The sequence below is a fragment of the Nematostella vectensis genome, chromosome 11, assembly GCF_932526225.1.
Source record: "Nematostella vectensis chromosome 11, jaNemVect1.1, whole genome shotgun sequence".
Lineage (NCBI taxonomy): Eukaryota > Metazoa > Cnidaria > Anthozoa > Actiniaria > Edwardsiidae > Nematostella > Nematostella vectensis.
In genome coordinates, this window is record NC_064044.1 from 4598569 (window position 1) to 4669587 (window position 71019).

The 71019-nt window shown below is 47.0% G+C and overlaps 4 protein-coding genes, 4 long non-coding RNA genes and 1 pseudogene across 9 annotated transcripts in view; 2 read left to right on the plus strand and 7 right to left on the minus strand.

Moving 5' to 3' along the window:
* Positions 1–272, minus strand: part of LOC116612651 (retinoschisin-like) — a 925-nt gene extending 653 nt beyond the window's left edge. The window contains exon 1 of the mRNA XM_032373372.2: positions 1–272. This exon is cut by the window's left edge and continues 10 nt beyond it. Within this exon, the coding sequence (XP_032229263.1) occupies positions 1–272 (272 nt within the window).
* Positions 273–10151: 9879 nt separating this feature from the next.
* LOC5500895 (lactadherin) lies at positions 10152–13015 on the minus strand. Its single transcript, XM_032369277.2, has 3 exons — positions 12581–13015; positions 10792–11126; positions 10152–10643 (listed from the first exon to the last, which is right to left on the minus strand). The coding sequence occupies exons 1-3, from the start codon at positions 12870–12872 to the stop codon at positions 10500–10502; spliced, it is 771 nt and encodes a 256-aa protein (XP_032225168.2). The 5' UTR covers positions 12873–13015; the 3' UTR covers positions 10152–10499.
* A 10636-nt stretch (positions 13016–23651) lies between these two features.
* Positions 23652–27722, minus strand: LOC5500896 (coagulation factor V). Its single transcript, XM_048734533.1, has 3 exons — positions 27395–27722; positions 25210–25877; positions 23652–23795 (listed from the first exon to the last, which is right to left on the minus strand). Exons 1-3 carry the CDS (start codon positions 27684–27686, stop codon positions 23652–23654), a joined length of 1104 nt encoding a protein of 367 aa, XP_048590490.1. The 5' UTR covers positions 27687–27722.
* A 5113-nt stretch (positions 27723–32835) lies between these two features.
* On the minus strand, positions 32836–35600 carry LOC5505015. The gene is made up of 3 exons (XR_007314200.1): positions 35261–35600; positions 33474–33808; positions 32836–33326 (listed from the first exon to the last, which is right to left on the minus strand). It is a non-coding gene; the product is annotated as an uncharacterized LOC5505015 (long non-coding RNA).
* Positions 35601–37604: 2004 nt separating this feature from the next.
* Positions 37605–54735, minus strand: LOC125556704 (lactadherin-like). The gene is made up of 3 exons (XM_048734485.1): positions 54251–54735; positions 41317–41660; positions 37605–39992 (listed from the first exon to the last, which is right to left on the minus strand). The coding sequence occupies exons 1-3, from the start codon at positions 54528–54530 to the stop codon at positions 39849–39851; spliced, it is 768 nt and encodes a 255-aa protein (XP_048590442.1). The 5' UTR covers positions 54531–54735; the 3' UTR covers positions 37605–39848.
* On the plus strand, positions 44037–45285 carry LOC5505016 (annotated as a pseudogene).
* On the minus strand, positions 45178–46110 carry LOC116612659. The gene is made up of 2 exons (XR_004293971.2): positions 45946–46110; positions 45178–45755 (listed from the first exon to the last, which is right to left on the minus strand). It is a non-coding gene; the product is annotated as an uncharacterized LOC116612659 (long non-coding RNA).
* Positions 54736–54840: 105 nt separating the features above from the next.
* LOC125573747 lies at positions 54841–56248 on the plus strand. The gene is made up of 2 exons (XR_007314201.1): positions 54841–55288; positions 55635–56248. It is a non-coding gene; the product is annotated as an uncharacterized LOC125573747 (long non-coding RNA).
* Positions 56249–69791: 13543 nt separating this feature from the next.
* LOC116612661 overlaps positions 69792–71019 on the minus strand; it is a 7817-nt gene continuing 6589 nt past the window's right edge. For both annotated transcript variants that reach the window (XR_007314207.1, XR_007314206.1), the window contains exon 6: positions 69792–69987. This is a non-coding gene — a long non-coding RNA (uncharacterized LOC116612661). The remainder of the gene's footprint in view (positions 69988–71019) is intronic.

Consider the following 71019-nt stretch of genomic DNA (forward strand, 5'->3'; position numbering starts at 1 on the left):
CCATTCTCGTCTTCGTAACTCTGCCACTGATCTCCCGTCAGACTGTAATTCACGTTGTACTTAGTCACCCATTGGGGAAAGTCGTCGCGTCCCTGCGTTGCAACATGAGTAACCAATGTTACTCGGCCCAGTGGGCAGTGGCTAGGCCTAGCTTGGAGCAGGTCTAGAATGGAGAAGTAGGACGCCTCCTTCCCTCCACTAGTCTGTGGGAGATCCTTGGGCAAGATCGAGTACCCACTTAGCCCCCCGTGCCAGGGTTTCGGTGAAGTCATGGAGACTGCATGGCATAAGCTCCCTGTTGCCTTGCAGGTAGGTCTTGGTTGGCCAAAGGCTAAGGGAGTAAACCCCGACAGAAAATCTGGAGTGGAGCCCCACTGTCGGTTTGAAGGCGTACTTCGTCCCTCTCCGGCAGCTCCTGCACCCTCGGTGAGTCTCCAACCGTCTTGACCTTGTCTTGCCGTTGGGTCAGGCTCATCAGGGCGAGAGAGTGAGGCTGGTGCTGCGCAAGCCTCCTTCACTTTAATCCAAATTCAGCGCATGTCATAGCTTTACCACCATCGACAACCCTCAACCTTCAAAGCCCTGTGGCGATGGGGGAGCGGCGAAGCAGCAGGTGCGGAAACACTGGAAGCTGTAGCTGCAATCTTGCACACAGGCGGCTTAGGCTATAGGGTCGTTCTTCTCTGATTGGGACAGCAGAGAAGTCCGGCAGCCCCCTAAGCGACCAGGCAGCCCTATTCAGGATAGCTCTGCCTGCCTCCATAGCCTGAGGACGGAGCTAGAAAAGATGCTCTAAACATAGCCTGTTCCACAACACACCTGGCCAGCATACCGCAGTTGGCGGGTTCCCATTTTGCGGTCGAAATAACAAGAAAATACTCAAGAAAACTCTCAAACTCACCCTTGCGTCATGGAACGTTAGATCTCTTCTCGACTCGTCCACCTCTAAGTCAAGGAGACCAGAAAGACGAACGGCCCTCGTAGCGAGAGAACTTGCCCGCTATAACGTCGATATTGCAGCCCTCAGCGAAACACGCTTCCCAGACAAAGGCCAGCTCAGTGAGATCGGAGGCGGCTACACTTTCTTCTGGAGTGGCCGCAGCAGTGAAGAGCGACGTGAGTCTGGTGTCGGCTTTGCAATCAAAGACCATCTCATACGGAAACTTGACAGTATACCAGAAGGCATAAATGATCGTCTCATGAAATTCAAGCTCCCCCTTGGCAGAGGGAGATCCGCTACCCTTATTAGCGCCTACGCACCCACCATGACAAACCCGGAAGATGCTAAGGAGAAGTTCTATGAAGAACTGGATGCGCTTATTTCCACTATTCCACAGTCAGAAAAGCTCCTACTTCTTGGCGACTTTAATGCTCGTGTAGGTCAAGACCACCAGGCTTGGGAAGGTGTCATCGGACACCATGGAGTAGGAAAATGCAACAGTAACGGTCTCCTCCTGCTTAGAATGTGCGCCACTCACGGCTTAGCTATCACTAACACCATGTTCCGCCTTCCAACTCGAAAGAAAACATCTTGGATGCACCCTCGATCTAAGCATTGGCATCTCATTGACTACGTCATTGTCAGAGCAAAGGATATACGGGATGTTTGTGTGACTAAGGCAATGTGTGGTGCTGACTGTTGGACGGACCATCGCCTCATCATTTCTAAGACCAATTTGCATATTCAGCCCAAAAGAAGACCACAGGGCCAGACAGTTGTGAAAAAGCTCAATGTCAACAAGCTTAAGCTCCCTTCCATTCAAGAGAAACTAGTAGAAAGCTTAGAAAATCAACTGACTGAGGATATTGGAAACGACTGGAACTCCTTAAAGACAACAATTCATTCTGCTGCCCTTGAGGTGCTCGGATCAGTTACCAGGAACCATCAGGACTGGTTTGATGAAAATGATGCCAAAATCACAGCTCTTTTGGAAGAAAAACGGCAACTCTTCAGAGCTCATCAAAATGATCCCAACTCAGTCTCGAAGAAAGACGCCTACGTCAGCAAACGCAGACAGGTCCAATTAAAACTCCGTGACATTCAAGACACATGGCTGAGTGACAAAGCTGATGAAATTCAAGGCTTTGCAGACAGACACGACACGAAACGATTCTACGATTCGCTCAGATGTATATTTGGACCACCAACACCGGGCAGTTTCCCACTACTGAGCGCTGACGGAGCAACACTCATCACTGACAAAAACATGGTAGTAGAGAGATGGGCAGAACACTTCAATGGCGTTCTAAATCGTCCATCATCCATCAATGACGAAGCCATACAACGCCTTCCACAGGTGGACATAAACCCAGACCTGGACATAACACCATCAGAGGATGAGGTTGTCAAGGCAATCAAGCAGATGTCGACTGGAAAAGCCCCCGGCTCTGATGCCATCCCTGCCGAAGTGTTCAAGTCAGGCGGCCCTTCTCTCCTACACAAATTAACAGTGCTATTCCAATCGCTCTGGGAAAGTGAGACCCTCCCGCAAGATTTTAAAGATGCCACAATCGTCCACATCTACAAGAGAAAGGGCAACAAGCGATCTTGTGACAACCATAGAGGGATTTCACTTCTCTCCATCGCTGCAAAGATCTTTGCCCGACTGCTTCTCAATCGTCTCCTCAAACACCTTGAACAAGGCCATCTCCCTGAGAGCCAATGCGGTTTCCGTGCAGGTCGAGGAACTGTTGATATGATCTTTGCTGCACGTCAGATTCAGGAGAAAAGTGTGGAACAAAATCAAGATCTCTATACCACTTTTGTAGATTTAACAAAAGCGTTCGACACTGTGAGCAGAGAGGGACTGTGGAAAATCATGGCGAAGTTCGGCTGCCCCGAGAGGTTCATAAAGATTGTTAGACAATTTCACGATGGGATGATGGCCCGTGTTCTTGATGATGGAAATACCTCTGCCCCTTTTCAAGTGTCAAATGGAGTCAAGCAAGGTTGTGTCCTTGCCCCTACACTGTTTAGTTTGATGTTCTCTGCAATGCTGACTGATGCCTTCAGGGAGACACCCCTAGGCATCCCCATCAGGTATAGGTGTGATGGAAAGCTGTTCAACCTACGACGTCTGAAGGCCGTCACTAGAGTCAAAGAGACTGTGATTCGTGACCTGCTTTTTGCTGATGACTGTGCCCTCAACGCCGTCAATGAGCATGACATGCAACAGGAAATGGACGCTTTCTCATCCGCCTGTGACAACTTTGGCCTCACCATCAGTATCAAGAAGACTGAAGTGATGTATCAGCCCGCCCCAGGAAAACCATATCAGGAACCAAACATCACAGTTAAGGGGCAGCGACTTCAAGATGTAGAAAACTTCACCTACCTCGGCAGCACTCTCTCCCGCAACGCCAACATCGATGCAGAAATCAACAACCGCATCGCGAAGGCAAGCAGTGCCTTTGGGAGATTGAGGAAGTCAGTCTGGGAACGCAGAGGCATCTCACAATGCACCAAGATCAAAGTGTACAGAGCAGTCGTCTTAACAACACTTCTCTATGGCTGCGAAACTTGGACCATCTACAGAAGACATGAGAAACTTCTCCAGCAGTTCCATCTCCGCTGTCTCAGAAACATCCTAAATATCCGCTGGCAGGATAGAATCACAAACACTGAGGTTCTGGAGAGAGCAAACCTCCCCAGCGTCATTACCACCATGCGCAAAGCTCAGACACGATGGGCAGGACACGTCTGCCGTATGTCAGACTCCAGAATACCCAAACAGCTGTTGTACGGTGAACTAAGCCGTGGAAGCAGGAAAGTTGGAGGCCAGCGCAAACGCTATAAAGACTGCATCAAATCACATCTGAAAGACTTCAATATCGACGTTTCAACGTGGGAAACTGCAGCATCTGACAGACCGATTTGGCGTAATCTGATTCACAAAGGTGCCATCCACTCAGAAAATAAACGCTCCAACGCAGCCAAAAACAAACGCCAAAAACGCAAGGCTAGAGCTGACCAACCTACCAATATGACCCCCTCTTACTGGTGTCCGACTTGTGGAAGGGGTTTTCTTGCACGAATTGGCCTTATAAGCCACCTGCGGATTCATCCCTCCGCCCCTTAGACATTGTTATACTGTCAGTATTGCTATGGTCATACTCGACTACGAGTTGACGAACAACACTCGGCCCAGGTCCACCTGCAGGTACTCGTCTTTTTAATTAATCTTGGCTGCCCATGCCCCAACGTGTTTCCCGCCAACAGTCTGGTTATTCAGGCGTCCGTAATAAGGGCTTGATGAAGGTTCAAAACGTGACGAAGCCGTGATACTCGAGTCAGGAATGCTGCCATCTTCCATTCCCAAAGGGTAAGACTTCTTAGCGCAACCTGACAAGATTCAAGGAGTGGCAAACCGCTGTTATTCTTCTGACTATACTTTATTCACATCAGTATATACAGTAAGTACGTCAACTTTGAACGTGTCGGGTGATATATACTGTAATGTTCTAGGTCGGATGCTAAAACAACTCTCTTCTCGTAGATCATCTGCTTAATATTATCGTACTCTTCTCGCATATATACATAGCTCTCCGGCTCCTCTTCTTCTACCCATAATCCCTTACATCCGTTATGTAAGCCCTTACACTTCACTGATCACGGTTCCTGACCACAATCCTACATACTGTAAACTTTTCCGCAAACGTGTTTTCTGTCATTTTTATTGGGCAGGATGCAGTATGAACTTGCCTTTAAATTCGTGTGAGATAAACATTTTGAGGTTAGTTTATAAATGGTTAGTATAGCATAACAGCTTAGGATTAGACATGAAGAAAGAAAATATTATTTTCTTAAAATAGATTTGTTTGCAAATTTATCCTCGGCTACCTCAAAAATCTATAAGATGTGGAACTGCCTTAAGCGGGTTAATCAACCCTCGTCTTTGCGCCCCCCTGACTGATGTGTGCATTTCCAACACGCTCTCGATTTGCATACCGCTGTGTGGCGTGAAATTGACAACTACTGCCACCACGAAAAAACAACCCGAGATAGTCCCGCACTTCAAAAAATTCCCCTGCCCCATAAAAGCGCTTCTATGTAGTCTAGTCGATCATAGAAGTTGTCTAAAGGACCGAATTTTATCAGTGACAAATATCTCTAAAATTCTACGGTTGATCTGAAATATTGCGGAAAATGTGTTTTTATCAGTTTTGCGGAAAGATATTCTAAATTGGTAGTGTTATTCAAATTGTTGCAACATGAGTTATTGCACAAAATTGGCGGTTGTATTTAAAAAAAAAAACTCGGGTAATAAAGGCTAACATAAACGCTTTTCGAACGGACTGAACTTCGCCGTCAATTTTTCGGGTCGAAATTCTAAATATATATCTAACTTTTTTTTCTCTTCCACAGATTTTTCACAGAGGCTGTATCACCACATTGAACTGATTCTGGTAGTGTCGTCAAAAAACTAACGCTCAATTTTGCGTCAGTCTCAAATAAGTGAAAAATATGTTGTTTACTTTCTATGTGCTACTACATTATTGTTAATACAAATACAATTTTTTAAAGTGTGCACCCTCCATACATTGGGTCATTTTTGGTAAAAAATCTGGAGCAATCGAATAAACATTGACTGTTCTGTGCGCTGAATTCAGCTCCGTGCGCTGAATTCAGCTCCGTTCACTTTTGTAATCAACTAGTCCTCTATGTTGCCACATAACGGCTTGCAGTTAAATGTGCTACTGACTTAGAGACCATTCGGGACATATCTTAACTAGCATTTGGCAGCTTTTTTAACTGTAGAATAACAGTAACAGTTTTCAGTTAACATACATCTTATAACCGCTCTTATATCTGCGTAAACATAGTCTTTCATTTTCACGAGTTCGCGAGGCAGGTTTACGTGTGTGACCGTCATGCGTTTGCATCTCCCTTTTTTCATGTCGTAGTTGATGCTGGCGCAGTTTTCTTTGTCGTCATAGCAGAGTTTGTAGCATTCCCAAAGTTCCCCAACATCTGTCTCGTCGTAGGGAGATGCAAGGAGTGAATGGCCAAACATGGAGTTCCTTGTTTTCTGATTTGCCGATGTGAGAGGGAATACGAAAAGGCAAAAGAAGAGAAGCATGTCTTAACTATGTGTCGTCTTCGTGTTTTTTTGAATGAGTGACTCACATAATGGAATACATCTTCTTTAGAAAGGAGGGTACCATGCTGAGATGGTAGAATTATCCTTTGGGGAAACAAAATGGGGATAATACAGCATGATAATTGTGATCGCAAATTGCATTTTCTGTTGTGCCAAACATTTTAGGGATTTTTAAAAATAAAATATATTGAAACTTAACGCACAACTACAACGAGGTTGCTGAACAAACATACATTTTTCTTCCATCAGTCCATACCTAAATATTGACTCCTACCTTTTACTGATTAAAAGCTAACACCATCTGTCGAAGCCTGAGCATGCGCATGGACTATCGTAATTTCTATTATTACTTCTACGTCGATCATTCTTAAATATTTTACCTTCAACGTCTTATTCTTAACCCTTCCTTTATACTCCAGTCGACAGAATCTTAGACTCCAATTTCATAATTGTTGAGTCAATATTCAGAACTTTTTTTTGTTAACATAATCCATGTATATTAAAGCCGCATTGTCACCAGTTTACTTCCGGTCGATTACGTAACAATCTACGATGATTTTTAACGGAAAAATGCGAAAAATATTTCAAAATATTGAAAGCAGTGTGTTTGTTGAAAGTTTCTTTGAGGATGTGATTGATAATTTAGAGCGGATGGCCTGTTTAATATCTCGGATTTTAATAGATTCTTTTGTCTTTAAACGTTTGAGGTTTCCGTCGGACCTCCAGAAGTAAACTGGTGACAATGCGGCTTTAATGTCCCTGAATAAATAGAGACAAGTACTGTATAAGGAAACACTTGTAATCATTATTTCACCCATTCTACGCTAAATGTACACATTGAGAGGTGGAAAATTGGGGAAAAGTCATAACCAGCTTTTTAAATGTTTATGTGATTCACATGATGGAAGAATGACACATGATGGAATGCATCTTCTTTTGAGAGGAGTAGAATCAAAAAGCCCAAACTGTCGCGATCTCTTACCAGAACAATAAATACAATACACCAAAAACTGGAAATCGACTCTGCCAAATTTTCGTCTTAAATAAGACTTCTTCAGGGCAGACTGAAAAAGGTGAATCGTAACAAGCTTGTTACGATTCACCTTCTTTAGTCTTAGACTCCAATTTCCAGTTTATATATATATATAAACTTGAGTGAAAATTCCCGTCAGCCAACAGCCAGTCTATCTAAAAGGATGCAAGATACCAGGGCTCAGTAGCGAAAATATAAATATAGTAGTGTGAAGAAAGATGCTACGGTTCCCAACTTTTAGACATTATTAAAAATTTACTAAACGTTTCGGCCCTTCGGCCTTCTTCAGTATAAAATAAGTTAAAAAGCTAAAAAATACAATGGGCTAAAAACTACATCTTTATATACTTACAACTTGTAAATTCTTTAAATATAGTGTACTTAAATTACATAATTTACGCGGCGATTACAAATTGTTGATAAAGCTATGTGCTATGTGTTTCAATAACCTGAAGAAGTCTTATTAAAGAAGAAAATTTGGCAGAGTCGATTTCCAGTTTTTGGTGTATTGATTTCTTTTGAGAGGAGGGTACCGTGCTGAGATGGTACAATTATCGTTTTGAGAAATGGGAATAATACAGCCGAAGCTGCGCCCGGCGGGTGGGTAAAATATATATATATATATATATATATATATATATATATATATATATATATATATATATAAAATGATGGTTGAAGACTTTCATAGAAAGTGCTCAATACTCGAAAGTAGAGCGGTGTATAGTGTTGGTTTGAGAAAAAAATACAAACTACATAGGTTTCCCTACAGGTCTGTTTCGTGGTTGCCCACTCATCAGGGGATTTTGTATATATATTTTGTTTATTTTGTATATTGTTGTATTTTGTATATTGTATATTTTGTATATTTATATATATCATATATTATATATTATATATTATATATTATATATTATATATTATATATTATATTTATATATATATATGTATTATATTTATATTTATATATTATATATTATTATATATTATATACGAGACAAGTGATACTACGACGGCGAAGTCTAAATAAAACTGATTCTAAATCACGTGCGTCCAGGCTCTTGAGTCTAGCTCAAACAATTATTAACTAATCTAAATTATACCTCTATTGGACGAAGTCCAATACCACACATAATTTAACTTGTAATCAGAAACTGTAGAAAATATGACGCAACAACTATGTACAATATATATATATATATATATCAATCCTTTATTGTTTTGCCGGATATAGCAAAGCCACATCGCACAAGGAGTGGCATTAAGGACCCTTCGTAATTTCGAACTAAGTGATTCATGAGTAATTGGTGCACTAGCGCCCTTGGAAGACTAGGAATGCAGGCGAGGGTGGTGGGGCCGGATAGCAACGTAAGTGGCGCTCATAGGCCTGGACTGGGCACAGTGGATGGCCCGCTGTGAGACGAACAACAGGAATCAGTAAACGGCGCTGTTTAAACTGGATGGTTTTGGACCAACGCACACAAATAACCATTCTCCACGCGCGAATAGAAATATCTGACCGTAACAAATTGCTCGAGGGATCATACGATTTTGTAGACTTTGTAACGAGGTTTGATTTACGGAAAAAGGTGTGAAATCCGACCCGGATAGCAGCCAAGAAACCAGAATCCGCATCGTCAGACAGTAGGGGGTGAATGCGATGGAGTATATCCGGTGTAATCGGCAATTTCTGCTCACGTGCGTCGCCCAAAATGCGACGCAGGCCACGAGTAATAAGTTTAATGGCGAAGAGTTCTTAAAAGGTTACGGGGTAACCAAAATGTCGATGAAGGATATTGATTGCATACAAATAGTTAGTAATAGTAGAATATTTGCAGTGAGTAGACAGATGAATAAGAAACCTGGCAATCTTTCAATGTTGAGCGGGAATGGGTACCAATCCGTACGCTGAACAAAATCGTAGGTAGACACGCCACTGAGATCGTCGTGTGCCTAACGTAGAGGCCGGTAAGGTATTTTCGAGTTTTACTGAAGCCGCGAAGGCATGGGATCCTAAATATTTACTACGTTACCACGAACTATTTATAGTTACTACGAAATATTTCGTAGTAACATTTAGTAATATTCAAGCACTAGAAACTCTTTACCAGAGTATCTTTTTTTACTTGCGATTCCTTACTATAATATTGGCATATTCTTCTCTTATTATATTATGCTAACTGTCCGCTTTAGTTTCCTAATTATGACTGCAAAATGCATGTAAAAATAATTTATCATACTTTTTAAAAATTTCCTGATATAATTTTTATACGAAGGACCCCCTTCAAGTATCTATCGACCCTTCTATGTAGTAGCTACGCCTTCTGGAAATCGCACAATGTAAAACCCCCTGGGACTTGTTTTTTTTTTCCGTTTAGCTAAGAGTTTTAAGAAAAAAAGGATACACCACAACACCGAGAAACCATCCACCTGCGATACACAAACACAGGGAGACCATGCAGATGGGATACACCCACACAGGAAGACCATGCAGATGGGATACGCCCAGACAGGGGGACCATGCATATGGGATACACCAAGACAGGGAAACCGTGTAGATGGAATACAACCAGACAGGCAGACCATGCAGATGAAATAAACCCAGTCAAAGAGACCATGCAGATGGGATACACTCAGACAGGTAGTCCATGCAGATGGGATACACCCAGACAGGAAGACCATGCAGATGGGATACACCCAGACAGGGAGACCATGCAGATAGGATACACCCACACAGGAAGACCATGCAAATGAGATACCCCCACACAGGAAGACCATGCAGATGAGATGAACCCAGACAGGGGGTGTAATTTTCATAAGGACGATAAGATTTGGGCCATAGCGTACAATTAAAGGTGTGTGTATTTAACTAGTCCGATAAGTGAAAAACTCTCATACTAGCGTGGCAAAATGTGGCCAAGCCCCCTTCTTGATACTACTTTCTCGTTTGTTGATGGGAATGAAAATTTCTAGAGGATATTTTATCATAAATACTTATCAAATGTCCACTCTGTTTGTAGTGATTGTCTTATTCTCCTTTTATTGAAAACTCAATCTATCATGTTTACAGGTGTAAAGATTAACATAGGCCGCAAGGGCCGCAATAAATATTGTGCAAAGTGCAAATTGTGGCTTGCATTTTATTTTGGTCTAATGCGATGCACGTGTGTTAATTTTAAAACGCCTTATTGGACTTCTTTATTTTCATTAGAATATCACATTCCATATTTCGTCCTCAAAAGCACCCACTTCAAATAGAAAAGCCATCGATAGGAGAGGCGTCAATCATTGTTTTTCTAACCCCCTCAACCAAGAAGGGAATTTGCTTAAAATGAAATTGCCAAATGCAAAGGTATCTAACTAAGTCAAGCTGCACATCCGTAAAACTCCGCTCTCATAGTGATATGATCGTACCAACCCTGAACTAAAATCCTGACGTAACGCGCCTTGATGAAAGGGAAGAACTCGTTCTTCACCACAGTGGTCTGATCTGAGTTGCCAGGGAAAACCTGAATAAAAAGCTCAAAATTTTATAGCAACAACAACAATATAAGAGCTTTATTCAGTTGAAATAAATGTACCTATCATATTGATAAAGATTCCCCTAATCTACCGTTAGACTGTACTCAACATAACACTGTTTTTACGTTGTCCTACCTTAATCACACCATTCTCGTCTTCGTAACTCTGCCACTGTTCTCCCGTCAGACTGTAATTCACGGTGTACTTAGTCACCCATTGGGGAAAGTCGTCGCGTCCCTGCGTTGCAACATGAGTAACCAATGTTACTCGGCCCAGGTCCACCTGCAGGTACTCGCCTTTTTGATTAATCTTGGCTGCCCATGCCCCAAACTGTTTCTCGCTAACGGCTTGGTTATTAAGGCGTCCGTAATAAGGGCTGTATGAAGGTCCAAAACGTGACGAAGCCGTGATACTCGAGTCAGGAATGCTGCCATCTTCTATTCCCAAAGGGTAAGATTTCTTAGTGCAACCTGACAAGATTCAAGGAGTGGCAAACCGCTGTTATTCTTCTAACTATACTTTATTCACACCAACAGTGAGTACGTCAACTCTGAACGTGTCGGGTGATATATACTGTAATGTTCTAGGTCGGATGCTAAATTAACGGCAATATTCTCGTAGATCATCTGCTTAATATTATCGTACTCTTCTCGCATATATACATAGCTCTCCGGCTCCTCTTCTTCTACCCATAATCCCTTACATCCGTTATGTAAGCCCTTACATTTCACTGATCACGGTTCCTGACCACAATCCTACATACTGTATACTTTTCCGCAAACGTGTTTTCTGTCATTTTTATTGGGCAGGATGCAGTATGAACTTGCCTTTAAATTCGTGTGAGATAAACATTTTGAGGTTAGTTTATAAATGGTTAGTATAGCATAACAGCTTAGGATTAGACATGAAGAAAGAAAATATTATTTTCTTAAAATAGATTTGTTTGCAAATTTATCCTCGGCTACCTCAAAAATCTATAAGATGTGGGACTGCCTTAAGCGCGTTATTCACCCCTCGTCTTTGCGCCCCCCTGACTGATGTGTGCATTTCCAACACGCTCTCGATTTGCATACCGCTGTGTGGCGTGAAATTGACAACTACCGCCAGCACGAAAAAACAACCCGAGATAGTCCCTCACTTCAAAAAATTCCCCTGCCCCATAAAAGCGCTTCTATGTAGTCTAGTCGATCATAGAAGTTGTCTAAAGGACCGAATTTTATCAGTGACAAATATCTCTAAAATTCTACGGTTGATCTGAAATATTGCGGAAAATGTGTTTTTATCAGTTTTGCGGAAAGATCTTCTAAATTGGTAGTGTTATTTAAATTGTTGCAACTTTCTTTCTTAACATAGCCAGAACCAAATTTGACATGAGTTATTGCACACAATTGGCGGGTCGAAATTCTAAATATATATCTAACTTTTTTTTCTCTTCCACAGATTTTTTTCTAACTTTCACAGAGGCTGTATCACCACATTGAACTAATTCTGGTAGTGTCGTCAAAAAGCTAACGCTCAATTTTGCGTCAGTCTCAAATAAGTGAAAAACATATTGTTTACTTTTTATGTGCTACTACATTATTGTTAATACAAATACAATTTTTAAAAGTGTGCACCCTCCATACATTGGGTCATCTTTGGTAAAAAGTCTGGAGCAATCGCATAAACATTGACTGTTCTGTGCGAAGTTGTAAATTGATAACGCCCTGTTAATGATCTGTGATTAACGCGCGAGCGACCTTAACCCAAATCCGCTAAATTCAGCTCCGTTCACTTTTGTAACCAACTAGTCCTCTATGTTGCCACATAACGGCTTGCAGGAAAATGTGTTACTTACTTAGAGACCATTCGGGATATATCTTAACTTGCATTTGGCAGTATTTTAAACTGTAGAATAACGGTAACCAATTTTCGGTTAACAAACCTCTTATATTCGCTCTTATATCCGCGTAAACATGGTCCTTCATTTTCACGAGTTCGCAAGGCAGGTTTACATGTGTAACCTTCATGCGCTTGCATCTCCCTTTTTTCATGTCGTAATTGATGCTGGCGCAGTTTTCTTTGTCGTCATAGCAGAGTTTGTAGCACTCCCAAAGCTCCCCAACATCTGTCTCGTTGTAGGGAGATGCAAGGAGTGAATGGCCAAACATGGAGTTCCTTGTTTTCTGATTTGCCGATGTGAGAGGGAATACGAAAAGGCAAAGAAAGAGAAGCATGTCTTAACTATGTGTCGTCTTCGTGTTTTTTGAATGAGTGACTCACATGATGGAATACATCTTCTTTAGAAAGGAGGGTACCATGCTGAGATGGTAGAATTATCCTTTGGGGAAACAAAACGGGGATAATACAGCATGATAATTGTGATCGCAAATTGCATTTTCTGTTCAAAGTGTTGTGCCAAACATTTTAGGGATTTTTAAAAATAATATATATTGAAACTTAACGCACAACTACAACGAGGTTGCTGAACAAACATACATTTTTCTTCCATCAGTCCATACCTAAATATTGACTCCTACCTTTTACTGATTAAAAGCTAACACCATCTGTCGAAGCCTGAGCATGCGCATGGACTATCGTAATTTCTATTATTACTTCTACGTCGATCATTCTTAAATATTTTACCTTCAACGTCTTATTCTTAACCCTTCCTTTATACTCCAGTCGACAGAATCTTAGACTCCTATTTCATAATTGTTGAGTCAATATTCGGAACTCTTTTTTGGTAACATAATCCATGTATATTAATGTCCCTGAATAAATAGAGACAAGTACTGTATAAGGAAACACTTGTAATCATTATTTCACCCATTCTACGCTAAATGTACACATTGAGAGGTGGAAAATTGGGGAAAAGTCATAACCAGCTTTTTAAATGTTTATGTGATTCACATGATGGAAAAATGACACATGATGGAATGCATCTTCTTTTAAAAGGAGTAGAATCAAAAAGCCCAAACTGTCGCGATCTCTTACCAGAACAATAAATACAATACACCAAAAACTGGAAATCGACTCTGCCAAATTTTCGTCTTTAATAAGACTTCTTCAGGGCAGACTGAAGAAGGTGAATCGTAACAAGCTTGTTACGATTCACCTTCTTCAGTCTTAGACTCCAATTTCCAGTTATATATATATATATATATATATTATATATATATAAACTTGAGTGAAAATTCCCGTCAGCCAACAGCCATTCTATCTAAAAGGATGCAAGATACCAGGGCTCAGTAGCGAAAATATAAATATAGTAGTGTAAAGAAAGATGCTACGATTCCCAACTTTTAGACATTATTAAAAATTTACTAAACGTTTCTTCTTCACTTCTTCTTCAACTTCATTATTAAAAATTTACTAAACGTTTCTTCTTCACTTCTTCTTCAACTTCTTCAACACTCTTCAACTTCTTCAGTATAAAATAAGTTAAAAAGCTAAAAAATACAATGGGCTAAAAACTACATCCTTATATACTTACAACTTGTAAATTCTTTAAATATAGTGTACTTAAATTACATCATTTTAACGGCGATTACAAATTGTTGATAAAGCTATGTGCTATGTGTTTCAATAACCTGAAGAAGTCTTATTAAAGAATAAAAATTGGCAGAGTCGATTTCCAGTTTTTGGTGTATTGATTTCTTTTGAGAGGAGGGTACCGTGCTGAGATGGTACAATTATCGTTTTGAGAAATGGGAATAATACAGCCGAAGCCGCGCCCGGCGGGTGGGTAAAAAATATATGTATATATATAAAAACGAGACAAGTGATATTACGACGGCGAAGTCTAAATAAAACTGATTCTAAATCACGTGCGTCCAGGCTCTTGAGTCTAGCTCAAACAATTATTAACTAATCTAAATTATACCTCTATTGGACGAAGTCCAATACCACACATAATTTAGTATATATCGGGCAGATCGTTCGGAAAAATCTTAGTTTTTTGCATTCCTCTACTTTTATGAAAGAGGTCTTTCCGGAAGGTAGTATAATTTCGGCATTTAGAAGGCCTAAAAATCTCAAAGACATCCTTGCGCATAGCTTTATCAACAATTTGTAATCGCCGTTAAAATGATGTAATTTAAGTACACTATATTTAAAGAATTTACAAGTTGTAAGTATATAAGGATGTAGTTTTTAGCCCATTGTATTTTTTAGCTTTTTAACTTATTTTATACTGAAGAAGGCCGAAGGGCCGAAACGTCTAGTAAATTTTTAATAATGTCTAAAAGTTGGGAATCGTAGCATCTTTCTTCACACTACTATATATATATATAATCGAAAAGCCCAAACTGTCGCGATCTCGTACCAGAACAATGAATACAATACACCAAAAACTGGAAATCGACTCTGCCAAATTTTCGTCTTTAATAAGACTTCTTCAGGGCCCTGAAGAAGTTTAATGGTCTTGCTCGAGGGCCTGCCCTGAAGAAGTCTTATTAAAGAAGAACATTTGGCAGAGTCGATTTCCAGTTTTTGGTGTATTATATATATATATACATATATATAAGAAAATAATATAATCCTTTATTGTTTTGCCGGATATAGCAAAGCCACATCGCGCAGGGGGTGACCGAAGCCGCGCCCGGCGCGATCGTCCAAACCGCCAGACAACAAAGAGTGGCATTAAGGACCCTTCGTAATTTCGAACTAAGTGATTCATGAGTAATTGGTGCACTAGCGCCCTTGGAAGACTAGGAATGCAGGCGAGGATGATGGGGCCGGATAGCAACGTAAGTGCCGCTCATAGGCCTGGACTGGACACAGTGGACGGCCCGCTGTGAGACAAACAACAGGAATTAGTAAACGGCGCTGTTTAAACTGGATGGCTTTGGACCAACGCACACAAATAACCATTCCCCACGCGCGAATAGAAATATCTGGCCGTAACAAATTGCTCGAGGGATCATACGATTTTGTAGACTTTGTAACGAAGTTTGATTTACGGGAAAAGGTGTGAAATCCGACAAGGATAGCAGCCAAGAAACCAGAATCCGCATCGTCAGACAGTAGGGGGTGAATGCGATGGAGTATATCCGGTGTAATCGGCAATTTCTGCTCACGTGCGTCGCCCAAAATGCGACGCAGGCCACGAGTAATAAGTTTAATGGCGAAGAGTTCTTAAAAGGTTACGGGGTAACCAAAATGTCGATGAAGGATATTGATTGCAGACAAATAGTTAGTAATAGTAGAATATTTGCAGTAAGTAGACAGATAAATAAGAAACCTGGCAATCTTTCAATGTTGAGCGGGAATGGGTACCAATCCGTACGCTGAACAAAATCGTAGGTAGACACGCCACTGAGATCGTCGTGTGCCTAACGTAGAGGCCGGTAAGGTATTTTCGAGTTTTACTGAAGCCGCGAAGGCATGGGATCCTAAATATTTACTACGTTACCACGAACTATTTATAGTTACTACGAAATATTTCGTAGTAACATTTAGTAATATTCAAGCACTAGAAACTCTTTACCACGAGTATCTTTTTTTACTTGCGATTCCTTACTATAATATTGGCATATTCTTCTCTTATTATATTATGCTAACTGTCCGCTTTAGTTTCCTAATTATGACTGCAAAATGCATGTAAAAATAATTTATTATACTTTTTAAAAATTTCCTGATATAATTTTTATACGAAGGACCCCCTTCAAGTATCTATCGACCCTTCTATGTAGTAGCTACGCCTTCTGGAAATCGCACAATGTAAAACCCCCTGGGGCTTGTTTTTTTTTTTGTTTAGCTAAGAGTTTTAAGAAAAAAAGGATACACCACAACACCGAGAAACCATCCACCTGCGATACACAAACACAGGGAGACCATGCAGATGGGATACACCCACACAGGAAGACCATGCAGATGGGATACGCCCAGACAGGGGGACCATGCATATGGGATACACCAAGACAGGGAAACCGTTTAGATGGAATACAACCAGACAGGCAGACCATGCAGATGAAATAAACCCAGTCAAAGAGACCATGCAGATGGGATACACTCAGACAGGTAGTCCATGCAGATGGGATACACCCAGACAGGAAGACCATGCAGATGGGATACACCCAGACAGGGAGACCATGCAGATAGGATACACCCACACAGGAAGACCATGCAAATGAGATACCCCCACACAGGAAGACCATGCAGATGAGATGAACCCAGACAGGGGGTGTAATTTTCATAAGGACGATAAGATTTGGGCCATAGCGTACAATTAAAGGTGTGTGTATTTAACTAGTCCGATAAGTGAAAAACTCTCATACTAGCGTGGCAAAATGTGGCCGCGCCCCCTTCTTAATACTACTTTCTCGTTTGTTGATGGGAATGAAAATTTCTAGAGGATATTTTATCATAAATACTTATCAAATGTCCACTCTGTTTGTAGTGATTGTCTTATTCTCCTTTTATTGAAAACTCAATCTATCATGTTTACAGGTGTAAAGATTAACATAGGCCGCAAGGGCCGCAATAAATATTGTGCAAAGTGCAAATTGTGGCTTGCATTTTATTTTGGTCTAATGCGATGCACGTGTGTTAATTTTAAAACGCCTTATTGGACTTCTTTATTTTCATTAGAATATCACATTCCATATTTCGTCCTCAAAAGCACCCACTTCAAATAGAAAAGCCATCGATAGGAGAGGCGTCAATCATTGTTTTTCTAACCCCCTCAACCAAGAATGGAATTCGCTTCAAATGAAATCGCCCAATGCAAAGGTATCTAACTAAGTCAAGCTGCACATCCGTAAAACTCAGCTCTCATAGTGATATGATAGTACCAAGCCTGAACTAAAATCCTGACGTAACGCGCCTTGATGAAAGGGAAGAACTCGTTCTTCACCAGAGTGGTCTGATCTGAGTTCGCAGGGAACACCTGAAGAAAAGCTCAAAATGTTATAATAACAACAACAATATAAAAGCTTTATTCAGTTGAAATAAATGTACCTATCATATTGATAAAGATTCCCCTAATCTATCGTTAGACTGTACTCAACATAACACTGTTTTTACGTTGTCTTACCTTAATCACACCATTCTCGTCTTCGTAACTCTGCCACTGATCTCCCGTCAGACTGTAATTCACGTTGTACTTAGTCACCCATTGGAGAAAGTCGTCGCGTCCCTGCGTTGCAACATGAGTAACCAATGTTACTCGGCCCAGGTCCACCTGCAGGTACTCGTCTTTTGAATTAATCTTGGCTGCCCATGCCCCAACGTGTTTCCCGCCAACAGTCTGGTTATTCAGGCGTCCGTAATAAGGGCTGCTTGAAGGTTCAAAACGTGACGAAGCCGTGATACTCGAGTCAGGAATGCTGCCATCTTCCATTCCCAAAGGGTAAGACTTCTTAGCGCAACCTGACAAGATTCAAGGAGTGGCAAACCGCTGTTATTCTTCTGACTATACTTTATTCACATCTATATATACAGTAAGTACGTCAACTTTGAACGTGTCGGGTGATATATACTGTAATGTTCTAGGTCGGATGCTAAAACAACTCTCTTCTCGTAGATCATCTGCTTAATATTATCCTACTCTTCTCGCATATATACATAGCTCTCCGGCTCCTCTTCTTCTACCCATAATCCCTTACATCCGTTATGTAAGCCCTTACACTTCACTGATCACGGTTCCTGACCACAATCCTACATACTGTAAACTTTTCCGCAAACGTGTTTTCTGTCATTTTTATTGGGCAGGATGCAGTATGAACTTGCCTTTAAATTCGTGTGAGATAAACATTTTGAGGTTAGTTTATAAATGGTTAGTATAGCATAACAGCTTAGGATTAGACATGAAGAAAGAAAATATTATTTTCTTAAAATAGATTTGTTTGCAAATTTATCCTCGGCTACCTCAAAAATCTATAAGATGTGGGACTACCTTAAGCGCGTTAATCAACCCTCGTCTTTGCGCCCCCCTGACTGATGTGTGCATTTCCAACACGCTCTCGATTTGCATACCGCTGTGTGGCGTGAAATTGACAACCCCCGCCACCACGAAAAAACAACCCGAGATAGTCCCTCACTTCAAAAAATTCCCCTGCCCCATAAAAGCGCTTCTATGTAGTCTAGTCGATCATAGAAGTTGTCTAAAGGACCGAATTTGATCAGTGACAAATATCTCTAAAATTCTACGGTTGATCTGAAATATTGCGGAAAATGTGTTTTTATCAGTTTTGCGGAAAGATCTTCTAAATTGGTAGTGTTATTCAAATTGTTGCAACTTTCTTTCTTAACATAGCCAGAACCAAATTTGACATGAGTTATTGCACACAATTGGCGGGTCGAAATTCTAAATATATATCTAACTTTTTTTTCTCTTCCACAGATTTTTTTCTAACTTTCACAGAGGCTGTATCACCACATTAAACTGATTCTGGTAGTGTCGTCAAAAAGCTAACGCTCAATTTTGCGTCAGTCTCAAATAAGTGAAAAACATATTGTTTACTTTTTATGTGCTACTACATTATTGTTAATACAAATACAATTTTTAAAAGTGTGCACCCTCCATACATTGGGTCATCTTTGGTAAAAAATCTGGAGCAATTGCATAAACATTGACTGTTCTGTGCGAAGTTTAAAATTGATAACGCCCTGTTTATGATCTGTGATTAACGCGCGAGCGACCTTAACCCAAATCCGCTGAATTCAGCTGCGTTCACTTTTGTAATTAACTAGTCCTCTATGTTGCCACATAACGGCTCGCAGTCGCTAATTGCAGCTTTACTTCAAAGAATGGAAACTTGCTGGGAGATAATACAGTTATTCTTTTACGAGATGACTTTAGTTAATTAAAGAGATAGATGATGGAAATAATATAGTTTGCTTATTATGAGTTCAAAATGCACGTCTTTCTTTTGCGAAAATAATTCATCATATTATTTGAAAATTCCCCGTGATAAACCCATTATATGCAGTACACCCTTCAAGTATCTATCGGCCCTTTTATGTGGTAGCTACGCCATATGGAAATCGCACAATGCAACACCCCCTGGGACTTGTTTTTAGATGTATCTAAGAATTTCAAATGTTTCAAATATTATTTTCCGTTTTATTTCATCATTAATTATTTTTGTCCATTTTTTTATTACTTTCTACTCACCTACGAGTCGTATCAAAAGAAGTCTTTATCTTATTTCAAGGTTTTCAAGGTTGATTTTGACATACTAGATGGTGCAAAATGATTTCAACCCGATATCTGATAATTTAGGCAATATTTGAAAGAATATCTAGACATCGTTAAATACGTCACAGACAGCTCAAAATAGCCCAGTCTGAATAGGGTTAACAACAGCTTTGAGAGAGCAAAATTTACCCACCCTCCCCCCAAATAACCGAGGTAAAAAAAATTCAAGCGCTTTTGTGAAAGTCAAAAGAGACCAAAACATGAAAAATTCACTACTTTTTAGATTTTAGGAAACCTGTGTGTAGGAAAAGATTGCCATGGTAACATGGAGAGTCTCCTCGACATGTCAATGGCATTAAAATTCCGCAGATAGATTTTAGGGAACGTCACCAAGTTTTAATCTCTTAGCTGCTATGGTTCAGAAGTTATAGCAATTTTACAGAAGGGGGGGCTTAAAGAGCCCCCCCCTCTGTCTGAAAAGGGTTAAAATGGAATAGTCCAGTGCAAGAAGTTGTCCAATACTGTCCGGTCGTCGACCATCGGATTCCGGTCGTCGACCATCGGATTCCGGTCGTCGACCATCGGATTCCGGTCGTCGACCATCGGATTCTGGTCGTCGACCATCGGATTCCGGTGGTGAACTGACTTAGACTTATTAATTAAGTCTTCTTAAACAAACCTCACTTATAGCGGGGCTTCCTGTGGTATTTTCTAAGTACGTACATGTATTTGCACAACCTGCAGTGTTTCATTGGTGACTGGGCAACTAAGCCTTGTTTCTACCCTAGTTTTCTGTGGGTCTTCGTTACTCTGTGTTATTAGTTGCGGCTCTCTGTGGTATTTTCTAACTACGCACATGTATTTGCACAACCTGCAGTGTTTCATTGGTGACTGGGCAACTTAGCCTTGTTTCTACCGTAGTTTTCTGTGGGTCTTCGTTACTCTGTGTTATTAGTTGCGGCTCCCTGTGGTACTATCTTCATTTGGGGGAGGGGGAGGGGGGCCCTACCATAACTGTTAAAACACGAGGCAACATACCAGTATTGTGTTCTTTTGTGTTTCCAGTACCCGCGAAAGAGCACGGTTTAAAAAGGCATTCTTAAAAAACGATGTAAAACACCAATACTATTGTCTTTCGTCGGTTAGCATACTAATATTGTGTTATCTTTGTCGTTCAAATACTAGCGAATGAGAACAGGGTGACTTTTTGTCTCCGCATGCGCATCACATCCCATGTCCAGGGCCGAGTAGTGAGATTCCACGCACGATGTTTACAAATATGTTGAACTTTTGGACCTCAATTATTTGCTTTACGCAAGCAGGAAGGCCTTTTTTCAGAGGATGTCTATGTCAGTATGCTATTGCAAGGTATCTATAGAGTTCATTTAGCAGTTCGGCTTTTTTATGTTGCATTTCTCAACTTTTGAATCTCTGGGATATGCAAATAAATCAGGTGAAAGAGCAATGAACGGAATATTACATATGTGAATTATACAATCTTGAAGGTAGAAACCAAAGAATTTATAAAACATACGCTATTTCGTGATGTAAAAGGTTTGTTATTATCTTAAACTGTTGAAATCTAGCTTAAATTCGCGGAGCTAGTGTAACAACGACAGTAGACTGTAATGGGGGCGGTACAGGTACCGGGTTTTACTTCGCTGTTACAGACTGAAGGTTTACAAGATCTGACTGCGGCTTCTACCGCACCCCTTTTTATATGGTCCTACAACGGCGCCCTTGGGTAATCCGACGCTGACAACCATGGAAAGCTTTTATCTCTGTTTAGATAAAGACCTCAGCCAATTAGCGTCCGAGGAACGAACTCCCCCCCCCCATGAGTATGTCGGTTTGTTACCCTTGGGCTACCGTGACTTACGTAATGTTCACATGTTGCTACTAACTACGGTTGTCACACACTAAATGCTAGCTGTGCTAGTGCGCATGGCAAGATACACACATGAATATGATGATTGACAAGATTTCAATCATTTTTGCGCACGAAATCTGAAACCGTACTAAATCCTAATTTTGCCGAGGGCCAGGTCTGAATCCTACACAGGGCAAACCCTGTGTGAACTCAGACCTAACTTTTCTTCCTTCGTTAAGAGAAATTGACGACCAAATTCCGATTGTCAAATACCCCTGGAAAAGGGACGCGCCACTCCTTCTTTTCCACTGGGTCAAGGGTCACCTTTTTTTTCGCTATCCTATTTCATAGGAACGGCTAAAGTTGCTTTGTTTGTATAACTTGCTTAACAAACAGAACGCCTTTTAGTTGAATAAACAAAACATACTTGTAACGGTCCTTAACTTCAGGAAGGTCGGTGTTTAATTAAAGTAAGATATTTAGTTGTCAAAGATGACGTTAATCTATATTTCGTTATTTTCCGCCGTGACACTAGACTTCGGTGAAATAGTGGGCCATGTAGAAGCTATCGGAAGATTTCACCACATTGGATTGGTTAGGATTGATGCAACACAGACGAAGGGAATACAATAGAACAATGAGGGTAATCTAGCCAATCATGTTAGGCCTTACGAGCGGACTTCTACACTTCTGGAAATAGTCACAAATTTGTGAAATTGCCAAAAATTATAATTATTAAAACCGAATTACCAAAACATACAGGCTTTGTACCACACTATTCCAACACTACGTGTGTTCCATGAACATTAGCTTGGATGGGTAGCACGATTGATTTATTTTGAAAATTGGGGAATACGACGAAATAAAAACCACTTAGAGCTTCAGGGCTCAGTACTACGCATACTGTGTTGTACATTATGACATTTGGTTAATAAAATTTGTGACTGAAAAACAAATCTTGTTCAAGTTTTAGTATTTGGCTAGTGAATGAACAAGAGATCGGAATTTGTAGGAATTGATTTCGATAGTATTCAAATAAATGTTGATTCACTGTGTTTGCAATAAATTAAATCACAGGAATCTATCGCGTTTATTTGGTCTGCGCAATACACAGAGCGTGTACCACAGGTTCTTCCCTTGTAACATAAATACTGATATGTATACTGTATACATCCTAGCATGTATAACAAAATTGGATATCCAGCAGATTTTAGAAGAAATATCCAATGTTCTTTGAAATGGCCATATTACAAATTTAAGCAATTTGAGCGTCTAAAACTGTCATATATATGTTAAAAACATTCTAACGTAGTTTATTTGCAGCTCTTGACATTTCCCGGTAAATTTGGCTGCAATCGGTGTAAAATTCTTTGAATATTTGAAATTCTTTGAGAAATAATGCTATTTAAAAAACAAAGTTATTTAGAGAGCAAGATTTGGAATGTATACAAAAATGCTTCAGTGATTCCCGGACAATAGTAAATTACGAACAACAATGGCGCGTTATTTTGAGCCCGTGTTACAAGTGGCCATTCCAAGCGCATGCTCCTGCAAAAAGTCACCCGGAGTCCGATGGATTCCGGTCGGCGGATGGATGCATCGGACGACCAGAATACCACATGTCTTAGGCCAGAAGAGGCGAATATTATATGCAAAATAATGTCAATAATCATATGCAAAACCAATAAGCGCCTCCATCGCCGGGCTACGTAGACCCCTTCCCCAACGAAAAAAGCACACAGGGAACCCGGTGTGCATATGGAGCCGCAATAAAATATCACAGGAAGCCCCATTGGGATTATCAATCCCGTTATCAGGATAAAACCGAGTCAGGATAAAATACCACAGGAAGCCCCGTTATAAGTGAGGTTTGAGTAAGAGAACTAAAAACCTTAAGCCTAAGTCAGTTCACCACCGGAATCCGATGGTTGACGACCGGAGTCCATCGGAATGCAGTTGACAGTATTGGAAATGTGTGCAATCCAAAGAGGTCTAATTAAGTTAAGCTGCACATCCGTAAAACTCCGCTCTCATAGTGATATAGCTATACCAAGCCTGTACTACAATCCTGACGTAACGCGCTTTGATGACAGGGGAGAACTCGTTCTTCACCACAGTGGTCTGACCTGAGTTGCCAGGGAAAATCTTAAAAAAAAGAAGCTCAAAATGTAATAGTAACAACAACAATATAAAAGCTTTCTTCTGTTAACATCAGTTTACCTCACATATTGATAAAGATTCTTTCACTAATCTCCCCCCAGACTGTACTAAACATAACAGTATTTTTAGCGGAGCCAGCGCGGCGCTCCATAGGTATAGAAATTGGTCATAAATTAGGCGACTCAAAAATTGTGGTCAATGACGTCATGTCACACGCTGTCAGCTATCTGTACCACTCACGTGACCAGCTCCTGCGATCAGGCCAGCTAATTGATTGATCGCTCTAAACCAATAAGAGACTAGTTCCAGCAAGAACCGGGGGGTACTTGAAAAAGACGGGGGGGGAATTAAGCCTTTTCTCTGATTTTCCACGAACAAATGACGGAATACATGATTTTAGAAACGAATTGACAAGAAAAAGTATTTAATTGAGAGAATGCAACTGATTAGCCAGTCAAATGGCCGTATGAAAATGAGAATTTGAAGGATATTTCTGTCTAAGGAACAGCTTTGTACTTTTACAAGCTGGGAAAATCTTTAACTGTCGCGGTATATAAAATCGTGCAAGGGGAATTCGTGCATCATCAGTCAAAAACCCTGTGAATTCCCACGAACTTTTACCTTTTAACACTAAAAAATATTATTCTTAGGAATAAAAACGTGTCCCAGGTAAATAGAAAATCGCAAAATAAGTCCAAATAGATGAACCACCGAACGATGAAGTAAATATCGAGCCAATTTTTCAAACAGTTTTCTGCGCGCGCGCTGACGTGCACTGGAATGACGCCATGAGCGCGCGCTGTTGTGAAGTTTTTTTTGTCCTTAGCGTTTTGCGTTTTTTGCGTAGAATTATAAATAATTTTATAAAAGAAATAAAATATTTTTTGTGTGCTTTCGTCGAGTTTTGAAAACCTCGGTGTTTGTTTGGGGGATTCTCGAGCAGATGTTGTTATTATGGATCTTTTTTTTTATCCTCAAATGAAGTTATAGTCTAGACACTCTTTTCTTCAGGTAGGCTGGTAGGCTGGCTCCGCTTTTAGGCAGTGCCTAAATCTATATATTTTGTTTACTTACCTTAATCACACCATTCCCGTCTTGGTTACTCTGCCACTGTTCTCCCGTCAGACTATACTTCACACTGTACACGTGTTCTTACCTTAATCACACCATTCCCGTCTTGGTAACTCTGCCACTGTTCTCCCGTCAGACTGTACTTCACACTGTACATGTGTCTTACCTTAATCACACCATTCACGTCTTGGTAACTCTGCCACTGATCTCCCCTCAGACTGTACTCCACACTGTACATGTGTCTTACCTTAATCACACCATTCCCCTCTTGGTAACTCTGCCACTGATCTCCCGTCAGACTATACTTCACACTGTACATGTGTCTTACCTTAATCACACCATTTCCGTCTGGGTAACTCTGCCACTGATTTCCCGTCAGACAGTACTCAACACTGTGAATGTGTCTTACCTTAATTACACCATTCCCCTCTTGGTAACTCTGCCACTGATCTCCCGTCAGACTATACTTCACACTGTACATGTGTCTTACCTTAATCACACCATTTCCGTCTGGGTAACTCTGCCACTGATTTCCCGTCAGACAGTACTCAACACTGTGAATGTGTCTTACCTTAATTACACCATTTACGTCTTGGTAACTCTGCCACTGATCTTCCTTCAGACTGTATTCCACGGTGTACATGTGCCTTACCTTTATCACACCATTCCCGTATTGGTAACTCTGCCACTGTTCTCCCGTCAGACTGTATTCCACGGTGTACACAGTCACCCACTGCATATAACCTGTTTCTTTCGGGCGCCCTTGCGTTGCAACATGGGTAACCCATGTGAATCGGCCCAGGTCCACCTGTAGGTACTCGTCTTTTTTATTAATCTTGGCTGCCCATGCCCCCCCGTGTATATTGCTAATGGCTTGGTTATTCAGGCGTCCATAATAAGGGCTGTGTGATGCACTATAATGTGACGAAGCCGTGATACTCGAGTCAGGAATGCTGCCATCTTCCATTCCCAAAGGGTAAGACTTCTTAGCGCAACCTGACAAGATTCAAGGAGTGGCAAACCGCTGTTATTCTTCTAACTATACTTTATTCACACCAACAGTAAGTACGTCAACTCTGAGCGTTTCGGGTGATATATACTGTAATGTTCTAGGTCGGATGCTAAAACAACGGCAATATTCTCGTAGATCATCTGCTTAATATTATCCTACTCTTCTCGCATATATACATAGCTCTCCGGCTCCTCTTCTTCTACCCATAATCCCTTACATCCGTTATGTAAGCCCTTACACTTCACTGATCACGGTTCCTGACCACAATCCTACATACTGTATACTTTTTCGCAAGCGTGTTTTCTGTCATTTTATGGGGCAGGATGCAGTATGAACTTGCCTTTAAATTCGTGTGAGATAAACATTTTGAGGTTAGTTTATAAATGGTTAGTATAGCATAACAGCTTAGGATTAGACATGAAGAAAGAAAATATTATTTTCTTAAAATAGATTTGTTTGCAAATTTATCCTCGGCTACCTCAAAAATCTATAAGATGTGGGACTGCCTTAAGCGGGTTAATCAACCCTCGTCTTTGCGCCCCCCTGACTGATGTGTGCAATTCCAACACGCTCTCGATTTGCATACCGCTGTGTGGTGTGAAATTGACAACTACCGCCACCACGACAAAACAACCCGAGATAGTCCCTCACTTCAAAAAATTCCCCTGCCCCATAAAAGCGCTTCTATGTAGTCTAGTCGATCATAGAAGTTGTCTAAAGGACCGAATTTTATCAGTGACAAATATCTCTAAAATTCTACGGTTGATCTGAAATATTGCAGAAAATGTGTTTTTATCAGTTTTGCGGAAAGATCTTCTAAATTGGTAGTGTTATTCAAATTGTTGCAACTTTCTTTCTTAACATAGCCAGAACCAAATTTGACATGAGTTATTGCACACAATTGGCGGTTGTATCTGAAAAAAAGGCTAACATAGACGCTTTTCGAACGGACTGAACTTCGCCGTCAATTTTTCGGGTCGAAATTCTAAATATATATCTAACTTTTTTTCTCTTCCACAGATTTTTTTCTAACTTTCACAGAGGCTGTATCACCACATTGAACTGATTCTGGTAGTGTCGTCAAAAAGCTAACGCTCAATTTTGCGTCAGTCTCAAATAAGTAATGTCGTTTACTTTTTATGTGCTACTACATTATTGCGTGTTAATACAAATACAATTTTTAAAAGTGTGCACCCTCCATACATTGGGTCATCTTTGGTAAAAAATCTGGAGCAATCGCATAAACATTGACTGTTCTGTGCGAAGTTTAAAATTGATAACGCCCTGTTTATGATCTGTGATTAACGCGCGAGCGACCTCAACCCAAATCCGCTGAATTCAGCTCCGTTCACTTTTGTAACCAACTAGTCCTCTATGTTGCCACATAACGGCTTGCAGTAAAATGTGCTACTGACTCAGAGACCATTCGGGACATATCTTAACTAGCATTTGGCAGCTTTTTTAACTGTAGAATAACAGTAACAGTTTTCGGTTAACATACCTCTTATATCCGCTCTTATATCTGCGTAAACATAGTCTTTCATTTTCACGAGTTCGCGAGGCAGGTTAACGTGTGTAACCTTCATACGCTTGCATCTCCCTTTTTTCATGTCGTAGTTGATGCTGGCGCAGTTTTCTTTGTCGTCATAGCAGAGTTTGTAGCATTCCCAAAGTTCCCCAACATCTGTCTCGTTGTAGGGAGATGCAAGGAGTGAATGGCCAAACATGGAGTTCCTTGTTTTCTGATTTGCCGATGTGAGAGGGAATACGAAAAGGCAAAGAAAGAGAAGCATGTCTTAACTATGTGTCGTCTTCGTGTTTTTTTGAATGAGTGACTCACATGATGGAATACATCTTCTTTAGAAAGGAGGGTACCATGCTGAGATGGTAGAATTATCCTTTGGGGAAACAAAATGGGGAAAATACAGCATGATAATTGTGATCGCAAATTTCATTTTCTGTTCAAGGTGTTGTGCGAAACATTTTAGGGATTTTTAAAAATAATATATATTGAAACTTAACGCACAACTACAACGAGGTTGCTGAACAAACATACATTTTTCTTCCATCAGTCCATACCTAAATATTGACTCCTACCTTTTACTGATTAAAAGCTAACACCATCTGTCGAAGCCTGAGCATGCGCATGGACTATCGTAATTTCTATTATTACTTCTACGTCGATCATTCTTAAATATTTTACCTTCAACGTCTTATTCTTAACCCTTCCTTTATACTCCAGTCGGCAGAATCTTAGACTCCTATTTCATAATTGTTGAGTCAAATTCGGAACTCTTTTTTGGTAACATAACCCATGTATATTAATGTCCCTGAATAAATAGAGACAAGTACTGTATAAGGAAACACTTGTAATCATTATTTCACCCATTCTACGCTAAATGTACACATTGGGAGGTGGAAAATTGGGGAAAAGTCATAACCAGCTTTTTAAATGTTTATGTGATTCACATGATGGAAGAATGACACATGATGGAATGCATCTTCTTTTGAGAGGAGTAGAATCAAAAAGCCCAAACTGTCGCGATCTCTTACCAGAACAATAAATACAATACACCAAAAACTGGAAATCGACTCTGCCAAATTTTCGTTTTTAATAAGACTTCTTCAGGGCAGACTGAAGAAGGTGAATCGTAACAAGCTTGTTACGATTCACCTTCTTCAGTCTTAGACTCCAATTTCCAGTTATATATATACTTCGCCTCCAACTATGACGAAATCACCCCTGATGAAAAAGAGATCATAACCCACTCCAAGAGCTCCTTCCTGGTCCACAACCAAACACCCTGGCAGAAGAAAGGCAACACGATATTTGATGCTACGATGGGGAGCTTCGATGGCGCAGAAACCTGTGAACTTGTAGGCAACTTTCTTCTCTCCCAACTTCAGGACCTCAATATGAACGTAGGACTCTACCGCGACGACGGACTAGCCATCACCAACGCCACACCCAGAGCCACCGAAAACCTAAAAAAGGAACTATGCCGCATCTTCAACAACAACGGACTCCGAATCACCATTGAGGCAAACAAACAAGTTGTCAATTTCCTAGACGTCACCCTCGACCTAAAACGTAATGCACACCAGCCTTATACAAAGCCGAACTCCTCGCTACAATATGTCCACCGTGAGAGCAACCACCCGCCCTCCATCACCAAGAACATCCCTGCTGGTATCAACAGACGCCTATCTGCCCTATCTTCAGACCAAGCCTCCTTTGACCAGACCGCGCCACCTTACCAGAAAGCACTCGACGATAGCGGATACAACTACACGCTACGCTACGAACCCAACACCGTAACCAACCGTAAAACCCGCAAACGCAAAAACATCCTATGGTACAACCCGCCCTTCAGCAAGAACACCAGCACCAACATCGGCCACAGATTCCTCACCCTGATAGACAAGCACTTCCCGAAAGACAACCACCTCCGTAAAATCTTCAACAGAAACACCATCAAAATCAGTTACAGCTGCATGAACAACACCAAACAGATCATCGACAACCACAACAAGCGCATCATCACCGCATCGTCGGCTACCGAGATTGCCAGCTCCGCCCCTACCACTACCAACAACAAGACATGCAACTGCCGACAGAAAGACACCTGCCCTCTAGACGGAAACTGCCTACAGACATCTGTTATCTACCAAGCTACCGTAACTCGAAAAGACAACAACACCTCGGAAACATACGTCGGGCTCACTGAAAACAGCTTCAAGACCAGGTACAGAAACCACACCGCATCATTCCGACACGCCAAACACAGAAACTCCACCGAACTCAGCAAACACGTCTGGGCTCTCAAGGACAGCATGATTGAGTACTTTATTTCATGGCGCATTCTTTCTTCCCACTCCGCCTACAACAGTACCACTAAGCGTTGCAACCTCTGCCTCAAGGAAAAGCTGACGATCATCTGCCAACCCAAACTATCAACTCTAAATAAACGCAATGAACTCGTGTCCTCGTGCCGCCACAGAAACAAAGCCCTGCTACGAAACAATTAGAACTGTTAATCCCGTCACCGTTAAATTTTCGCGCTATCAATTTTTCACACGTTCCGCACTGTTAGCTTTCGCCCCGCATATTTAATGTAACTCGCTATTGTTCCTCTTACCGCCTTAGCTAAACTATCAGTCTATTATTATGTAAATTTCAATGTTAATAGTATATATACGATGGTAGGAATATTCTCATTAAATCCCCTGATGAGTGGGCAACCACGAAACAGACCTGTAGGGAAACCTATGTAGTTTGTATTTTTCTCAAACCAACACTATATATTATATATATATAAACTTGAGTGAAAATTCCCGTCAGCCAACAGCCAGTCTATCTAAAAGGATGCAAGATACCAGGGCTCAGTAGCGAAAATATAAATATAGTAGTGTGAAGAAAGATGCTACGATTCCCAACTTTTAGACATTATTAAAAATTTACTAAACGTTTCGGCCCTTCGGCCTTCTTCAGTATGAAATAAGTTAAAAAGCTAAAAAATACAATGGGCTAAAAACTACATCCTTATATACTTACAACTTGTAAATTCTTTAAATATAGTGTACTTAAATTACATCATTTTAGCGGCGATTACAAATTGTTGATTAAGCTATGTGCTATGTGTTTCAATAACCTGAAGAAGTCTTATTAAGGAAGAAAATTTGGCAGAGTCGATTTCCAGTTTTTGGTGTATTGATTTCTTTTGAGAGGAGGGTACCGTGCTGAGATGGTACAATTATCGTTTTGTGAAATGGGAATAATACAGCAGAAGCCGCGCCCGGCGGGTGGGTAAAATATATATATATATAAAATCCCCTGATGAGTGGGCAACCACGAAACAGACCTGTAGGGAAACCTATGTAGTTTGTATTTTTCTCAAACCAACACAATATATATATATATATCAATCCTTTATTGTTTTGCCGGATATAGCAAAGCCACATCGCGCAGGGGGTGACCGAAGCCTCGCCCGGCGCGATCGTCCAAACCGCCAGACAACAAGGAGTGGCATTAAGGACCCTTCGTAATTTCGAACTAAGTGATTCATGAGTAATTGGTGCACTAGCGCCCTTGGAAGACTGTAGGAATGCAGGCGAGGATGGTGGGGCCGGATAGCAACGTAAGTGGCGCTCATAGGCCTGGACTGGGCACAGTGGACGACCCGCTGTGAGACGAACAACAGGAATTAGTAAACGGCGCTGTTTAAACTGGATGGTTTTGGACCAACGCACACAAATAACCATTCTCCACGCGCGAATAGAAATATCTGACCGTAACAAATTGCTCGAGGGATCATACGATTTTGTAGACTTTGGAACGAGGTTTGATTTACGGAAAAAGGTGTGAAATCCGACAAGGATAGCAGTCAAGAAACCGGAATCCGCATCGTCAGACAGTAGGGGGTGAATGCGATGGAGTAAATCCGGTGTAATCGGCAATTTCTGCTCACGTGCGTCGCCCAAAATGCGACGCAGGCCACGAGTAATAAGTTTAATGGCGATGAGTTCTTGAAAGGTTACGGGGTAACCAAAATGTCGATAAAGGATATTGATTGCAGACAAATAGTTAGTAATAGTAGAATATTTGCAGTAAGTAGACAGATGAATAAGAAACCTGGCAATCTTTCAATGTTGAGCGGGAATAGGTACCAATCCGTATGCTGAACAAAATCGTAGGTAGACACGCCACTGAGATCGTCGTGTGCCTAACGTAGAGGCCGGTAAGGTATTTTCGAGTTTTACTGAAGCCGCGAAGGCATGGGATCCTAAATATTTACTACGTTACCACAAACTATTTATAGTTACTACGAAATATTTCGTAGTAACATTTAGTAATATTCAAGCACTAGAAACTCTTTACCACGAGTATCTTCTTTTACTTGTGATTCCTTACTATAATATTGGCATATTCTTCTCTTATTATATTATGCTAACTGTCCGCTTTAGTTTCCTAATTATGACTGCAAAATGCATGTAAAAATAATTTATCATACTTTTTAAAAATTTCCTGATATAATTTTTATACGAAGGACCCCCTTCAAGTATCTATCGACCCTTCTATGTAGTAGCTACGCCTTCTGGAAAATCGCATAATGTAAAACCCCCTGGGACTTGTTTTTTTTTCGTTTAGCTAAGAGTTTTAAGAAAGAAAGGATACACCACAACACCGAAAAACCATGCACCCGGGATACACAAACACAGGGAGACCATGCAGATGGGATACACCCACACAGGAAGACCATGCAGATGGGATACGCCCAGACAGGGGGACCATGCATATGGGATACACCAAGACAGGGAAACCGTGTAGATGGAATACAACCAGACAGGCAGACCATGCAGATAAAATAAACCCAGTCAGGGAGACCATGCAGATGGGATACACTCAGACAGGTAGTCCATGCAGATGGGATACACCCAGACAGGAAGACCATGCAGATGGGATACACCCAGACAGGGAGACCATGCAGATGGGATACACCCACACAGGGAGACCATGCAGATGAGATACGCCCAGACAGGGGGATCATGCATATGGGATACACTCAGACAGGTAGTCCATGCAGATGGGATACACCCAGACAGGAAGACCATGCAGATGGGATACACCCAGACAGGGAGACCATGCAGATGGGATACACCCACACAGGGAGACCATGCAGATGAGATACCCCAGACAGGAAGACCATGCAGATGAGATAAACCCAGGCAGGGGGTGTAATTTTCATAAGGATGATAAGATTTGGGCCATAGCGTACAATTAAAGGTGTGTGTATGAAACTAGTCCGATAAGTGAAAAACTCTCGTACTAGCGTGGCAAAATGAGGCCAAGCCCCCTTCTTGATACTACTTTCTCGTTTGGTGATGGGAATGAAAATTTCTAGAGGATATTTTATCATAAATACTTATCAAATGTCCACTCTGTTTGTAGTGATTGTCTTTATTCTCTTTTTATTGAAAACTCAATCTATCATGTTTGCAGGTGTAAAGATTAACATAGGCCGCAAGGGCCGCAATAAATATTGTGCAAAATGCAAATTGTGGCTTGCATTTTGTTTTGGTCTAATGCGTTGCACGTGTGTTAATTTTAAAACGCCTTATTGGACTTCTTTATTTTCATTAGAATATCACATTCTATATTTCGCCCTCAAAAGTACCAAATAGAAAAGCCATCAATATTAAAGGCGTCAATCATTGTTTTTCTAACCCCCTCCACCAAAAAGTGAATTTGCTTAAAATGAAATAGCCCAATGCAAAGGTATCTAACTAAGTCAAGCTGCACATCCGTAAAACTCCGCTCTCATAGTGATATAGCTATGCCAAGCCTGTACTACAATCCTGACGTAACGCGCCTTGATGACAGGGGAGAACTCGTTCTTCACCACAGTGGTCTGATCTGAGTTGCCAGGGAACACCTGAAAAAAAGCTCAAAATATAATAGTAACAACAACAATATAAAAGCTTTCTTCTGTTACCATCAATTTACCTCTCATATTGATAAAGATTCCCCTAATCTACCGTTAGACTGTACTCAACATAACACTGTTTTTACGTTGTCCTACCTTAATCACACCATTCTCGTCTTCGTAACTCTGCCACTGATCTCCCGTCAGACTGTAATTCACGGTGTACATATTCACCCATTCTGGAAAGTCGTCGCGTCCCTGCGTTGCAACATGAGTAACCAATGTTACTCGGCCCAGGTCCACCTGCAGGTACTCGTCTTTTGATTTAATCTTGGCTGCCCGTGCCCCAACGTGTTTCCCGCCAACAGTCTGGTTATTCAGGCGTCCGTAATAAGGGCTGAATGATGCACTATAATGTGACGAAGCCGTGATACTCGAGTCTGGAATGCTGCCATCTTACATTCCCAAAGGGTAAGACTTCTTAGCGCAACCTGACAAGATTCAAGGAGTGGCAAACCGCTGTTATTCTTCTGACTATACTTTATTCACATTAACAGTAAGTACGTCAACTTTGAACGTGTCGGGTGATATATACTGTAATGTTCTAGGTCGGATGCTAAAACAACGGCAATATTCTCGTAGATCATCTGCTTAATATTATCGTACTCTTCTCGCATATATACATAGCTCTCCGGCTCCTCTTCTTCTACCCATAATCCCTTACATCCGTTATGTAAGCCCTTACACTTCACTGATCACGGTTCCTGACCACAATCCTACATACTGTAAACTTTTCCGCAAACGTGTTTTCTGTCATTTTTATTGGGCAGGATGCAGTATGAACTTGCCTTTAAATTCGTGTGAGATAAACATTTTGAGGTTAGTTTATAAATGGTTAGTATTGCATAACAGCTTAGGATTAGACATGAAGAAAGAAAATATTATTTTCTTAAAATAGATTTGTTTGCAAATTTATCCTCGGCTACCTCAAAAATCTATAAGATGTGGGACTGCCTTAAGCGGGTTAATCAACCCTCGTCTTTGCGCCCCCCTGACTGATGTGTGCATTTCCAACACGCTCTCGATTTGCATACCGCTGTGTGGCGTGAAATTGACAACTACCGCCACCACGACAAAACAACCCGAGATAGTCCCTCACTTCAAAAAATTCCCCTGCCCCATAAAAGCGCTTCTATGTAGTCTAGTCGATCATAGAAGTTGTCTAAAGGACCGAATTTTATCAGTGACAAATATCTCTAAAATTCTACGGTTGATCTGAAATATTGCGTAGAATGTGTTTTTATCAGTTTTGTTGAAAGATCTTCTAAATTGGTAGTGTTATTCGAATTGTTGCAACTTTCTTTCTTAACATAGCCAGAACCAAATTTGACATAAGTTATTGCACACAATTGGCGGGTCGAAATTCTAAATATATATATCTAACTTTTTTTTCTCTTCCACAGATTTTTTTCTAAATTTCACAGAGGCTGTATCACCACATTGAACTGATTCTGGTAGTGTCGTCAAAAAGCTAACGCTCAATTTTGCGTCAGTCTCAAATAAGTGAAAAATATGTTGTTTACTTTTTATGTGCTACTACATTATTGTTAATACAAATACAATTTTTGAAAGTGTGCACCCTCCGTACATTGGGTCATCTTTGGTAAAAAACCTGGAGCAATCGCATAAACATGGACTGTTCTGTGCGAAGTTTAAAATTGATAACGCCCTGTTTATGTTTATTAACGCGCGAGCGACATTAACCCAAATCCGCTGAATTCAGCTCCGTTCACTTTTGTAACCAACTAGTCCTCTATGTTGCCACATAATGGCTTGCAGAAAAATGTGCTACTGATTTAGAGACCATTCGGGACATATCTTAACTTGCATTTGGCAGTATTTTAAACTGTAGAATAACGGTAACCAGTTTTCGGTTAACATACCTTTTATATCCGCTCTTATATCCGCTCTTATATCCGCGTAAACATAGTCCTTCATTTTTACGAGTTCGCGAGGCAGGTTTACGTGTGTGACCGTCATGCGTTTGCATCTCCCTTTTTTCATGTCGTAGTTGATGCTGGCGCAGTTTTCTTTGTCGTCATAGCAGAGTTTGTAGCATTCCCAAAGTTCCCCAACATCTGTCTCGTCGTAGGGAGATGCAAGGAGTGAATGGCCAAACATGGAGTTCCTTGTTGTCTGATTTGCCGATGTGAGAGGGAATACGAAAAGGCAAAGAAAGAGAAACATGTCTTAACTATGTGTCGTCTTCGTGTTTTTTTGAATGAGTGACTCACATAATGGAATACATCTTCTTTAGAAAGGAGGGTACCGTGCTGAGATGGTACAATTATCCTTTGGGGAAACAAAATGGGTAAAATACCGTATGATAATGGGTCGCTAATTGCAGCTTTACTTCAAAGAATGGAAACTTGCTGGGAGATAATACAGTTATTCTTTTACGAGATGACTTTAGTTAATTAAAGAGATAGATGATGGAAATAATATAGTTTGCTTATTATGAGTTCAAAATGCACGTCTTTCTTTTGCGAAAATAATTCATCATATTATTTGAAAATTCCCCGTGATAAACCCATTATATGCAGTACACCCTTCAAGTATCTATCGGCCCTTCTATGTGGTAGCTACGCCATATGGAAATCGCACAATGCAACACCCCCTGGGACTTGTTTTTAGATGTATCTAAGAATTTCAAATGTTTCAAATATTATTTTCCGTTTTATTTCATCATTAATTATTTTTGTCCATTTTTTTATTACTTTCTACTCACCTACGAGTCGTATCAAAAGAAGTCTTTATCTTATTTCAAGGTTTTCAAGGTTGATTTTGACATACTAGATGGTGCAAAATGATTTCAACCCGATATCTGATAATTTAGGCAATATTTGAAAGAATATCTAGACATCGTTAAATACGTCACAGACAGCTCAAAATAGCCCAGTCTGAATAGGGTTAACAACAGCTTTGAGAGAGCAAAATTTACCCACCCTCCCCCCAAATAACCGAGGTAAAAAAATTCAAGCGCTTTTGTGAAAGTCAAAAGAGACCAAAACATGAAAAATTCACTACTTTTTAGATTTTAGGAAACCTATGTGTAGAAAAAGATTGCCATGGTAACATGGAGAGTCTCCTCGACATGTCAATGGCATTAAAATTCCGCAGATAGATTTTAGGGAACGTCACCAAGTTTTAATCTCTTAGCTGCTATGGTTCAGAAGTTATAGCAATTTTACAGAAGGGGGGGCTTAAAGAGCCCCCCCCCTCTGTCTGAAAAGGGTTAAAATGGAATAGTCCAGTGCAAGAAGTTGTCCAATACTGTCCGGTCGTCGACCATCGGATTCCGGTCGTCGACCATCGGATTCCGGTCGTCGACCATCGGATTCCGGTCGTCGACCATCGGATTCCGGTGGTGAACTGACTTAGACTTATTAATTAAGTCTTCTTAAACAAACCTCACTTATAGCGGGGCTTCCTGTGGTATTTTCTAAGTACGTACATGTATTTGCACAACCTGCAGTGTTTCATTGGTGACTGGGCAACTAAGCCTTGTTTCTACCGTAGTTTTCTGTGGGTCTTCGTTACTCTGTGTTATTAGTTGCGGCTCCCTGTGGTACTATCTTCATTTGGGGGAGGGGGAGGGGGGCCCTACCATAACTGTTAAAACACGAGGCAACATACCAGTATTGTGTTCTTTTGTGTTTCCAGTACTCGCGAAAGAGCACGGTTTAAAAAGGCATTCTTAAAAAACGATGTAAAACACCAATACTATTGTATTTCGTCGGTTAGCATACTAATATTGTGTTATCTTTGTCGTTCAAATACTAGCGAATGAAAACAGGGTGACTTTTTGTCTCCGCATGCGCATCACATCCCATGTCTAGGGCCGAGTAGTGAGATTCCACGCACGATGTTTACAAATATGTTGAACTTTTGGACCTCAATTATTTGCTTTACGCAAGCAGGAAGGCCTTTTTTCAGAGGATGTCTATGTCAGTATGCTATTGCAAGGTATCTATAGAGTTCATTTAGCAGTTCGGCTTTTTTATGTTGCATTTCTCAACTTTTGAATCTCTGGGATATGCAAATAAATCAGGTGAAAGAGCAATGAACGGAATATTACATATGTGAATTATACAATCTTGAAGGTAGAAACCAAAGAATTTATAAAACATACGCTATTTCGTGATGTAAAAGGTTTGTTATTATCTTAAACTGTTGAAATCTAGCTTAAATTCGCGGAGCTAGTGTAACAACGACAGTAGACTGTAATGGGGGCGGTACAGGTACCGGGTTTTACTTCGCTGTTACAGACTGAAGGTTTACAAGATCTGACTGCGGCTTCTACCGCACCCCTTTTTATATGGTCCTACAACGGCGCCCTTGGGTAATCCGACGCTGACAACCATGGAAAGCTTTTATCTCTGTTTAGATAAAGACCTCAGCCAATTAGCGTCCGAGGAACGAACTCCCCCCCCCATGAGTATGTCGGTTTGTTACCCTTGGGCTACCGTGACTTACGTAATGTTCACATGTTGCTACTAACTACGGTTGTCACACACTAAATGCTAGCTGTGCTAGTGCGCATGGCAAGATACACACATGAATATGATGATTGACAAGATTTCAATCATTTTTGCGCACGAAATCTGAAACCGTACTAAATGCTAATTTTGCCGAGGGCCAGGTCTGAATCCTACACAGGGCAAACCCTAACTAACCTAACTTTTCTTCCTTCGTTAAGAGAAATTGACGACCAAATTCCGATTGTCAAATACCCCTGGAAAAGGGACGCGCCACTCCTTCTTTTCCACTGGGTCAAGGGTCACCTTTTTTTTCGCTATCCTATTTCATAGGAACGGCTAAAGTTGCTTTGTTTGTATAACTTGCTTAACAAACAGAACGCCTTTTAGTTGAATAAACAAAACATATTTGTAACGGTCCTTAACTTCAGGAAGGTCGGTGTTTAATTAAAGTAAGATATTTAGTTTTCAAAGATGACGTTAATCTATATTTCGTTATTTTCCTCCGTGACACTAGACTTCGGTGAAATAGTGGGCCATGTAGAAGCTATCGGAAGATTTCACCACATTGGATTGGTTAGGATTGATGCAACACAGACGAAGGGAATACAATAGAACAATGAGGGTAATCTAGCCAATCATGTTAGGCCTTACGAGCGGACTTCTACACTTCTGGAAATAGTCACAAATTTGTGAAATTGCCAAAAATTACAATTATTGAAACCAAATTACCAAAACATACAGGCTTTGTACCACACTATTCCAACTCTAGGTGTGTTCCATGAACATTAGCTTAGATGGGTAGCACGATTAATTTATTTTGAAAATTGGGGAATACGACGAAATAAGTAGAATTATTAAACCACTTAGAGCTTCAGGGCTCAGTACTACGCATACTGTGTTGTACATTATGACATTTGGTTAATAAAATTTGTGACTGAAAAACAAATCTTGTTCAAGTTTTAGTATTTGGCTAGTGAATGAACAAGAGATCGGAATTTGTAGGAATTGATTTCGATAGTATTCAAATAAATGTTGATTCACTGTGTTTGCAATAAATAAATCACAGGAATCTATCGCGTTTATTTGGTCTGCGCATTACACAGAGCGTGTACCACAGGTTCTTCCCTTGTAACATAAATACTGATATGTATACTGTATACATCCTAGCATATATAACAAAATTGGATATCCAGCAGATTTTGGAAGAAATATCCAATGTTCTTTGAAATGGCCATATTACAAATTTAAGCAATTTGAGCGTCTAAAACTGTCATATATATGTTAAAAACATCCTAACGTAGTTTATTTGCAGCTCTTGACATTTCCCTGTAAATTTGGCTGCAATCGGTGTAAAATTCTTTGAATATTTGAAATTCTTTGAGAAATAATGCTATTTAAAAAACAAAGTTATTTAGAGAGTAAGATTTGGAATGTATACAAAAATGCTTCAGTGATTCCCGGACAATAGTGAATTACGAACAACAATGGCGCGTTATTTTGAGCCCGTGTTACAAGTGGCCAGCCCAAGCGCATGCTCCTGCAAAAAGTCACCCGGAGTCCGATGGATTCCGGTCGGCGGATGGATGCATCGGACGACCAGAATACCACATGTCTTAGGCCAGAAGAGGCGAATATTATATGCAAAATAATGCCGATAATCATATGCAAAACCAATAAGCGCCTCCATCGCCGGGCTACGTAGACCCCTTCCCCAACGAAAAAAGCACACAGGGAACCCGGTGTGCAGATGGAGCCGCAATAAAATATCACAGGAAGCCCCATTGGGATTATCAATCCCGTTATCAGGATAAAACCGAGTCAGGATAAAATACCACAGGAAGCCCCGTTATAAGTGAGGTTTGAGTAAAAGAACTAAAAACCTTAAGCCTAAGTCAGTTCACCACCGGAATCCGATGGTTGACGACCGGAGTCCATCGGAATGCAGTTGACAGTATTGGAAATGTGTGCAATCCAAAGAGGTCTAACTAAGTTAAGCTGCACATCCGTAAAACTCCGCTCTCATAGTGATATAGCTATACCAAGCCTGTACTACAATCCTGACGTAACGCGCTTTGATGGCAGGGGAGAACTCGTTCTTCACCACAGTGGTCTGATCTGAGTTGCCAGGGAAAATCTTAAAAAAAAGAAGCTCAAAATGTAATAGTAACAACAACAATATAAAAGCTTTCTTCTGTTAACATCAGTTTACCTCACATATTGATAAAGATTCTTCCACTAATCTCCCCCCAGACTGTACTAAACATAACACTATTTTAGCGGAGCCAGCGCGGAGCTTCATAGGTATAGAAATTGGTCATAAATTAGGCGACTCAAAAATTGTGGTCAATGACGTCATGTCACACGCTGTCAGCTATCTGTACCACTCACGTGACCATGCGACCAGGTCAGCTAATTGATTGATCGCTCTAAACCAATAAGAGACTAGTTCCAGCAAGAACCGGGGGGGGGGGGGGGGGTACGGGGGGAATTAAGTCTTTTCTCTGATTTTCCACGAACAAATGACGGAATACATGATTTTAGAAACGAATTGACAAGAAAAAGTATTTAATTGAGAGAATGCAACTGATTAGCCAGTCAAATGGCCGTATGAAAATGAGAATTTGAAGGATATTTCTGTCTAAGGAACTGCTTTGTACTTTTACAAGCTGGGAAAATCTTTCCTGTCGCGGTATATAAAATCGTGCAAGGGGAATTCGTGCATCATCAGTCAAAAACCCTGTGAATTCCCACGAACTTTTACCTTTTAACACTAAAAAATATTATTCTTCGGAATAAAAACGTGTCCCAGGTAAATAGAAAATCGCAAAATAAGTCCAAATAGATGAACCACCGAACGATGAAGTAAATATCAAAGCCAATTTTTCAAACAGTTTTCTGCGCGCGCGCTGACGTGCACTGGAATGACGCCATGAGCCCGCGCTGTTGTGAATTTTTTTTTGTCCTTAGCGTTTTGCGTTTTTTGAGTAGAATTATAAATAATTTTATAAAAGAAATAAAATATTTTTTGTGTGCTTTCGTCGAGTTTTGAAAACCTCGGTGTTTGTTTGGGGGATTCTCGAGCAGATGTTGTTATTATGGATCTTTTTTTTTATCCTCAAATAAAGTTATAGTCTAGAAACTCTTTTCTTCAGGTAGGCTGGTAGGCTGGCTCCGCTTTTAGGCAGTGCCTAAATCTATACATTATGTTTACTTACCTTAATCACACCATTCACGTCTTGGTAACTCTGCCACTGATCTCCCCTCAGACTGTACTCCACACTGTACATGTGTCTTACCTTAATCACACCATTTCCGTCTTGGTAACTCTGCCACTGATCTCCCGTCAGACTATACTTCACACTGTACATGTGTCTTACCTTAATCACACCATTTCCGTCTGGGTAACTCTGCCACTGATCTCCCGTCAGACTATACTTCACACTGTACATGTGTCTTACCTTAATCACACCATTTCCGTCTGGGTAACTTTGCCATTGATCTCCCGTGAGACTGTATTCAACGGTGTACTCAGTCACCCACTGGATATAACTTGATCCTTTCGGACGCCCCTGCGTTGCAACATGGGTAACCCATGTGACTCGGCCCAGGTCCACCTGCAGGTACTCGCCTTTTTGATTAATCTTGGCTGCCCATGACCCCCAGCGTTTGCCACTAACTGCTTGGTTATTCAGACGTCCATAATAAGGGCTGTAGTTTGCATGATTTTGTGACGAAGCCGTGATACTCGAGTCAGGAATGCTGCCATCTTCCATTCCCAGAGGGTGCTGCTTCTTAGCGCAACCTGACAAGTTTCAAGGAGTGGCAAACCGCTGTTATTGTTCTAACTATACTTATATACACACCAACAGTAAGTACGTCAACACTGAATGTGTCGGTTGATATTGACACTTCCTCGCAAACGTGTTTCTGTCATGTTTTATTGGGCAGGGTCTATGCAGTATACACTTGTTGTCTTTTAAGTCCTTACGATCCATCTATTTTATAGACAAATTCGTCGTTGCGCGACCTCGGTGAATCCAAAATCCTCTCTTTTGGGAATAGCGCGTAGTGAGACACAAGGGGGCGGTTTGTCTGGTTGATTGTTTGGTTTGATTGACTACGGGCTATTCCCAAACGAAGTAAATAATTTTGGAATATGGCAGTTCGCGCAACAACGAATTCGGCTATAAGACGCCCTTTTCACTTCCTTTTCTGGAAGCCCAAATATGGCGGCCTAAATGGATTATGACGTCATCATTCAAGTCTCTCGGCTTTTACCGCAGGGAAGATATATTTTTCGCTTTATCCCATTGACTTCTGGCTATTTTTGAGCTGAATTTACAAAAGACATTGTGGTCAAGCATATAACGACGACAAAAAGACGAATACTCTGCCGGTTTTCTCGGCAATGGAAAATCGTGTAGCGCTGAGGTTTGAGCTGGTTGGACTCCAACTATCTGTGAGGATGTCGCCGAGTGTGTTTTTCAGGACGGAACGTGAGGTATCTACAAAATTACTCGACTACCTCACTTCGTTCTGGTAAAAGTTCAAATTGTGAATCTTGAGTTTTGAAAGAGGCGCTTAGTAGCTCTTTCAATTGAAATGGCATTAAAATCGGCCTCGAGAGCAATAAATGCGTCCATTGTTGTCGAAAAAAGTAAAAAAAAATTCCATCAAAACATCATTTTTTGGCGTATTTTTAAACTTTTTCAATATTTCTCATGGACTCGCACTTTTTCATTTTCGATCAGCATCTTTCTCCACGCGGTAACAAACGTGCCGAGGATGACTGGAACGAGGGGTTTACGTCATATCAGGAACGGAAGTGACTCGCACATTTTCAAAACAGCGTTCATGCGACTTCTACAAGACCATAGCGAAACCAGTGCGATTTATTACAGATTTTTTACGTAGAAAAAAGGTTTTTGATCGACGAAAATGCCCAATCGGTGCATTGTATTCGGTTGTGGCAATGTACCGTCGCAAAAAGAAGGGATATCCCTGCATCTGATACCATTTTATGGTGACGACCGACCCGAGGCAAAGAGTCGTAGAAGGCGCTGCATCGATTTCGTGAATTCTAAAAGACAGGCAAAGTGGAATCGAGTATGGAAGCCAGGTACAACTGCATCGATCTGCTCAAAGCACTTTTTGCCGAACGATTGTCCAAACGTGTATGCTGGTGAGGTGAGGAAAAAGCGGCTGAAAGTAGACGATTTCGGCGTGTTTGTTTGGCCGACCGTGCATATGAGAAGGGCAGATGAGGAGAAAGCTCCCCCAACAAAACGCACCAAAAGAATGGTGAGTTGATATCTATATTTACAAATTTATATCTATATTATATCTATATTATTATATCTATATTATATTATATATTATATTATTATTATTATATATTATCATTATATTATTATTATTATTATTATATTATGTTATTATTATTATATTATTATTATTATATTATTATTATTACATTATTATTATTATTATTATTATTATTATTATTATTATTATTATTATTATTATTATTATTATTATTATTATTATTATTATTATTATTATTATTATTATCGTAGGGGTTAGGGAATTGAAGTTGGGAAATAAAGCTGACTCCGCTTTTAGGCAGTGCCTAAATCTATATATCTACGGTAAACATAGGGCGAGAAATAAGATTATGAGATTATTGAAAAATAAAAAAAACAACTTGTATACAAGACGTGTGTAGTCTAGTGTTGTGTTTATGTTTACTTTTTGCATGTTCTCTTAAAGTGGCTCTTTCACTTCTATAGACACCTGAATAGCCTTAAAATATAATTATTGATCTCATATCCATCGAAAAAATCACTGAAACCCATCAAAATATCTTTTTTTGGTGATTTTTCAAAATTCCCGCTTCTTTACACTTTTTTGCTACACCCTATTCGCTGTCCGACAGCATGTAAATCGGCTCAATACAATTAGCCAATCATAGCGAGGTAAAAACAATTGGCTTTCCATCCACTTCCGGTTGTGACGTCAAAACAGGAACCCAAAATCTCACACTTCCAAGTAGTTCTTAGTTACTAGCAGTACGGATAGCTTTGAGCTAGAGAAAAATAAGATACGATCTCCTTAAAAACGTGCTATTTTTATCGCAAACGATGTTAACTGATGATGATTCGTCCACTGCATCATCATCTGCTTATAAACCGAGTTCCAATCAGATACGCATGAGTTTGAGCCGGGCGCTGGACCTTCGAATCAGATAGAAAGTGACTCGGAATCGGAAGAGAACGGATACGCTGGTGAGCCATTAGCCGATCCAGAATGGCTGCTCACCTACAAAACTGAACAGGAACAAAAGAGAGAGATGGAAGAAGATCTCAATAAACGACTCACAAAAGCACGAGATGGCGAATGGTACGAACTACTCGGTAGTTGGAATCTCATACTTCGTTGCCTTTGACCAGTTAGGTCGATGAGTTGTGATACCAATACTGACCTATCTTTTTTCACTAGGTGTAAATACGAAAATTGTAACACGGAATTCGTAAGAAATATTAACGAATGTTATTGCTGTACCGAGTTTGAAGGCTGCGTGGAAACACTGCAGAGCGATCTTGTTGTACAAGATTTAGAACCATGCACTTAACTAAAGTGCGTAACCGAACACCCAGGATTTGCTCCGGTGTGCCTAGAGAAATGGAGCCTGAGAATAGCAGCAAAAAAGTTGCGCCGAAGAGATAAGGAAACATACAAGCAGACCGGGACAGAAGAAAGGTATGTATTCCTTTTAGAAGCGCAATTATTATTCACTGGCTACTTGGCGCGTTTTGCTTTTCCTTCTAATTTGTTCTTTGTTATGATATGGCATTGATAAACCAAGTTCTGATCCGCGCAAACACCAAAATCATTCCTTTTGTAAAAATAATAATTTCTATTCATATCTAATTTCTTTAAGACACAAAATTTATTCTACTCTTGATGCTTTTGCTGGAACTAAAAAGCCCATTACTAGCTTTCATGTTAGAGTTCGTGATTAGGGTACACATGGCGCCAGCTCTGTAATATCATGTTCTTGTTGCATAAATCAAATAGATAAATCATGTTCAATTAGATCTCGTCTTGTATGTGATTTTCCCTTGAAATCTATTCCACCTGTAACCGCTGTTCGCTTTTATTACAGACTGCTCAGGGCTTTAGCCTACAGGGAGTTTACTAGGCTAATTTATGGAATCATGGGAAGGAAAAGAATTCCACTACCTGCATGTGCATACCATGCCATACGCCGGACATTTCCAATGGCTGAAGATGATGACGGTGCTGGTTTTGAACTAAGAGATGATTAATTCCCATTTATTTTCGTTGTTCATTGATTTGGATATTGGAATTATTTCCATGTGTATGTTTTATTTATTATTGGTGCTTTCAGTAAAAGAAACTCTCCCACATTGTTATCGATCCAAGTACAAATCGTTATAAGGTGGTAGGCAAAGACAATGCTTTTTCTTTACATCAATTTCAGCTGCCAGTTATTTATTTATTTTTAAGTGCAAATAACTAAACAATGAATTCTATTTCTATTTCCTTACATATGTTTAAAAAATTTAACCCCAGATTAATTATAATAAATTGAATTTTTATAGCTGACAGTCTACAACACATTTCACAGAATGTAGAGTGGTTGTCATTAATCCATGAATCAAGTGTACATACGATATTTACTTGTATAAGCACTGCAGCACTCTTATTATTTTCTGCCTTATAATGAGCAAAGCCTCTATCTATCTCTAAATCTATTTTTGATTTCTTGGACAGGTGGAGATATTCTTGTGACCTTTCATAGGAAAATGGCAAGTGGTGCACTGTCTCTCTTTGCTTCTTACAGCTGCTACTTGTCTTGGGGGTTCTAAAGAAACTATAAAAGTGAAAGACTGGAATTAGTTAAATATTTTTTACCCAACCTCATGCATAAATGTTTAACTTGCCAAAGACACATGGCTAAGATATGGCTATATGGCTTGTCTATACACATATGCTTTTGAGTTCAATCATAATTCTGTACTGCTAACCAGTAGAGTAGAAAGAGAGATGCACGGTTTGCTCACCGGCTTCCGGGACGGCTTGCGTCGGGCAGTCCAACGTCTCGACGGCCGGGAGGTCGGCGGCGCCCCCCTCGAGAAGACTCTCAAAGTATTCGTCGCTCATCATCGTTCGACTAGGGCGATGGTATAAGGGTGACGCAAGCAAAACTCTAACTTCGAGAACTTTTTCGTCTTGAGGGCCTTCATGTACTCTTTCATCTTCTCCTCTGAAAGCTCCGCGCCGTAGTCATGCAGGATAGCTTTCATGTCCGCCTTGCTCGGGGTATAGAAGACCACCAGGGCCGCGATGTTCTCGCGGAACGGCTTCGTGATGCTGGTGAGCTGCTGCGTGATCACCCACACGCTAATACCCACGTGGCGCGCGCTGAACGCCAAGTTGACGAGCTGGTCAGAGCGCCTCTTCACGTCTTTCGAGGCCGCACAGTCGTCGAGTATGATTAGCGTATTAGTGCCTTCGAAGAGAGCGGAGACAAACCTCAGCAGTATGTCGATCTGACCCGCCTCAGGTACGATGACAAACAGACGATTGTCGCCCTCGCCGAAGCCGTCGTATGTTTTGTTGTAGACAAAGGTGGGGCACATGAGTACGATGTAGTCAAACTTGCCCCGGAAAGGGCCGCACAGTCGGTCCACTACGAATTGGGTCTTCCCGCATGACGTCCGGCCCACGATGAGAGCGTTAAATGGGACGTTTTTCGGGTCCATACCGCTCCGGCGTATGTGCTCAGTATTGTATGGACTCTAGCTGTCCGTTCATAAGGTTCATCGGGGCGTCGACCACTACAAACACGTGACAGTTTACGCTACCCGAGCCGCCTGCCGTGCGTTTTATCTCGAGGTGCACACCGTCGCGGGTATTGACCAATCGGAGACCACCCCCATGGATGGCGCTGTCGTCCGTCGTTCGAAGGTCGATCCACAGAGCAAATTTGTTATCGCCATAGAACGACTCGGGGCCGATTGCCGGGGCGGCGGGCGCTCCGCTGTGCCCCCCCGGGGAGGGGCGGACGAACCGCCTTTTCGCCTCCCTCCAGAAATCCGTGGGGCGCAGGCCCTGGCTGAAGACTTTGTTTGGCGTGCCGTCGATTGTAACGCGAACGCTCTTGATGTCGGGGTACACGAACTTCTCAGAGTCGCGAGTCCCTGCCGTTTATGGCTCCACGAAGAGGAGCAGCAGACCACTCATAGACCTTCGCGGCAGGTTGACACTCTCGTTGATTATGCTGTCCGTCCCTTTGCTAATCACGAAGGTCTTGTGAAGGTTCACTTGCTCGTAGAAGAACGTTGTGCCGTTGTGGTAGGCGGCGGCTGCAGACCGGGCGAGGTTGTCGTCCCTCAGGCTTTCGTACTCCAGCTCTAGATTTTTGATGCCATAGGATAATTTGGTGGCATCGGTTCCGACTACTACCTGGTCAGCCGATGCGAACGTGATCTCGAAGAGCAGCGCCTCGGAGAGCGCCCTTGGGTATAGCACGCCGTGGTCCGTCAGCAGAGAATGGTCTAGCGGGATGGTGTACCTCGCCCCGTGGGTGGCGCTTAGAGCGTTCTCCTTGGCGTTACTGGTCGCCTTATCGCCAGCCTTGGAGCGAAGCTTGCGCATGTTTTCCGACTGTATGCCCTGCTCCAGGCGGTCCTCTCTCTCGACCTTGGACAGGTAAAGCTCCTCATACGTCTTGAAGACGTCGTAGCGGTTGGTGTCCTGGAGCATTTCTCCTGCAAACGTGATTTTCAGGCGGCTCACGAGATTTCGGCCGACGTTGTTCACGACGGTATTATTCGCATGGCCTGAGACGGAGAGTTCGAGACCGACCCTCAAGGAGCCAGGCATGAGCGTGACGCCTTCCGATAGCTTTGGGACCGCCACATATAGCGTCTCCTCTGGGGAGGCCGTCGACGGGTTGAGAGTGACCCGGTGAACAGTTCTCTCGGCTTTCAACCCCAGAGGGATTCTGGGTGTTCGCTGGGGGTCGAGTTTATCGCTGACTGACATCGTATACATATGCACATAAAGCACGAAGTCGCGTGGCTATGGTGCGGACTGTTAGACATGTCTAACATAGCATAGCACGAGTTATGCGCGCGCATCATGGGTGATGTTGACGTTGACATTGACGATACCTTGCCGGGCGCGTCCGCCGATCGCGGGGTGGGGGACGACGGGACGACACCCCTTATCCCGTTCGACCCCGACGACGGGGAGTCGATCCCAATGACGAGCACGTCGTCGCGTACGCATGCTGCGCATAGGACGGCTTCGCAAACCGCAGGAACGGCAAGCGCTGAAACCTCGTTCATCACAGAGGGTTCAGCGAGGAGACTCGGTCTCGAGTCCCTCAGGAAGGAATACCCAGACCTTGACGAGAATCTGTTACGGTTCCAGTTAAGCCGGAAGGGGAAGACGGAAATACGGGTCCACAACTACGGCAAAGGAGGAGGTTGGACCAAACCATATCCGCTGTTCAACAAGGATGGGAGCATTCAACAGTACGTTAAAAATCTGAAAGGCTTCAAGCTGGCGATGGGGCCCGTGGCAGAGGTAGACGCGGTAATCCAGGAGAACACAGAACGAGTCCAAGAGCTGCAAGGGGCGGTAGCCACAGACAGGGAGACCATCGACGACCCTAACACGCCAGAGAGTCGCCGTCAAGAGGCCCGTGAGCGCAACGAGGAGAGGCTGTCCGAGATTGACGAACTAGAACGCGAAAACCGAGAGCTCGAGAACCAAAAGCCGCTAAGGGAGCGCATCAAAGCCATCTTCAAAAAGTACGGCTTTACCGTCACCGCTATCGGGTTGGCCGTAGCGACGACGATCGCGGCCATTGTGACGTCGCTCGGCAAGTCGCTCTCCTCCGTGGCCAGAGGGGTCGGTAACGGGCTTAAGGCCATCGGGAAAAAGCTGGGCGAGCTTCTCCCCGGGCTAGTAGGCAGCATCGCGAACTTCGTGTTTAAGGCCGCAGGAGAAGCGGTGAAATTCCTTGGCGAAAACGCGTGGCTGCTCATTCTAGCCGTAGCCGCGTTCTTGGTTCGTCAAATGCAAAGCAGTCATCGGAACAAGTAATACGCCACGGCCACCGCGAGCGCCGACAGCCCCACCTTGAGGGCGGTGTGGTCACTCTTTTCGCCCGACGTGCTATGCGCAGCCTGTCGTGCCGACGCCGGAACGGCACCGGCGCTGCCCAGGTCCGGGGCGGCCGCGCCCTCCGCGTGCACTTTCACAGTGGCGCTTTGCCGCCGGGGCGGCACGTTGTCAGTCGCGTGTTGCACCCTAGGATGCCCACCGGCCATGTTATGAGCACCGACTGGCTTTGTCTCGGTGTTGATCGCGTTTGCGCCGAGCTTCATGGAGTCCGTGGCTTTCTGCAGCTTATTGTTTTACCCCACGACGCTTTGCGTGTTTATCACCAGATCGCTCGGCATCAGCCACACACCTGGTGCAACCGCAAGACTCAGTCTCACCTTGGCCTCCTGCACGGCTAACTGGTACCTTTGCACGCTTTGAGCGATGTCGTTTTCTATGATCGCGTCTTCGAGCAGCTCCGTGAACTCCGCCTGCGCCTCCATGGCCGGCCCACCGGCCCCTGCGATGGAGGAACGGACGTTTACCTGTGCACCAAGCACTGTGTAGACGAACGCCTCGACCGAGCGGTCGAGTCTCCCTAACCCTGCTTTTGTCAGCCCCTCGCCTTTGGGAGGCGCAAACCAGCTATATTGCACGCCCCCGTGGTCGCCGTTGCGTATGTAACCCACCTGCTTTCCACTATTGTACGTCCCACCTTCGTCGCTAAACAGATTGAGGTGGCTCGGGTACTCATCCGCCGCCGTGTCGTAGCCACGGATCACGTGCACGTTGCGATACCCCTCCCCCGGGTAGAACACAAACACATCGCCTAGCCCATGGTTCCGCCCGCCTTTCCATCGGAAGTCCGGCTTACGCGGCAAACCGAACTCTGCGCATAGACGCTCGAAAGCGGCCTTCTTGTAGGGGTTGCCTTTTTGCGCGAACGGGTTGTCGCCAGGCAGAGGGACGCCGAGCTCGTAGAGTATCCTCCGGATGGTGAAGTAGACATGAAACCTTAGAAATCCCCTGATGACAGAGGGGAGCGTGGCGAAAGTGGGGTCAGTTAGGGACACCCCACATCCGGCGGTTGGGCACCAGACCGCAAAGTTGAGTTGCTGCGGCCAGTACCCATAGGAAGGCTCCGATAGCCACCGGCGAGACTCCTTGGCGGACTTGTGCGTGACTACTGTCTCTTTGAATATGTCTCGGACCCTAGTCGTGAATGATTTGTCCTCAGCCACGTGTATCTCCAGCTGCGTGAGTAGTGGGGTGATGTCTGAGGCCGTGCTCTCCACGGGGGTCGCGGGTACGGCGTAGAGCAGCTTTTGCGCGAGGGTCAGAGACCTAGGGAAACCTAGGGAAACCGGTTTTTTGGCTTGTTCGGCTATAGCGTGTTTGATATGTTCGGCTATAGAGGCCCCCGCCGCAGCTGCCGCCTTCTTCGTCTCCTCCTCCTTCCTTCGGGGGACCTCGTTCAGCATCTGCCAGCCTTCCCAATCCATGCTCAACCCTATTAAACACGAAGGCGGGCTATGTTCAACACAATGGTGGTCCTACACGCTGTGCTCACCGGAGGTGAACTGACGCTCTTCTTCGGGCAGCCGATAAGGCGCCCATGCTTTGTGGCGCTCCGGCAGTGCTCGCTGTTTAACAGCTGGTATAATCTCGAGCGGGAGCAGCAGATAACGACTATATCCTCCCTCCCGCCCATCGCTACTCTGCCAGCCGGGCACCACACGGCCGAGTCCATCGTGGAGACGATCAACCACGCTAAAAGCCAGATTCTGACCGCGAAGCAGGACCCCCTCACCGGGAAGATCGTGCTCGTGTCCACAGGCGTTGTGTTCCTGAACGCCGAGCTTTGCGCACTATTTGGCCTAGAGGCTAAAGACGATCAGATGGGGGAGCGGGGCCTCGCAATGCCCGTGGGGGCCCCCCCACTTGAGGTGACTTTGCCGAAAATAGAGGCCATCTACGTCTTCTGCGACATCGTAGACCGCTCGCAGTGCCTCGCCTTAGACGAGCCTTCAAACGTTCTCGCTTGCCTAGAAACCCGCGGGAGGCCGCACGAGAAAGTCGTCTACGGGCCCGACACCCCCATTTGTGTCGCAGCGTCTGCCTCTGAGTTTGTCTCGAGTATCCGAATATGGGTCAGGGATGACCGCGGTAGACGGGTGGACTTTAAGGGCAGGCCTGTTCGCCTCGTATTAGAGCTAACCTAGGCCCGACATAGCAGGCATGGCGAACAGCGACGTTAGCAGCGGTGGCATGTCCATATATCCCCCGCTCCCCAGTGCCCACCCCCCGCAAACGCCTACCGCTCCGGCAAGCACCGGCAGCGACGCGCAAAGTTTTCGACTCCAGGTAATACGTGACACTCAGGCGGTTCTAGACAGCGAGATAACGCATTATCGACAGGTGCGGAAGAAGTATAAGCGCGCCTTCGCCGTTACCCATGCTGTGTCCGTGGCATCCGGCATCGCTGCAGGGGTGCTTTCCAGCGCCGGGCTGGGAGTCTCTTTGAGTGGGATAGGGGTTCTGATCGGCGCTCCGCTGGCAGGGGTCGCTGGGCTGGTCGGTGTCGTGGGCGCGGGCGCGGGGGTGGTCTCTAGGGGTCTTACGAGCAAGGTGGCTAAACACGAAGACACGATGGTTCTAGCGGAGAGTAAGAAAAACTCGATCAGCGAGCTGGTCTCTAAGGCTCTGCAAGACGGGCGTATCTCAGACGAAGAGTTTCGGCTAATACTTCAGGAACAAGAGAGATACAACGCGCTCAAGGCCGCCATCAGAGCTCGACACGGCCTCGCACCGCATGATAAAAAAAGCGGGAAGGGGCCCTCCCTGGTGGCACGCGAAAGGATGAAAAAGAGACTGCAAAAAATTCGCGAGGAGTTCGGGAGCGGGGTGTTCGAGTAGAACTCAGGTTTAAACGCCACGCAGGCGGCTTCGAACTCACAGCCGAAAAACGATTATTCCGCGCTCCGTAGGTTGGCGGTCCTCCTCGTTTTCGCGGCCCCACCACTATTTGCCCCAAAAAGTCGTGTAAGCGCAAGTCCTTGGGCTTGCACGCGCCCGGCCTACACCCTGATTATTCATGCATGCAGCCCTAATCGATTCATGCACGCGAAACACCTGCCCCTAATTGATTATTCGTGTTCGCGAAATCTATTTTGTCTACATTAACTTTGCCGACTGTTTACGTACGTGAAATCGATTTGGCTTTTGCCGATTGTTTATGTAGGCGAAACGTCTGCCTGATATACAGAGACGGGGCTGGGAGTGCACCGGGGGGGCGATTCGCGGCTCCCAAGCCGTTTAACTGAAACTACCCAGTCCGACAGTCGACGTAGTCGGCCAGATGGCCGCCGGCGGACTCCCGGCGAAACACCTGCCCCTAATTGATTATTCGTGTTCGCGAAATCTATTTTGCCTACATTAACTTTTGCCGATTGTTTACGTACGTGAAATCGATTTGGCCTACATCGACTTCGCCGATTGTTCGTGTACGCGAAACATTATCTGCCCGACGGGTATACCCTGTGCTTCACTGAAACCCCCCAGTCCCCCCCGATATTATATTTCACTTTCAAACTGTCTTATCAAGTTTGTAAAGGGAACTATCCTGAAATAAAAAATCATAACTGAGTTTATGCAGTCAATACTATAGCATATGGTGTACTGCATAATTTAAGGTTGCCTTTAAGCAAGGGGAATGTTATGCTATGAACATAGTGGTATGTTTCGAGGTGCTATGGGTGGCTGGTTGCACTTGGTAATAGACGAAGTAGTATGGCTGGTTGCTGGCTTGTAAAAGATATGATTATAGATTTACAAAGTGTGGGATATTACAGACAATATCATGTTATTTTTTGCACTTGTTACAAATCTATAATCAAATTGTAGGGCCCAAATACATAACCAAACAAGAGAGCCCTAAATTACACACCCCATATCACCTAGGTTAAAAACTTTCAAACTCCTAAAATACCCGATCTTAATCCTACATGAATTAGTAGTGATGGCCATCATCAGGCTTTCCTACAATTCCTTTTAACTTTTATACGTCAATCCCACCAAAAAATACTGTTTATATGCACTCATTCTTGTCTCTTTATGGCCGCCATAAGAAAGCTCCAGTGAGAAAGGAAGGATACGAACGACGGCGATGTAACGGTTTATTAAGAGATACGTGAATCAAAACAAGATGGAGGACGAGAGAGAGAGCGCGCGCCCGCGATCACCTAGCGGTTATTCTAATCAATTAGACACGTGACTCTCTGAATATGAACAATAATATAACTAAACTGCAGGCGAAGCCTGCTGGCGCAGCGAGTGTTATGACGTCATCTGAAAATTTGATCTGATTGGTTGTTTCAATGTTTTGATGTTTCAAATATCAAAACAAAAAAGTGCTTCCAGAAAAGGAAGTATTCCAGACTGCTTATTTATTTTATTATGAGTTAGAAGGTTATCTGACCCCCTCCACCCCTGAATATGATTTTTCCTTTTTCTCTAAATAGAGGGTTTCGACTAGGTTAAAAGAATGTTTTTTTTTTTATTTTGCTAAGGTAGCTCGCGAGGTTAGTTAATAATGGTTATAAGTATTAGTATACACTTGGCGGGAACTTATTGGTTCGCTATCTCGGAATTTTGGGACAATATTCACAGCTAAAACTCGGAAAAATGAGTCGATTTGTGAACATACATAAAAAAACTTGCTTTTAGCACGCGAAATTATCGAGCTTCATTTTTGCTAAACTTGATTCAGATTCATTGTACTTTACGGAAAATCGACTTCAAACTCCCTGTGTTTTGACAATTTCCCGCCGAAATGATTGGGTGGAAAAACAGAATGGATTTGGTGCCCTCAATGTTCAGGCGAGCAAAATCTTCAAAAAGTATAGCATAACGGCTGAGGATAAGACATTTGTATGGAAGAAACGAAAAAATATTCTTGAATTTGTTTGCAAAGAATTTTGCAAAGAATTTTGCAAAGAATTTGTTTGCAAATTTATCCTCGACTACCCCAAAAATCTGATGTAGGGCTGCCCTGTTTATGATCTGTGATTAACCCAAATCCGCTGAATTCAGCTCCGTTCACTTTTGTAACCAACTAGTCCTCTATGTTGCCACATAACGGCTTGCAGTAAAACCTGCTACTGACTTAGAGACCATTCGGGATATATCTTAACTTGCATTTGGCAGCTTTTTTAACTGTAGAATAACAGTAACAGTTTTCGGTTAACATACCTCTTATATCCGCGTAAACATGGTCCTTCATTTTCACGAGTTCGCAAGGCAGGTTTACATGTGTAACCTTCATGCGTTTGCATCTCCCTTTTTTCATGTCGTAATTGATGCTGGCGCAGTTTTCTTTGTCGTCATAGCAGAGTTTGTAGCATTCCCAAAGTTCCCCAACATCTGTCTCGTTGTAGGGAGATGCAAGGAGTGAATGGCCAAACATGGAGTTCCTTGTTTTCTGATTTGCCGATGTGAGAGGGAATACGAATAGGCAAAGAAAGAGAAGCATGTCTCTTAGCTCTGTGTCTTCTCGTGGTTTTTGAAATAAGTGACTTACACGATGGAATACACATCCTTTTGAAATAAGAATACCGTGCTGAGATGGTTACCCTTTGGGGGAACAAAATGGGGATAATACAGCATGATAATTGTGATGATAATGAATCTATAGCGCTCTGAATGCATGGCCGTATTAAGACTGTTCAACAGTCTTAAGTCCACGGGGGATCTACTGCTCTCTGAAAGATTAGTGATTATGCAGATAGGTTTTCAATCAACACTCTCCGATATTGTACATATATTCACATGCGGACTCGCATTTACGTTACAGATTGAGCTATCAGTCAGGGAATTTATCCGCTATAAGAGTTCGTAAGCAATCGTTTTCGGCTACAAATCAAACCTCATAATGACACTATTTTATATTAAGCATAAATCTCATGATAAATGTCATAAACACAACTGTAAATATTAATAAAGAATAAACAGTTTGTTATAAAGTAATATGCTGGTGTTTATTTTTTTGAACGCCATTTGCGTTAAAAATTAGGTTTCAGCTCGTGTAGGTTGACAATTGGAATCCAGGAAATACAAAACCTGTGTAGGGTGTAAAACTTCCGGAGCTTAAGAGTACGTAAAGAGAAACTGACTTTCGATCTGAATACTTCGTTTAATAGAAATGCTCAAGTAGACTTTACGCATCCTACCTTTGCTGGTTGAGCGAAATCGTCGAGGGGATAAATTCGGCACACAATCCGTGTGTCCCAGGTAAACTATTTTCATTCAATAAATAATTAACTATTACCATTCCTTTACCGTGTTATGCTACATTATACTTTTAAAAGTTCCTAACTTAAAAGTTAAAACTCCTAATTTGTATTACCATTTCTTCTTCTTTTATGTTGTGCAATAATTGTGAAGCGCTAAGAACATTTTGCATACGCTTTTTCTTTTTTGTAAATGCCTGTTTAAGCGCCCAGCTTCCAATAATTTACCGTAAGTGGAAATAATATCAGCTGTGTTCTTACTTCCTTAAAATCAAGCCCAGCGTTCGTTTATTGTTTTATGTTAGGTATTGCAATAACAGTAAGCGATTTCTTTTTTTTTTTTTAAGCGAAGTGGTATCACTTGACCATCACGAATGTGCCAATCCAGTACCTCCAGCATCTTTTATTTAAAACGGGGGGACTTCTCAATAGCGTTAAGACGGCAAGACATATGCGGCCTCCGTTATGGAAAGAGAATGTTCCTACCTATTCCTTCCAAACCACTGACAGCGCAAGAGTGCTAAGTGCCCTCGAAGAGCAACGGAATATTGAAGTGTCAACCACCCAGGCATATAATGGGAAGGAGCAGATACCGGTTGGACATTTCACGGCATTGACGGGCCGTGCTGCTTTGGAGGCAGCCAAGCAAAAAACATACAAGGCAGCTACGGTGCGCACAGAACTTGAAATAAGCGATGGAAAAGGTAGAGCCAATAGGGAATTCGAAATGATTTGGAGGCCACTTTACTCTTGCTCCACTAGTGGCTCGCTAACTCTCCGAATGTACATTGGAAAAGTTTTCTTTTAGTTACTTAGGGTACTAAATAATTGCCTTCGTGAAAATATTTCAAAAGTAAATAAACTGTACAAATATGTGACGTTATTTTTGTTGTACGGCCTTACAAGCTTAAAAATATAAATAATTGTACATTTGTTCGTTATTTCTGAAAATTACAACAAATCAATGACAAATGTGTAATCTTTGCTGTGGCATTCAGCAAAAACAGCAAAATCTAACAGAAATATTAGCTGCTTTGCATTTCCCTGCGATAATGGTAACTTCTGGGAATTTGGTCATCACCTGTCGGGTGAAACAGTCCCTTAAGTGTCTTCTAAATTTTCCCTCGTCGCAGTTTACGGAATGTGGATCTTGGCCATTTAATATACTGGTCATGTAGGCCACAGCAAAAAGCCCGCATTCCGCAGGTTTCGTTTGCTGTTGCACAGGGATAACATTGATTGATATATTTGGGCTGTTGGCCCTCATTATAGCAGCTATTTGCTTTATGACCTGTGAATTCGGCCTACCAGAACACAAACTATCGAAATAGTTGACAATTTCTCTCGGGCAGCCAACATTTGACACGGCTTTCCAATGGGAAGTACCTGTGTAAAGTATCTGCACAAACTCCCCGGCACATACAGTGAACTGCAAATGGGGTCCAAGCAATGTGTCTTGAAAACCCTCGCACAAAGGATGCTGTTGTTGCAAGATGCGTTGGGCTGCATTAATGGTAATGTCATTTAGCAGTCGATTTTCGCTAATGCAATGGTCAGAAGAGGATAGAGTTGCCATTCTTCTTTGCTTTCTAGGGGCATGTCTTGTAGAAGGTACATGGCTGGCGGTGGGCGCATGGCTGGCACTGGGCGCATGGCTGGCAGTGGGCGCATGGCTGGCAGTGGGCGCATGGCTGGCACTGGGCGCATGACTGGCGGTGGGCGCATGGCTGGCAGTGGGCGCATGGCTGACAGTGGGGGCATGGCTGGCAGTGGGCGCATGGCTGACAGTGGGCACATGGCTGGCAGTGGGCACATGGCTGGCACTGGGCGCATGACTGGCGGTGGGCGCATGGCTGGCAGTGGGCACATGGCTGGCAGTGGGCGCATGGCTGGCAGTGGGCGCATGGCTGACAGTGGGCGCATGGCTGGCGGTGGGCGCATGGCTGGCAGTGGGCACATGGCTGGCAGTGGGCGCATGGCTGGCAGTGGGCGCATGGCTGGCACTGGGCGCATGACTGGCGGTGGGCGCATGGCTGGCAGTGGGCGCATGGCTGGCAGTGGGCGCATGGCTGGCACTGGGCGCATGACTGGCGGTGGGCGCATGGCTGGCAGTGGGCACATGGCTGGCAGTGGGCGCATGGCTGGCAGTGGGCGCATGGCTGACAGTGGGCGCATGGCTGACAGTGGGCGCATGGCTGGCAGTGGGCGCATGGCTGACAGTGGGGGCATGGCTGGCAGTGGGCGCATGGCTGACAGTGGGGGCATGGCTGGCAGTGGGCACATGGCTGGCAGTGGGCACATGGCTGGCAGTGGGCACATGGCTGGCAGTGGGCGCATGGCTGGCAGTGGGCGCATGGCTGACAGTGGGGGCATGGCTGGCAGTTGGCGCATGGCTGGCAGTGGGCGCATGGCTGGCACTGGGCGCATGGCTGGCAGTGGGGACATGGCTGGCAGTTGGCGCATGGCTGGCAGTGGGCGCATGGCTGGCAGTGGGCGCATGGCTGGCAGTGGGCACATGGCTGGCAGTGGGCACATGGCTGGCAGTGGGTGCATGGCTGGCAGTGGGCGCATGGCTGGCAGTGGGCACATGGCTGGCAGTGGGCGCATGGTTGGCAGTGGGCACATGGCTGGCAGTGGGCGCATGGCTGACAGTGGGGGCATGGCTGGCAGTGGGCGCATGGCTGACAGTGGGGGCATGGCTGGCAGTGGGCACATGGCTGGCACTGGGCGCATGGCTGGCACTGGGAGCATGGCTGGCAGTGGGGGCATGGCTGGCAGTGGGCGCATGGCTGACAGTGGGGGTATGGCTGGCAGTGGGCACATGGCTGGCAGTGGGCACATGGCTGGCAGTGGGCGCATGGTTGGCAGTGGGCACATGGCTGGCAGTGGGCGCATGGCTGACAGTGGGCGCATGGCTGACAGTGGGGGCATGGCTGGCAGTGGGCACATGGCTGGCAGTGGGTGCATGGCTGGCACTGGGCGCATGGCTGGCAGTGGGGGCATGGCTGGCAGTGGGCGCATGGCTGACAGTGGGGACATGGCTGGCAGTGGGCGCATGGCTGGCAGTGGGCACATGGCTGGCAGTGGGCGCATGGTTGGCAGTGGGCACATGGCTGGCAGTGGGCGCATGGCTGACAGTGGGGGCATGGCTGGCAGTGGGCACATGGCTTGCACTGGGCGCATGGTTGACAGTGGGCGCATGGCTGGCAGTGGGCACATGGCTGGCAGTGGGCGCATGGCTAGCACTGGGCGCATGGTTGACAGTGGGGGCATGGCTGGCAGTGGGCGCATGGTTGGCACTGGGGGCATGGCTGGCAGTGGGCGCATGGCTGGCAGTGGGCACATGGCTGGCACTGGGCGCATGGTTGACAGTGGGGGCATGGCTGGCAGTGGGCGCATGGCTGGCAGTGGGCGCATGGCTGGCACTGGGGGCATGGCTGGCAGTGGGCGCATGGCTGGCAGTGGGGCTGGCAGTGGGCGCATGGCTGACAGTGGGGGCATGGCTGGCAGTTGGCACATGGCTGGCACTGGGCGCATGGCTGACAGTGGGGGCATGGCTGGCAGTGGGCGCATGGCTGACAGTGGGCGCATGGCTGGCAGTGGGCGCATGGCTGACAGTGGGGGCATGGCTGGCAGTGGGCACATGGCTTGCACTGGGCGCATGGCTGGCAGTGGGGACATGGCTGGCAGTTGGCGCATGGCTGGCAGTGGGCGCATGGCTGGCAGTGGGCGGATGGCTGGCAGTGGGCACATGGCTGGCACTGGGCGCATGGCTGACAGTTGGCGCATGGCTGGCAGTGGGCGCATGGCTGGCAGTGGGCGCATGGCTGGCAGTGGGCACATGGCTGGCAGTGGGCACATGGCTGGCAGTGGGTGCATGGCTGGCAGTGGGCGCATGGCTGGCAGTGGGCACATGGCTGGCAGTGGGCGCATGGTTGGCAGTGGGCACATGGCTGGCAGTGGGCGCATGGCTGACAGTGGGGGCATGGCTGGCAGTGGGCGCATGGCTGGCAGTGGGCACATGGCTGACAGTGGGGGCATGGCTGGCAGTGGGGGCATGGCTGGCAGTGGGCGCATGGCTGGCAGTGGGCGCATGGCTGGCACTGGGGGCATGGCTGGCAGTGGGCGCATGGCTGACAGTGGGCGCATGGCTGGCCGTGGGCGCATGGCTGACAGTGGGGGCATGGCTGGCAGTGGGCACATGGCTGGCACTGGGCACATGGCTGGCAGTGGGCACATGGCTGGCAGTGGGTGCATGGCTGGCAGTGGGCGCATGGCTGGCAGTGGGCACATGGCTGGCACTGGGCGCATGGCTGGCACTGGGCGCATGGCTGGCAGTGGGGACATGGCTGGCAGTGGGCGCATGGCTGGCAGTGGGGGCAGGGCTGGCAGTGGGCGCATGGCTGACAGTGGGCGCATGGCTGGCAGTGGGCGCATGGCTGACAGTGGGGGCATGGCTGGCAGTGGGCGCATGGCTGACAGTGGGCGCATGGCTGGCAGTGGGCACATGGCTGGCAGTGGGCACATGGCTGGCAGTGGGCGCATGGCTGGCAGTGGGCGCATGGCTGACAGTGGGGGCATGGCTGGCAGTGGGCACATGGCTTGCACTGGGCGCATGGCTGGCAGTGGGGACATGGCTGGCAGTTGGCGCATGGCTGGCAGTGGGCGCATGGCTGACAGTGGGGGCATGGCTGGCAGTGGGCACATGGCTGGCACTGGGCGCATGGCTGGCACTGGGCGCATGGCTGGCAGTGGGGACATGGCTGGCAGTGGGTGCATGGCTGGCAGTGGGCGCATGGCTGGCAGTGGGCGCATGGCTGACAGTGGGCGCATGGCTGGCCGTGGGCGCATGGCTGACAGTGGGGGCATGGCTGGCAGTGGGCACATGGCTGGCACTGGGCGCATGGCTGGCAGTGGGCGCATGGCTGGCAGTGGGCGCATGGCTGGCACTGGGCACATGGCTGGCAGTGGGCACATGGCTGGCAGTGGGTGCATGGCTGGCAGTGGGCGCATGGCTGGCAGTGGGCACATGGCTGGCAGTGGGCGCATGGTTGGCAGTGGGCACATGGCTGGGAGTGGGCGCATGGCTGACAGTGGGGGCATGGCTGGCAGTGGGCGCATGGCTGGCAGTGGGCACATGGCTGACAGTGGGCGCATGGCTGGCAGTGGGCGCATGGCTGGCAGTGGGCGCATGGCTGGCACTGGGCGCATGGCTGGCAGTGGGCACATGGCTGGCAGTGGGTGCATGGCTGGCAGTGGGTGCATGGCTGGCAGTGGGCACATGGCTGGCAGTGGGCACATGGCTGGCACTGGGCGCATGGTTGACAGTGGGGGCATGGCTGGCAGTGGGCGCATGGCTGGCACTGGGGGCATGGCTGGCAGTGGGCGAATGGCTGGCAGTGGGGCTGGCAGTGGGCGCATGGCTGACAGTGGGGGCATGGCTGGCAGTTGGCACATGGCTGGCACTGGGCGCATGGCTGACAGTGGGGTCATGGCTGACAGTGGGCGCATGGCTGACAGTGGGCGCATGGCTGGCAGTGGGCGCATGGCTGACAGTGGGGGCAGGGCTGGCAGTGGGCGCATGGCTGACAGTGGGCGCATGGCTGGCAGTGGGCGCATGGCTGACAGTGGGGGCATGGCTGGCAGTGGGCGCATGGCTGACAGTGGGCGCATGGCTGGCAGTGGGCACATGGCTGGCAGTTGGCACATGGCTGGCAGTGGGCGCATGGCTGGCAGTGGGCGCATGGCTGACAGTGGGGGCATGGCTGGCAGTGGGCACATGGCTTGCACTGGGCGCATGGCTGGCAGTGGGGACATGGCTGGCAGTTGGCGCATGGCTGGCAGTGGGCGCATGGCTGGCAGTGGGCGCATGGCTGGCAGTGGGCGCATGGCTGGCAGTGGGCACATGGCTGGCAGTGGGTGCATGGCTGGCAGTGGGCGCATGGCTGGCACTGGGCGCATGACTGGCGGTGGGCGCATGGCTGGCAGTGGGCGCATGGCTGGCAGTGGGCGCATGGCTGGCACTGGGCGCATGACTGGCGGTGGGCGCATGGCTGGCAGTGGGCACATGGCTGGCAGTGGGCGCATGGCTGGCAGTGGGCGCATGGCTGACAGTGGGCGCATGGCTGACAGTGGGCGCATGGCTGGCAGTGGGCGCATGGCTGACAGTGGGGGCATGGCTGGCAGTGGGCGCATGGCTGACAGTGGGGGCATGGCTGGCAGTGGGCACATGGCTGGCAGTGGGCACATGGCTGGCAGTGGGCACATGGCTGGCAGTGGGCGCATGGCTGGCAGTGGGCGCATGGCTGACAGTGGGGGCATGGCTGGCAGTTGGCGCATGGCTGGCAGTGGGCGCATGGCTGGCACTGGGCGCATGGCTGGCAGTGGGGACATGGCTGGCAGTTGGCGCATGGCTGGCAGTGGGCGCATGGCTGGCAGTGGGCGCATGGCTGGCAGTGGGCACATGGCTGGCAGTGGGCACATGGCTGGCAGTGGGTGCATGGCTGGCAGTGGGCGCATGGCTGGCAGTGGGCACATGGCTGGCAGTGGGCGCATGGTTGGCAGTGGGCACATGGCTGGCAGTGGGCGCATGGCTGACAGTGGGGGCATGGCTGGCAGTGGGCGCATGGCTGACAGTGGGGGCATGGCTGGCAGTGGGCACATGGCTGGCACTGGGCGCATGGCTGGCACTGGGAGCATGGCTGGCAGTGGGGGCATGGCTGGCAGTGGGCGCATGGCTGACAGTGGGGGTATGGCTGGCAGTGGGCACATGGCTGGCAGTGGGCACATGGCTGGCAGTGGGCGCATGGTTGGCAGTGGGCACATGGCTGGCAGTGGGCGCATGGCTGACAGTGGGCGCATGGCTGACAGTGGGGGCATGGCTGGCAGTGGGCACATGGCTGGCAGTGGGTGCATGGCTGGCACTGGGCGCATGGCTGGCAGTGGGGGCATGGCTGGCAGTGGGCGCATGGCTGACAGTGGGGACATGGCTGGCAGTGGGCGCATGGCTGGCAGTGGGCACATGGCTGGCAGTGGGCGCATGGTTGGCAGTGGGCACATGGCTGGCAGTGGGCGCATGGCTGACAGTGGGGGCATGGCTGGCAGTGGGCACATGGCTTGCACTGGGCGCATGGTTGACAGTGGGCGCATGGCTGGCAGTGGGCACATGGCTGGCAGTGGGCGCATGGCTAGCACTGGGCGCATGGTTGACAGTGGGGGCATGGCTGGCAGTGGGCGCATGGTTGGCACTGGGGGCATGGCTGGCAGTGGGCGCATGGCTGGCAGTGGGCACATGGCTGGCACTGGGCGCATGGTTGACAGTGGGGGCATGGCTGGCAGTGGGCGCATGGCTGGCAGTGGGCGCATGGCTGGCACTGGGGGCATGGCTGGCAGTGGGCGCATGGCTGGCAGTGGGGCTGGCAGTGGGCGCATGGCTGACAGTGGGGGCATGGCTGGCAGTTGGCACATGGCTGGCACTGGGCGCATGGCTGACAGTGGGGGCATGGCTGGCAGTGGGCGCATGGCTGACAGTGGGCGCATGGCTGGCAGTGGGCGCATGGCTGACAGTGGGGGCATGGCTGGCAGTGGGCACATGGCTTGCACTGGGCGCATGGCTGGCAGTGGGGACATGGCTGGCAGTTGGCGCATGGCTGGCAGTGGGCGCATGGCTGGCAGTGGGCGGATGGCTGGCAGTGGGCACATGGCTGGCACTGGGCGCATGGCTGACAGTTGGCGCATGGCTGGCAGTGGGCGCATGGCTGGCAGTGGGCGCATGGCTGGCAGTGGGCACATGGCTGGCAGTGGGCACATGGCTGGCAGTGGGTGCATGGCTGGCAGTGGGCGCATGGCTGGCAGTGGGCACATGGCTGGCAGTGGGCGCATGGTTGGCAGTGGGCACATGGCTGGCAGTGGGCGCATGGCTGACAGTGGGGGCATGGCTGGCAGTGGGCGCATGGCTGGCAGTGGGCACATGGCTGACAGTGGGGGCATGGCTGGCAGTGGGGGCATGGCTGGCAGTGGGCGCATGGCTGGCAGTGGGCGCATGGCTGGCACTGGGGGCATGGCTGGCAGTGGGCGCATGGCTGACAGTGGGCGCATGGCTGGCCGTGGGCGCATGGCTGACAGTGGGGGCATGGCTGGCAGTGGGCACATGGCTGGCACTGGGCACATGGCTGGCAGTGGGCACATGGCTGGCAGTGGGTGCATGGCTGGCAGTGGGCGCATGGCTGGCAGTGGGCACATGGCTGGCACTGGGCGCATGGCTGGCACTGGGCGCATGGCTGGCAGTGGGGACATGGCTGGCAGTGGGCGCATGGCTGGCAGTGGGGGCAGGGCTGGCAGTGGGCGCATGGCTGACAGTGGGCGCATGGCTGGCAGTGGGCGCATGGCTGACAGTGGGGGCATGGCTGGCAGTGGGCGCATGGCTGACAGTGGGCGCATGGCTGGCAGTGGGCACATGGCTGGCAGTGGGCACATGGCTGGCAGTGGGCGCATGGCTGGCAGTGGGCGCATGGCTGACAGTGGGGGCATGGCTGGCAGTGGGCACATGGCTTGCACTGGGCGCATGGCTGGCAGTGGGGACATGGCTGGCAGTTGGCGCATGGCTGGCAGTGGGCGCATGGCTGACAGTGGGGGCATGGCTGGCAGTGGGCACATGGCTGGCACTGGGCGCATGGCTGGCACTGGGCGCATGGCTGGCAGTGGGGACATGGCTGGCAGTGGGTGCATGGCTGGCAGTGGGCGCATGGCTGGCAGTGGGCGCATGGCTGACAGTGGGCGCATGGCTGGCCGTGGGCGCATGGCTGACAGTGGGGGCATGGCTGGCAGTGGGCACATGGCTGGCACTGGGCGCATGGCTGGCAGTGGGCGCATGGCTGGCAGTGGGCGCATGGCTGGCACTGGGCACATGGCTGGCAGTGGGCACATGGCTGGCAGTGGGTGCATGGCTGGCAGTGGGCGCATGGCTGGCAGTGGGCACATGGCTGGCAGTGGGCGCATGGTTGGCAGTGGGCACATGGCTGGGAGTGGGCGCATGGCTGACAGTGGGGGCATGGCTGGCAGTGGGCGCATGGCTGGCAGTGGGCACATGGCTGACAGTGGGCGCATGGCTGGCAGTGGGCGCATGGCTGGCAGTGGGCGCATGGCTGGCACTGGGCGCATGGCTGGCAGTGGGCACATGGCTGGCAGTGGGTGCATGGCTGGCAGTGGGTGCATGGCTGGCAGTGGGCACATGGCTGGCAGTGGGCACATGGCTGGCACTGGGCGCATGGTTGACAGTGGGGGCATGGCTGGCAGTGGGCGCATGGCTGGCACTGGGGGCATGGCTGGCAGTGGGCGAATGGCTGGCAGTGGGGCTGGCAGTGGGCGCATGGCTGACAGTGGGGGCATGGCTGGCAGTTGGCACATGGCTGGCACTGGGCGCATGGCTGACAGTGGGGTCATGGCTGACAGTGGGCGCATGGCTGACAGTGGGCGCATGGCTGGCAGTGGGCGCATGGCTGACAGTGGGGGCAGGGCTGGCAGTGGGCGCATGGCTGACAGTGGGCGCATGGCTGGCAGTGGGCGCATGGCTGACAGTGGGGGCATGGCTGGCAGTGGGCGCATGGCTGACAGTGGGCGCATGGCTGGCAGTGGGCACATGGCTGGCAGTTGGCACATGGCTGGCAGTGGGCGCATGGCTGGCAGTGGGCGCATGGCTGACAGTGGGGGCATGGCTGGCAGTGGGCACATGGCTTGCACTGGGCGCATGGCTGGCAGTGGGGACATGGCTGGCAGTTGGCGCATGGCTGGCAGTGGGCGCATGGCTGGCAGTGGGCGCATGGCTGGCAGTGGGCGCATGGCTGGCAGTGGGCACATGGCTGGCAGTGGGTGCATGGCTGGCAGTGGGCGCATGGCTGGCAGTGGGCACATGGCTGGCAGTGGGCGCATGGTTGGCAGTGGGCACATGGCTGGCAGTGGGCGCATGGCTGACAGTGGGGGCATGGCTGGCAGTGGGCACATGGCTGGCACTGGGCGCATGGCTGACAGTGGGGGCATGGCTGGCAGTGGGCGCATGGCTGGCAGTGGGTGCATGGCTGGCAGTGGGCGCATGGCTGGCAGTGGGCACATGGCTGGCAGTGGGCACATGGCTGGCACTGGGCGCATGGTTGACAGTTGGGGCATGGCTGGCAGTGGGCGCATGGCTGGCACTGGGGGCATGGCTGGCAGTGGGCGCATGGCTGGCAGTGGGGCTGGCAGTGGGCGCATGGCTGACAGTGGGGGCATGGCTGGCACTGGGCGCATGGCTGACAGTGGGGTCATGGCTGACAGTGGGCGCATGGCTGACAGTGGGCGCATGGCTGGCAGTGGGCGCATGGCTGACAGTGGGGGCAGGGCTGGCAGTGGGCGCATGGCTGACAGTGGGCGCATGGCTGGCAGTGGGCGCATGGCTGACAGTGGGGGCATGGCTGGCAGTGGGCGCATGGCTGACAGTGGGCGCATGGCTGGCAGTGGGCACATGGCTGGCAGTGGGCACATGGCTGGCAGTGGGCGCATGGCTGGCAGTGGGCGCATGGCTGACAGTGGGGGCATGGCTGGCAGTGGGCACATGGCTTGCACTGGGCGCATGGCTGGCAGTGGGGACATGGCTGGCAGTTGGCGCATGGCTGGCAGTGGGCGCATGGCTGGCAGTGGGCGCATGGCTGGCAGTGGGCACATGGCTGGCAGTGGGTGCATGGCTGGCAGTGGGCGCATGGCTGGCAGTGGGCACATGGCTGGCAGTGTGCGCATGGTTGGCAGTGGGCACATGGCTGGCAGTGGGCGCATGGCTGACAGTGGGGGCATGGCTGGCAGTGGGCACATGGCTGGCACTGGGCGCATGGCTGACAGTGGGGGCATGGCTGGCAGTGGGCGCATGGCTGGCAGTGGGCGCATGGCTGGCACTGGGGGCATGGCTGGCAGTGGGCGCATGGCTGACAGTGGGCGCATGGCTGGCCGTGGGCGCATGGCTGACAGTGGGGGCATGGCTGGCAGTGGGCACATGGCTGGCACTGGGCGCATGGCTGGCAGTTGGCGCATGGCTGGCAGTGGGCGCATGGCTGGCAGTGGGCGCATGGCTGGCAGTGGGCACATGGCTGGCAGTGGGCACATGGCTGGCAGTGGGTGCATGGCTGGCAGTGGGCGCATGGCTGGCAGTGGGCACATGGCTGGCATTGGGCGCATGGTTGGCAGTGGGCACATGGCTGGCAGTGGGCGCATGGCTGACAGTGGGGGCATGGCTGGCAGTGGGCGCATGGCTGGCACTGGGCGCATGGCTGGCACTGGGGGCATGGCTGGCAGTGGGCGCATGGCTGACAGTGGGCGCATGGCTGGCAGTGGGCGCATGGCTGGCACTGGGGGCATGGCTGACAGTGGGGGCATGGCTGGCAGTGGGCACATGGCTGGCACTGGGCGCATGGCTGACAGTGGGGGCATGGCTGGCAGTGGGCACATGGCTGGCACTGGGCACATGGCTGGCACTGGGCGCATGGCTGGCAGTGGGCGCATGGCTGGCACTGGGGGCATGGCTGGCAGTGGGCGCATGGCTGACAGTGGGCGCATGGCTGGCAGTGGGCGCATGGCTGGCAGTGGGGGCATGGCTGACAGTGGGGGCATGGCTGGCAGTGGGCGCATGGCTGGCACTGGGCTTATGGCTGGCAGTGGGCACATGGCTGGCAGTGGGGGCATGGCTGGCAGTGGGCGCATGGCTGGCAGTGGGCGCATGGCTGGCAGTGGGCGCATGGCTGGCAGTGGGCGCATGGCTGGCAGTGGGCACATGGCTGGCAGTGGGTGCATGGCTGGCAGTGGGCGCATGGCTGGCAGTGGGCACATGGCTGGCAGTGGGCGCATGGTTGGCAGTGGGCACATGGCTGGCAGTGGGCGCATGGCTGACAGTGGGGGCATGGCTGGCAGTGGGCACATGGCTGGCACTGGGCGCATGGCTGACAGTGGGGGCATGGCTGGCAGTGGGCGCATGGCTGGCAGTGGGTGCATGGCTGGCAGTGGGCACATGGCTGGCAGTGGGCACATGGCTGGCACTGGGCGCATGGTTGACAGTGGGGGCATGGCTGGCAGTGGGCGCATGGCTGGCACTGGGGGCATGGCTGGCAGTGGGCGCATGGCTGGCAGTGGGGCTGGCAGTTGGCACATGGCTGGCACTGGGCGCATGGCTGACAGTGGGGTCATGGCTGACAGTGGGCGCATGGCTGACAGTGGGCGCATGGCTGGCAGTGGGCGCATGGCTGACAGTGGGGGCAGGGCTGGCAGTGGGCGCATGGCTGACAGTGGGCGCATGGCTGGCAGTGGGCGCATGGCTGACAGTGGGGGCATGGCTGGCAGTGGGCGCATGGCTGACAGTGGGCGCATGGCTGGCAGTGGGCACATGGCTGGCAGTGGGCACATGGCTGGCAGTGGGCGCATGGCTGGCAGTGGGCGCATGGCTGACAGTGGGGGCATGGCTGGCAGTGGGCACATGGCTTGCACTGGGCGCATGGCTGGCAGTGGGGACATGGCTGGCAGTTGGCGCATGGCTGGCAGTGGGCGCATGGCTGGCAGTGGGCGCATGGCTGGCAGTGGGCGCATGGCTGGCAGTGGGCACATGGCTGGCAGTGGGTGCATGGCTGGCAGTGGGCGCATGGCTGGCAGTGGGCACATGGCTGGCAGTGGGCGCATGGTTGGCAGTGGGCACATGGCTGGCAGTGGGCGCATGGCTGACAGTGGGGGCATGGCTGGCAGTGGGCACATGGCTGGCACTGGGCGCATGGCTGACAGTGGGGGCATGGCTGGCAGTGGGCGCATGGCTGGCAGTGGGTGCATGGCTGGCAGTGGGCGCATGGCTGGCAGTGGGCACATGGCTGGCAGTGGGCACATGGCTGGCACTGGGCGCATGGTTGACAGTGGGGGCATGGCTGGCAGTGGGCGCATGGCTGGCACTGGGGGCATGGCTGGCAGTGGGCGCATGGCTGGCAGTGGGGCTAGCAGTGGGCGCATGGCTGACAGTGGGGGCATGGCTGGCACTGGGCGCATGGCTGACAGTGGGGTCATGGCTGACAGTGGGCGCATGGCTGACAGTGGGCGCATGGCTGGCAGTGGGCGCATGGCTGACAGTGGGGGCAGGGCTGGCAGTGGGCGCATGGCTGACATTGGGCGCATGGCTGGCAGTGGGCGCATGGCTGACAGTGGGGGCATGGCTGACAGTGGGCGCATGGCTGACAGTGGGCGCATGGCTGGCAGTGGGCACATGGCTGGCAGTGGGCACATGGCTGGCAGTGGGCGCATGGCTGGCAGTGGGCGCATGGCTGACAGTGGGGGCATGGCTGGCAGTGGGCACATGGCTTGCACTGGGCGCATGGCTGGCAGTGGGGACATGGCTGACAGTGGGGGCATGGCTGGCAGTGGGCACATGGCTGGCAGTGGGCACATGGCTGGCAGTGGGTGCATGGCTGGCAGTGGGCGCATGGCTGGCAGTGGGCACATGGCTGGCAGTGGGCGCATGGTTGGCAGTGGGCACATGGCTGGCAGTGGGCGCATGGCTGACAGTGGGGGCATGGCTGGCAGTGGGCACATGGCTGGCACTGGGCGCATGGCTGACAGTGGGGGCATGGCTGGCAGTGGGCGCATGGCTGGCAGTGGGCGCATGGCTGGCACTGGGGGCATGGCTGGCAGTGGGCGCATGGCTGACAGTGGGCGCATGGCTGGCCGTGGGCGCATGGCTGACAGTGGGGGCATGGCTGGCAGTGGGCACATGGCTGGCACTGGGCGCATGGCTGGCAGTTGGCGCATGGCTGGCAGTGGGCGCATGGCTGGCAGTGGGCGCATGGCTGGCAGTGGGCACATGGCTGGCAGTGGGCGTATGGCTGGCAGTGGGCGCATGGCTGGCAGTGGGCGCATGGCTGGCAGTGGGCGCATGGCTGACAGTGGGGGCATGGCTGGCAGTGGGCGCATGGCTGGCAGTGGGCGCATGGCTGGCAGTGGGCGCATGGCTGGCAGTGGGCGCATGGCTGACAGTGGGGGCATGGCTGGCAGTGGGCGCATGGCTGGCACTGGGCGGATGGCTGGCAGTGGGCGCATGGCTGGCAGTGGGCGCATGGCTAGCAGTGGGCGCATGGCTGGCAGTGGGCGCATGGCTGGCAGTGGGCGCATGGCTGGCAGTGGGCGCATGGCTGGCAGTGGGCGCATGGCTGGCAGTGGGCGCATGGCTGGCATTGGGCGCATGGCTGGCAGTGGGCGCATGGCTAGCAGTGGGCGCATGGCTGGCACTGGGCGCATGGCTGGCAGTGGGCGCATGGCTGGCACTGGGCGCATGGCTGGCAGTGGGCGCATGGCTGACAGTGGGTGCATGGCTGGCAGTTGGGGCATGGCTGACAGTTGGCGCATGGCTGGCACTGGGCTGAAGGCTGGTACTTTGTTTAAGCAGATATTTCCTAGCACATTGCACATTGCTGTGCGGCACATGAGCTGGGAATTCTTGCTTCCAAATACCATGCTCATAGGCGAACTTCTGTCTTGGGTCATACTCAAAATCAATTATTGTTCCTTTCTGCGTGTACGAGTACGTTAGGTAGTCATCTCCATAGATATTGTTCAGTAGCTTTGTCATAACCAGGATCCAGGACTTTTCTTCTGCTGACCAGTTGGCGTCCTTCTTTTTTCACCCGCATCCACGGAAGTGGAATGCCTTCTTACCTATGAAAAAATAAAATAATTTTAGGCAAGCATTGCGAGCAAAGGTGGGCACTTCAGAACACGGATTCTCCTAGCCTTGTAAACCTTGTAGACTGTAACACTTTTGCTAACTTTTATGAACGTTTACTTGAGACCACGGTAGCGGATGTCACACTGTAACAAAATACTTGCGCTGTTATACCTGCACCGGTTGCTCTCGGTGAATCTGTGTATTGTAACCTGCAGTGTTTCATGGATATCAAGTAAATAAGCCAAAAAAAAAAAATCCAGGTTTGAAAAGCTGTAGAACTCTTTTACATTTTTATGAATATTAACATAGCTTTCAAATACATGGACTCTGGTAACAAATGATTGTCACTAACAGTGTATTTCTTATTTACTTTTTATTGATAATTCTGGTATTCTATATTACATTGGTATGAGAAAGATTGGCATCATTTTGGCTTTACAATATGTTTTGTAGCTTTAAAGTATCATTTGTCCCATGAGTTGCATGTTTTTTTTATAGCATTGTACAACTATTTTGTTAGTGCAAAGTGCTTGCGGGTAGTAAACATTCGTTTGAACAAATTTAAATCCCAGAGATGCCAGATTACGGCCTTTATGGATTATCTTTTGATTGATTCATATTATCTACATTCCGGTAAAAAAAAAACATTTTTGCATGAAGAACGTTTTATCTTTTTTTAAACTATTTCGAGACGTCATAATAGGAAAAGGAATTATTATTTAATCAAGCATATGAGACGGCCTTGTTTTTTGAAACGTGGATACAACCTGTTCTAAACTAGGGCGGGAATTTGCATTATTGCGTAGACAGTTGCCGGACAATTCTCCTATTCCATCTGCATTGAAATAATTAACACGAGTAATGATACATTTCACCAAATATCCGAAGGAGTACACATCACTCGCCATAATTTTTGCCTGTGATGTATCTAAAACCTCAGGTGCTATCGAAGGATAGTCTTTCTGCTGCCTTGCTTTGGAAAATTTGACTTCATCGCCGACCCGCGATGCTTTCCCCCAGTC

What these genes read in the sequence shown, in the direction of transcription:
- LOC5500895 (XM_032369277.2), bottom strand. Translation starts at nt 12,872, where the DNA reads ATGCTTCTCTTTCTTTGCCTTTTCGTATTCCCTCTCACATCGGCAAAT. An exon ending in TATAAGAGCGAATATAAGAG is followed by an intron (nt 11,127 to 12,580) that starts GTTTGTTAACCG and finishes GAATCTTGTCAG; the next exon opens with GTTGCACTAAGAAATCTTAC. An exon ending in ACGAGAATGGTGTGATTAAG is followed by an intron (nt 10,644 to 10,791) that starts GTAGGACAACGT and finishes CTTTTTATTCAG; the next exon opens with GTTTTCCCTGGCAACTCAGA.
- LOC125556704 (XM_048734485.1), bottom strand. Translation starts at nt 54,530, where the DNA reads ATGCTTCTCTTTCTTTGCCTATTCGTATTCCCTCTCACATCGGCAAAT. An exon ending in TGTTTACGCGGATATAAGAG is followed by an intron (nt 41,661 to 54,250) that starts GTATGTTAACCG and finishes GAAACTTGTCAG; the next exon opens with GTTGCGCTAAGAAGCAGCAC. An exon ending in ACGGAAATGGTGTGATTAAG is followed by an intron (nt 39,993 to 41,316) that starts GTAAGACACATG and finishes CTTTTTTTTAAG; the next exon opens with ATTTTCCCTGGCAACTCAGA.
- LOC5500896 (XM_048734533.1), bottom strand. Translation starts at nt 27,686, where the DNA reads ATGCTTCTCTTTCTTTGCCTTTTCGTATTCCCTCTCACATCGGCAAAT. An exon ending in TATAAGAGCGGATATAAGAG is followed by an intron (nt 25,878 to 27,394) that starts GTATGTTAACCG and finishes GAATCTTGTCAG; the next exon opens with GTTGCGCTAAGAAGTCTTAC. An exon ending in ACGGAAATGGTGTGATTAAG is followed by an intron (nt 23,796 to 25,209) that starts GTAAGACACATG and finishes CTTTTTTTTAAG; the next exon opens with ATTTTCCCTGGCAACTCAGG.